This window comes from Camelus bactrianus, chromosome 36 (assembly GCF_048773025.1).
Source record: "Camelus bactrianus isolate YW-2024 breed Bactrian camel chromosome 36, ASM4877302v1, whole genome shotgun sequence".
NCBI classification, from domain to species: Eukaryota; Metazoa; Chordata; class Mammalia; order Artiodactyla; family Camelidae; genus Camelus; species Camelus bactrianus.
This window is the reverse complement of record NC_133574.1, coordinates 9,750,730-9,822,818: the sequence shown is the minus strand read 5'-3', so window position 1 is coordinate 9,822,818 and position 72,089 is coordinate 9,750,730. Positions and strand designations below refer to the sequence as shown.

At 42.0% G+C, this 72,089-nt stretch overlaps 2 long non-coding RNA genes across 2 annotated transcripts; both read left to right on the top strand.

Annotated features, from left to right (window-relative positions):
* The first annotated feature begins 27,716 nt into the window (after positions 1-27,716).
* LOC141576189 (uncharacterized) lies at positions 27,717-38,274 on the top strand. The gene is made up of 3 exons (XR_012504442.1): positions 27,717-28,064; positions 32,762-33,331; positions 38,032-38,274. It is a non-coding gene; the product is annotated as an uncharacterized LOC141576189 (long non-coding RNA).
* Positions 38,275-38,355: 81 nt separating this feature from the next.
* Positions 38,356-54,062, top strand: LOC141576158 (uncharacterized). The gene is made up of 3 exons (XR_012504386.1): positions 38,356-38,601; positions 48,570-49,139; positions 53,838-54,062. It is a non-coding gene; the product is annotated as an uncharacterized LOC141576158 (long non-coding RNA).
* Positions 54,063-72,089: the final 18,027 nt, after the last annotated feature.

Sequence of the window (72,089 nt, the reverse complement as noted above, 5' to 3'; positions counted from 1 at the left end):
TGGAACACTTAGTCCATTGACATTTATAGTAGATATTTTATAGATGTCGTTTTATTGCCATTTTGAAATTTGTTTTCCAGTTGATTTGGTATTTCTTATTTGTTACTTTCTTTTAATTTTTTTTTTCATTTTTGTCATATGATAAATTCCTATTCTATAAGCTTGGTTTCTTTTTGGGTTTTATGACTCTTTATATACTTCTGATTTGTGGTTATCTTGTCTTTCAAGTATGGTAACCCCTTACTTCATCTGTTTGGTTTTAGTTGATAGTCATGTAGGCTCAAGTGCATCCTAAAAAGAAAGAAGACAAAAAGAAAGAAGAAAAAAAAAAAAGAAAGGGAACAAAATCTATATTCTCTTGCTCTCCTCTTTCACCTTTTATGATTTTGCTATTCTCTCTTTCTTTCTTGCTTTCTTTATTGACTTACTGACTTATTTATATCTTCATGTTTTCCCTTGCAATTCACTGTATTTATTGCATTTCCAATTATGGTTTCCTAATTTCTATAGCTTCCTGTTTATGTTTTATTTAGATTAGAACTTTCAATTTTTTTTTTTTAGCATAGATTTAGTACTGCTGACTTCTTTTAGTTTTGCTTGTCTGTGAAATTCTTTCTCTCTCTTTCTGTTCTAAAGGAGAGTCTTTCTAGATAGAATATCCTAGTTTGCAGCCTTTTCTCATTCAGGACTTTGAATATATCTTGCCACTCCCTTCTGGCCAGAAGTTTTTATGTAGAGAAATCTGCTGAATGCTTATGGGGCTCCCTTGTAACTAATATTTTGTTTTTCTTTCACTGCCTTAAGAATATTTTCTTTATCTTTAACTTTAACCATTTCAATTATAATATGTCTTGGTGTAGGTCTGTTTGGTTTCTTCTTGTTTGGGACCCTCTGTGCCTCCTGTACTTGGATAAATCTTTCCTTCTTAAGGTTTGGAAAGTTTTCAGTCATGATTTCTTTAACTATATTTTCAATCCCCTTTTCCCTTTCTTCTCCTTCTGAGACCCACTATTATGCATAGGCTGGCGCACTTTATATTATCTTGCTTTAATTGGTTTTTATTGGCTTTTATGTCTGCTGTATTGGGTTATTTCTTTTATCTTGTATCCTAAGTCATTTATTCATTCCTCTGCATTATCTAGTCTGTTTTTGATTGCCTGTAGTTGAATTTTCTATTTTTAACTAGCTCTTCTTTATAGTTTAAATTTTCTTTTCAAAGTTTTCTGTCTCTATTGATAGTCTCTTTTAGTTCTTTCAGTGTGTTGATCATTCCCTTTTTGAAGTCTAGTAGACTATCAGTCTATTTTACTGTTTGTTCTTTCAGGGGATTTCTCTTGTTCTTTTAATTGAAAGTGGTTCCTTGGCTTCTTTATTTACTTATATTTCTTTGGCTCTATGTATTTCTTCTAGACCCGTTTCTGAGCTGTGGTGTGTAGTAGGCAGGGTGGGAGCACTTCAGTTGTGAAGAAAAATAAGCAGGAGATTTCCACTGGGGATTTCCCTCTGTGGTGTTGTCTTTCACTTGTTATGCAGACTTACAAAGTACTATTTGTTGATGTTGGCTTTATCCCTGCTTTAGCTATGGGAATGTCAGCCACCTACTCTGGTGCCCCTCAGGTTCTGAGCCCCAGGAAACATCAGTGCAGATCCAGCAGTGTCAGTCCCTTGGACCGGCCTTAGCAAGTGTGTAGTCACACACATGAATTTGTGGTCCACTACAGGTTCAGCTCAAACCCCAATCCCGCATTCACATATGGAACCATACACCACCCTGTTGTAAATACCCTCACTGGCCACCCTTCTTGAGTCAGAACTCCACTCACTGCCTGTAAGTCCCAGAGGTGTGGATCCACAAAGTGACCAGAGAGCAAATCCACCCTCTCTGCCTGGGGCTGTAAACAAATCTCAGTCCCGCCTGTGAAGTTGCAATGGCACAGGATATGGATTCAACATTCAGCTCTGCCTTTGTGCAGCAGTGTTGGCTATGACCAAGCCCCATTTCTCTTCTCATGAGAACACACCAACAATGGAGCCAAGTGGAGAAAGTGACTTTGGCACAGCCATGCATCATTCCTCCCACATTATACCAACATTGGTGCTTATTTATGAGAGTTTCAGTCTGTTCTGTTCCACACACACACACACACACACACACACACACACAGCCAGAGCTCACACTGCCCTCTAGTTTCCTGATGCTGCCTCTCTGCAGTGTGACCCAGCCCTCTGCCTGGGCTCTTCACTGACTCCAGTAGCCAGTCCTGGCTCATCCCTGCTAGTTCATGTCTAGGGCTGGTCATCACTGGGACCCTCTGTGTCAGTGTTCCCCAGTTCTGCCTGCCATGCAGTTGCCACTGTCTCCTCCAAACCTTGGAAGCTCTGCTTCTTTCCTAGCTGATCTCCCAGCTAGAGAGGTTGTGTCCCAGTGTGAGGGTGCCTTTCTTCCTATGCTACTTTTTCCCTGCAGGATCAGTCCTGCACTGAATTTGTCTTTTTTCTTTTTATTCCTTACCATATTTTGTGAGAATCTTCCTGTATTTCAAAATGAGAGACACTGTGCCAGAGTTCAGGAGGTTTCTGTGCAATTCAATGTTTTTGTAGATGTAATTCTTTGTGTATTTGTGGGAGAGGTCAAGCTGTGAGTCTGTCTACTCTGTCACTTTGGCTCCTTCAAATTTTAAAATAGGGCTAGGTCTTTCTTAATTACTCTCAACAAGCTGTTGTAGTTTCCAGCGTACATGTCTTGTAATTTTTCCTTGCCTCTATTGGATGCTGATTCAGAACATACACAACCTTCTAGAGAAACCTGTCCCACCCTGCCATTTGCTGCCAACTAGCTGGCCTGTGTCTGAGTCACGAAAAGGTTTTGTTCTTTATCTGATTCTTAGTTCTTTAGAATTTATCATTTTACTCTCATAAATGCTGATTGTACTTGTAACAAATACTTTAAAATAAAAATAATAAACTTTATGCTGTGGATTCAATATGAATGAATCTCAAGTAACATATGTTTTAAATACCTTAGAATTAGTAAAGCAATATAGATACATTATGAACACTTGAAATGTTGCCTAAAGGAAAAGTGCAGAGATTTGCAAATCCCACCCCCAGAAGTGACCGTCATGAATGGCTTGGTGAACATCTCTCAGTCTCTATCTCTCTTATTCTCTCTGCCTCTGTCTCTCACACACCACAAGATTCATTTAAATCTATGATGATTTGACACATATGTGGTCATAGATGGCATCTGGGATGTAGATGATGGATTAACAAGCATCCAAACTGAGGGCTTCCTTGACATCAGGTAAAGACCCAGCACTCATTTTTCCAGCTGCACAACAAACATTCCTCCATGTGAACCAGAAATGATGAATCCCACCCCCTCTCCATGAACATTAGTGTTGCTTCCATTCTCCTACTAGTTAAACCAGAACTGTGATGAACATCCTTGAAAAGACATCTTTGAAAAATTGTGCAAGAATTTTAGTATGATCAACACTAAGCATCAGCACTACTCAGAAAGGGGTGAACTTGTGGAACTGTAATTCACCCTGCATACTGTTCTCCCAGAGATGAGTGTCTGCTCACTGGATCTACTGTGGCCTCTGCCTCCTTATGTTGTCACTAGTGCTGGTTGTCACCAGGCTAAAGTCCTGCCAGTGTGATGGTGACCAATGCTGTCACCAAAGTGTGTACATCTGTGTGCATCCTCACTTGAGAGGTCAAGCACCTCTAATATACACTGGCCACCTGCATTTCCTCTTGTTGGAATTGCATGTGTTTGTTCTGTTTCTGTTTAGAACACAGTGTTTCAAGAAGTTTTTGGACCACAGGGATGTGAAACATTTCTCTGACTTTAGGTTATGAAAAATGATTTTTCCAGGTTGTGGTTTGACTTTCATGGCTTTTGAATATTATTATTTTTTATTTTATAGGTTATGTTTTGCCACAGGAAGAGCTAAGCATCTCCCTTCTGGCTCTGGTTTCACACATAGACTAGCAGTGCCTATCTCGAGATTATGCACATAGTTACTAAAAATTTTCATTTTGTACATCTCATGTTTAATCCACCTGGGTTTCCCTTTCAAATAACCAAAATGCTACTTCAAGTAAAAAAAAAAAAACAAAAAAAACACCAGTCCCTTGTTAAAATATGAGAGCAGACACAAACAGCCACCTTTTGTATGATTTCATTGATAGGGAACATCCAGTGTAGGGAAAGACACACAGAGAGAAAGAGGATTAGGGCTTGTCAGGGGCTAGGGGAGGGAGAAAAGAGAATGTGTGGTTTGGATACAGGGTTTTATTATGAGGAAAGAAACAGTCTGAAACTAGACAGTGATGATGGTTACACAGCATTGTGAATGCACTTAATACTCCTGAATTGCACAATTTAAAATGGAAAAACATCTAAATTTTATTATTGTAAACTTAAAACATAAAAATAGATGATACTCTAAATGACATGAAAGAAAACAAGGAAATTACAAAAAAAAAACAAACAAAAATGATTCCAGGAGAAGGGAAGTAAAGTTCGAGTCTGAGAGTGGGTTGATTCTGAGAATTAGATGACAGTGTTGGTGTTTGCAGAGGCATCTCAGCCCGTAGGGGTGGTGATGCCTGAATTGGCTCTGGGTCTCATAGAAGTGTGTGTGTAGGTGCAGGAGGATCTACAAGATCAGGCTCAGGGTCTCCCTGCAGGACTGGTAATGTAACCTGGCTCTAGGTCTCCTGTAGGGCTAGTCTTACAGTCTCCCTGCAGAGCTGGTGGGATGTGACACGGTTCTGTGTTTTTTGCAGGTGCAGGTTCGGGTTCCCCTGCAGGGTTGGTAGAATGGGACCCAGTCCTGTGTCTCATGCAGGATCCAGCTCAGGATTTCATGCAAGACCAGGCTCAGGGTCTCCTTGTAAGGCTTGTGGAATGAGACCCCATCCTTTTTCTCCTGCAGCAGCAGATTCATGGTGTCCCTGCAAGGTTTTGCAATTTCACCCTACTCTGTATCACCTGCAGGAGCAGGCTCAGACTGTCCCTGCTGGGTTGATGGAATATGACCCATCTCTGATTCTCTTGCAGAAGCAGGCTCAGGGTCCCTCTACAGGGCTAGTCAATTTTGTTCCAGTCCTAGGTCCCTTGCAGGTGCAGGATTGGGTTCTTCTTTCAGGGCTGGTGAAATGTGACTCAGCTGTTGGTCTCCTGCAGAAACAGGCAGAGTTTCTCCCTGCAAGCCTTGTGGAATGAGACCCAGTGCTGGGTCTCCTACAGGAGCATGCTCGGGGTCTCTAGGCAGGGCTAGTGGAATTGGACCTGGCTAATGGTCTCCCTGCAGTGCTGTTGGAATTGGTCCAATTCTTGGGTGTCCTGAAGGTGCAGGCTCTAAGTCTCCATGCATTGCTGGTGAAATGTGACCCAGTTGTGGTTCTCCTGAAGGAACAGTCTCAGGGTTTCCCTGCAGGGCTGGTGGATGGGACATAGTCCTGTGTCTCCTCGAGTAGCAGGCTCTGGGTCATTCTAGAGCTGTTGCAATATGACCAATCTCAGGTTCTCCTGCAGGAGTAGGCTAGGGGCCTTCCTGCAGGGCTAGTGGAATTAGACATGGCTCATGGTCTCCGTGCAGTGCCATTGGAATTGGTCCAAATCTTGGATCTTTTGAAGGTGTAGTTTCTAAGTTTCCCTGCATTGCTCATGGAATGTGACTTGGCTCTGGGTCTTCTGCAGGAGCAGGCTGATTAATTACCTGTAGGGTTGGTGGAATGTGACATGGCTCTTAGTCTCCTGCCAGAGCTGATTCAGGGTCTTTCCACAGGGCTGGTAGAATTGGTCCCAGGCCTGGGTCTCCTGCATGTGAAGGCTCAGGTATCCCTGCAGGGCTTGTGGAATGTGACTGGGTTTCTGTTTCCTGCAGGGGCAGGTTCAGAGTCTCCTTGCAGTGTTGCTGGAATGGCACATGGCTCTGAGTTTCCTGTAACAGCAGTCTTATGTTCTTCCTACAGGGCTAGTGGAATATGACTCAGACCTTGATCACTTGCAGGAGCAGGCTAGTTTTCTCCCTGCTGGGATGGTGGAATCAGACCCTGTCCTGGGTCTTCTGCAGAAGCAGGCTCCAGGTCTTCCTGCAGGGCTGTTGGAACATGACCCCATCACTTGTTCTGCTTCAGGAATAGGCACAGGGTCTCCTTGCAAGGATAGTGTAATTGGACCCAGCTCAGGGGTCACTACAGGGCTGATGGAATGTGACCTGGCTCTGTGGTTCCTGCAAGTGTAGGTTCTGTGTCTCCCTTCAGGGTTGGTTTAATGGGACCCATTCCTGGGTCTCCTGTAGAAGTAGGCTCAGAGTCTCCCTGCAGGGCTGGTGGAATGGGACCCATCTCTGGGTCACCTGCCAGAACAGATTTGGACACTACCTTCAGGCTGGAGGAATTGGGCCTGTTCTTGCATTTCCTGCAGGAACAGGCCTTGGGTCTTCCTGGAAGAATACTGTAATATGACCCATCTCTTGTTCTCTTGCAGGAGAGGCTCATGGTCTCCCTAGAAGGTTAGCAGAATTTGTCCCATTCCTTGGTCCAAGGCTCAGGGTATCCCTGCAAGGTTGGTGGAATGGGACCTAGTCCTGTGTCTCCTGCAGCAGCAGGTTCTGTTCTCTTTGCAGGGCTGGTGGAATGTGACTCCACTCTGTAGTATTTTTTGCAGATGCAGGCTTAGGGACCCCACCAGAACTGATGGCTCTTAGTCTCCTATGGGAGCAGGTGAGGGATTCCCTGCAGAGCTGGTGGAATTCGTCCCAGTCCTCGGTCTCTTGCAATTGCAGACTCAGTGTCTCCCTGCAGGTTTTGTGGAATATGACTTGGCTGTGGGTATCCTGCAGGAGCAAGCTCAGTGTTTCCGTGCAGGGTTGGTGGAATGAGATCTAGTTCTGGCTCTCCTACAAGAGGAAGCTGGGATTCTCCCTGGAAAGGCTGATGGAGTTGGACTGAGATGTCTGTCTCCTGCAGGAGCAAGCCTAGGGATTACCTGCAGAGCTGGTAGAATGTCACACAACTCTTGTTCTTCTGCAGGAGCTGGCTCATGTTCTCTGTGAAGGGCTTGGTCTCCCCCAGGAGCAGGTTTGTAGTCTCACTACAGGGCTGGTGTTATGTGACCCACTGTTTTCTGCAGATGCAGTCTCAGTGTTTTCAGGTTTGTTGGAATGGGACGAAGTCCTGGGTTTCCTGGAGTAGCAGGCTTACAGTCTCCCTTCTGGGATATTGGAATGTGACCCAGTCATGTGTTTCCTGCTGAAGTGGCCTCAGGATATCCCTGCAGGGCTGTTGGAATTGTACCTCGCTCTGTATCACCTGCAGGATCAGGTTTGTGCTCTCCCAGCAAGGCTGGTGGATTTGGACCTATTCCTGGGTCTCCTGCAGGAGCAGGTTTTCAGTCTTCCTGCAGGGCTTCTGGAATATGACATACCTCTAATTTTCCTGCAGGCTTGTGGGTCACCCAGCAAGGCTAGTGGAATTGGACCCACTTCAAGGTCTTAGTGCAGGGTTGATGGAATGGGACCCAGTCCTGGGTCTCCTGCAGGAATTGGCTCAGAGTCTCCCTGCAGGACTGGTGAAATTGGACCCATTCCTGAGTCTCCTGCAGGAGGAGGACCTGCATCTTCCTGGAGGGATGGTGGAATATGACAGAGATCTGGTTCTCCTGCAGGAATAGGCTCAAGGTCTCCCTACAAGGCTTGTGGAATTGGACACATTCCTGAATCCATTGCAAGTGAAGGCTTGGGGGTCTTCCTACACAGCTGGTGGAATGTGATTTGGCTCTGAGTCTCCTGCAGGAGTAGGCTCAGGGCCTCCTTGAAAGATTGGTGAAATGGGACACAGTGCTGTGTCTCCTGCAGTAGCAGGCTCAGGTTCTCCCTACAGTGTTGGTAAAATTGGACCTGGCTCCAATTCAACTGCAGTAGCAGACTGAGGGTATACCAGCATGGCTGGTTTAGTGTGAAGGAACAGCAAGTCTTAATACATTGGCCCACTCCTGGGAAAAGTATAAACAGGGCTTGGTGCATGGTCTCTTGTATTGTCTGAAAAAGCCCCTTGAGATGTGTTGATTCTGATGACCTCTTCCAAGAACTTGAACACTTATAGAATCTCTGCCAACTCATCTTGTTTAGACTGAAGGAATCTGCCTTTCATCAGTTCTTGGAATAGAGATCAACACAAAATGAAAGAGGGAAGAAAAAATTACCAATCTATCTATTAAGAAATCAGCTGAAGACATTAGAAAGTTCTCTTGCAATGCACTTGTTTCTATTTTGGTGCATTTAGAATCATTTCTTTATTATCAACTTTGGCCATTTAAATTAGAATATATATTGTTGTAGGCCTACTGGGGTTCATTATGCTTGGACCCTCTGTGCTTCCTGTGTTAAGATAGCTGGTTCTATCTTTGGTTTAAGAAAATTTCAGTCTGATTTCTTCAAATATCTCTTCAAACCATTTGTCTTTCTTCTTTTCCATGTGGGATCCCTATGAGTCATAGACTGGTATGTTTTCTCTTATCCCAGGTTTCAGTTGCATTGCTTGCATTGGTTTTCACTTGCTTTTCTATGTCGTGTTCTGACTGAGTGATTGCGGTTATCCTGCTTTCGAAGTCACTTATTTGTTCCTCTGCATTATCTAGTCCGATTTGAACTGTCTTTAGCTTAGCTATTCTCACCGTTGAGTTTTCTGATTATATTTGGCTCATCTAAAGTGTTTCTCTTTCCATTTATACTAGCCTGCATTTGTATTCATAGACTCAAGATTTCCTTCAGTGTTTTTATGTCCTCCCTTTTCAAGTCATGTTCTAGTAAATTTTGGTGGTCTAATACATTGGATGTTCTTTCAGGAGACTCCTGTCTTTTGAAAATTTGGAATGGTTCTTTTAATTTTATTATATCTCTCTATCGCTATGGGTTAAGCATTATCAGTTATCTATTATAGACTTGAACAGCTTTTGTAAGTGAAATCATTTCTGTGCACATTTAGTATTAATGCTGTGAGGATTGTTTTTGGTATGTAATGATGCCATGCATTCCTGCTGTGTCTGTTGCCTGTTATATCTATGATTGCTAGTGTGGTTTTTGTTGTGGTGAATACAACCTATTCTAGTAAAGTTAGCAGAGTGTCATTTTGGTTAAATGCTTATCATAGCTCTGACAGTGCTGGGACTAGTAATTTTTGCTGGAATACAGGCTTCCAAATGGTTTCTGGGCTGCCGGCTGGATATGTGGATAGGGAATGGTTCCAATACACTCTCATGAAAGTGCATTCGTCCTTACTATTGCCACGGAAAAGTCAAAATTTTATAATGGGTTCCCTCAGTTTCTCTGCAAACAAAAACAAAAGTGGAAACAAATCTAATGATGTCACACATTAGAACCTGTTGAAGCGTGCAGTGCCACAGTTGGGTCCTTAGTGTAGTACTGGGTCAGCACCACAACTATTGTTGCATTAGCATGTGGTAGTCAAGTCTGATGGAAAGGCTTCAAATTCACATATTGTTCAGCAGATCTCTGCTCCAAGAACTCTTGCAATAAGGCATTGGAACTCAAAGGCAAGCATGGGGCATTTCAAAAACCTCTGCTTTGGACAATAAGAAATTTCAATCCTGCCTATGAAAGTTGCAGATCCTTGGGCTATAGAATCTGATTTCAACAATAAATTGCCCTGGATTCTAGAAACTAGATGAAGATGGCTCTGAATGAGACCCATTTCTCCTTTATGGAGAAAATGAGCAATTATACCATGGATGTGGAAAGACTGAGACTAAGACCCTGGGTTACTAAGCTAATCCACAACACATATGCCAGCAAATTTAATATTAAGAGAGGACCCAGGCAGATCTGTTCTCTAGATAGTACCAACCACAGCCCAAAACAATCTCCAAACCCCTGGGAATAAATTTGTGACATCAGCCACAGCCCTAACACACAGATTCCACAGGCACTCCTAGCTCAAAATTAACAGGTGGAGTATTGGTCTGGGAATGAATTGCAGAGAAATTTTGTGATTATTGCTTTCAGATATGTCAACCAAACGTCCACTATGCACTCTTTTAACCCTCAGCACATTTTCTTCCATCTCAAATGACCTGTCCACTTTAGAGTGTGCATTCCAGTAAAACACAGTTTCCCCTTTACTGCTCCCTCACCAAAGGTCAGGTCCTGCACTGATTTCCATTCTCTAATTTGCCTTCTACTCTTTCCAGGTTATGTGAGAATTCTTTCTGACTTTTGAAGTAAGAGATGTTTGGGCATTATTCAGCAGGGTTCCTGAGCCAAGGGCTGGGAGAGTGTATGTTTATCTTGCTGTATACATGGGAGAGAGTGAGCAAAGTTTGCACTGGTACTCTGCCAGTTTGGCATGGATAAATTAACACAATTTAGTCATAACTCACAGACACTTGATTCGTTTAGCTATTTTTCTGTATATCAATTGTGGGAAGATGTGTCTGAAAACTCCAGGTCTGACAATGTGTTCGTACCTCATTGCAGACTTTCAAATAATAAACAGAATTAAATTACATACATGGGAAATGTATCAAAATAAATACAGTTTTAGAAACATACTATATCTAACTATAAGACAGAGTTGCCAAATTTAGGTACCAGCTTGAAATATCCAAATAAGAAAAATGCACAGAAAATATAAATTAGCAGCCAAAAGTCATGAAGGAGGCAGGTCAACAGTTTTCTCTTGGTGCCTCCAGCACTAACAGAAACAATGAAATAATTCTTAGAACCATTAACAACCACAACCCTAGGTTTCCATTGTGCATGTGGTGCCCTTTCCTAATAATGACACATACTGGTCAATGTTGGCGATTCAAGGGGAAAAATTATTATTTAGGAAACCACAAAGAAACCCAAACAATGTATTTTTACATAGGCTTGGTTTCAATAGCACTTAGAGATATTATAGATATGAGAACACTGCCGCAGCTTTGCTAGGCTATTGACAATCATGTGCTCTTCTATCAAAGATGAGAATGTTTAATCGACTAATTATGTTGAGAAAAGAAATTTAACCCAAATAATACAGCAATCACATTATATCCTGCTCCTGGGACTTGACAAAAGGGAAAAGACGGTCCACAAAAGAAGTGTCACTACATATCTATCCCAACAATTGCACTTCATTTCAATAACTGAATTATAATAGTTACAAATACTGTTTTGAAAAAATGAGGATAAATAAATATCCAAATTCAGGCAAAAAATTCACTCACTTACAAAACTCCCTTCACACCAAAGTAGATATAAGCCCAGCATTTGCTGAATCTAGGGGAAGATCATCATTTCAAGGTGTGAGCGAAGAATTCAATACCAATCTATTTTAGTCGAGAGTAGTTGACAATGGAGGATTTCACTGTTGTGCACAGAATGTGAAGGAGGAGGAACTCTGATACAAGGAGGGGCTTGCTCAGCTCCTACTGGCTTCATTGCAACTCAAGTGCTGATTCTTTGAAATGGATACATGAGGGGAGGGGAGGGAAGAGCAAGTGCTTGGTACCAAGGGCCAACCCTGGGAAAAGGCTTACCTGTGCTTCGTGCTTGGTCGTCTGAGTGGTTTATAAATGCCCCTTGGGACGAGTGGATTCTCACGACCTCTTCCAAGAACATGAGCGCTTTTATCATCTCTGCCATCTCTTCTCTTTTAGACGTCAGTAATCTTGGACCCATTCTTGGAGCAGAGAATTGAGTACCTTCCTAAATTGCACGTTGACACTCCATATGTTTCTGCCAGTATCAGCGAGGTTCAATATGTCTCATGAATGTCTTTTGAGCCTGGTATTCTCTAGAGATGCCTCCATGCCAGTATTCTCCATTGTAGCAGAACAACTCTCATCAATGTGTTCGCATCTCACCTCAATTCGTGCAGCCAGCTTTTCTGCCAACTTCCTTCATGTCTCCTATAAAGTCAAATTCTAAAGGACAGGGCAAGTCTGAAAGTACCTCGGAGCCTCACCTGTAAGCTGATGACAGGCAGGTCTTCCACTATCTGCCCTTTCAGATTCTGGAAACTGACCCGTGAACTCAGGCCATTGCGCAGCACGAGTATCTCGAACTTACACAGATTCCAGAAAAAGAGACTTAAGCCAAGCTCCATAGAGGGCGGTACCGCCTCCATGACACTGATCCACCCACAGAATTCTGCCCAGTTACATTGGATCCACCAGCCACAACAATCCTGGCGGAACACACCAAGATTCCACCTGGAATCCAACCGGTAACTGCCATCCCCAATGGTTGCTGCATCTTGTCAGTGTTGGGGGAGGGGCTGCATCAGACGAGAGGTTCCAAAGGTAAATGTGATTCTCTCCATTAGCGTCCCATGATCAGTTTTTTCTTCCCTCTATTCTTTTGTACAGATCTGTATACACAGTACAAACGGAGGGAATTCTGTCCATGTTAAGTTTATGGTTTCACACGTATTTAAACTTTCTAACAGTTAACATTACACAAAGACCCACTATAAGAATCTTTTGTTTGTGTAATATCCATTCACCCACAATGCATATCCGTCTGTTGCTTTTCTGCTGAAATACACACTCTCTCAGAATATGGATCCATTTGTTTCATGGGGGCTGAAATTCCTAGAAGTGAAACCAATCCCAATGTGCACTTTCCTGTCTGTCTCTTTTGCTCTTAGTACAGTTTTGCAGAGCTACTTGTCTTTGTTATAGGTGTATGCCATTTATTCTCTACGTAGGGTTGAATATGCCATTCATTGATCCTGTTGGAAGACTTGTAATCCTTTATCACGGACTATAACTCCATCTTATTCAAAATCGGCATTTGGGTTAGGTCATGATATGCTCTTTTGAATCAATATTTATGAATATTAATGCACGCGTCTGTGTTCTGAATACATGTGTGTTGATTACATGCAAGCCTCGATACTGGGTCAATGCAGGCTGAATTATCCTTGACATCACTTTGAGTAATTTATTTTGAATTATCATGTTTCCTTTGGATAGATGTCATCCAACCGTACACTTTTTGTGTTTATTTGTTTGATTGTTTGCTTGTTGTTTGTTTTGCAAACACATTACGCCATGAATCTCTCCGTTTGCTTCAGAGAGTTATGTAAGATGATTTACTTAGTATAGTGCTGAAAATCACCTATGATTTCCTGCTCCCCACTTCCATCTTCAGGATTTTGATTTCCTCATTGCCTTCTTGTTTATTCTTTGCAACTCATTGTTCTTCTTGCATTTCCAATAATGGTTTTCTTATTTACATTTCTACTTGCTACTTTTCGATTCAGGGTGGAATTCTCAATCTTCCTTTGAGGATAAGTTCCTAACTGCTGAATTCTTCTAAGTTTTGCCGGTCTGTGAAATGATCTAGATCTGCCTTTAATAGGAATGGCAGTCTTGTAGCATAGGCTACCATAGATTGAAGCTGTTTCTTATTCAGGATTTGGTCTATGTCCTGTCACTCCTTCTATCCTGCAATATTCCTCTCGAAATATAAGCTGAAACCCCTCTGGAGGTAGTGTTGTGACTAAGTTGTTTTCCTCTAGATGCATTTAAAATCAGTCGGTTGATCATGAACTTTGTTGATTTGAATAATACTGCTGAATATAGGTGTATTGGGTTTCCAACTACTTTGGTATGTGTACTTTCTGATTTCGTATACCTCATTCTTTCTTGTCTTTCAGCAAGTTACAGTCTGATTTTTCTACAAATATCTTTTCAGACTTTTTTTGTTAATCTTGCTTTTCCATCTGGGACTCTTACGAATCTTACTCTTTCATGCTTTGTCTTACCCCAGGCTTCAACAGCAATGTTTGCATTGGGTTGCACTTCTTTTTCTATGTCTTCTTCTGATAGAGGGATTTCTGTTCCCCTGTCTTCACAGTCTTTCACGAGTCCGTCTGCATTATCAAGTCTGCTTTGGACTGACTTTAGCACTGATATTATCTCATCCTTGAGTTTCCTGATATTATTTGGCTCGTTTTTAGAGTTTCTCTTCCCCTTTCCTGGATAACTGCCTTTTGTGATTCTGAGACACTGTTGTACTTCATGTTTTCCTCACCTCCATTTTCAATACATGCTCTGGTAGCGTTTTGCAGTCTAGATGTTTGAAAGCTTATTTTTTGGGCCTTCAAACTCTTTGGAACTGAAAATGGTACTTCCTGTTTCTTTTACTATACTTCTTTATCTCTACTGGTCAAGTAATATCAGGTATCTAATATAGATTTATAGGGCTTTGTTAAGTGAAAATTTTCGACCATTCTGTGTACAAAGTTCCATGATATTTCTGTGAGGACAATTTTCCCTAGGCATTGATGCCATGTCCTGTTCCTGTGTGTGTTGTCTGGTATATCTCTAATTGCTGGTGTTGCCTTTGTTGTGATGAGCACACCATATTATTTCAATTAGTAAAACTTCGTTTTATTGCACTTACCTCACAATTCTGAAAGTGCAGAGTACACTTCCTGTTCTGGAAATGAACCTTAAAGGTTTTCAGCTCGGCATTCTGCTTTATGTCATATTGGAGTCTTTCCAAAACAGCAAACTGAGAGTGCGCTTGTGCTTTCTATTGCCATGGGAATGTCCCAACGTTACCAGTTCTTCCCAGAGCTCCTCTGTCTACAGAAACACCAGTGGAAACATATGTATGGATGTCATACATCAGGGCCTGCTGGAATGATCCCACAGACCGATCTTTGTGTCCTCTGGGCAGTACCATGTCAGTGCCATCCAAAATGTAGCATCTGCATTTGGGAGTTAATGCTGAAGGAAATGCTTCAACTTCTCACGTTGTGGACTTTGACCACTCTTCCTTGATCCCTCATCCTTGGGTCATGGGTGCACGAATGCAACCACAGAACTGTACCAAATTCTCTTCCTCAAACCAATCCATAATCCCTGTCCATGTTATGACTGTAGCAGATCCTAAACTTTTAATACTGATTTCAAACCCAAGGGCCACTGAATCCCTCAGACCAGATGCACGACATCTCTGATTGAGCCCCACACGTGCTCTATTGGCAAAATGCCAAATTGATCCTGAGCCTGCAAGATGCAGTGGATGTGGCCATGGCACATATCGAAAAACTCAACCTCACACGCCAGTGTGGTTGCTTTCTTAATGGGGTAACAGGTCGGTTTGCTCTCTTGATAGAACCCACCACAACCCACAATGCACTCCAGATCCCTGAGACTCAGCGTGTGCCATTATCTGTAGCTCTATACCTCATTTTCCGCTGCCTCTGCTGGCTCAAATTTGGCAGATCAGATCTTTGTCTCAGAATCAATTGTGGGGATATTTTGTGCTGATTTCTATGAGTTATGTCAGCCAAGCATCTGCTGTGCACTCTTCTAACACTCAGCGCATTATCTACAATCCCATGTGTGCTGTCCGCTTGAGAGTGTGCATCCAAGTAAAACAGAGTTTCACCTTTGCTGCTCCATCAGCAGAGGTCAGATCCTGCACAGATTTCCATTCTCTACTTTGCCTTCTCCTGCTTCCAGGTTTTCTGAGGCCTCATCCTGTCTTTGGAAGTAACAGACCACACTTCAGAAAGTGTCCTGTGCCAAGGGCTGGGTGAGTGGAAGTTTACATTGCTGTGTACATGGGTGGGAGTGAGCGCAGGTTACACTGGTTCTCTGCCAACTGGGCATCGATAAAACAACACTTTACAGATATAATTCACAGAATTGTGATGTTTGTTTAGCTCTGTTTAATATGCAGCCATGGTTGGAGGGTTTGTCCTTAGCCTCCAATTTTCACATTGTGTTGATAACTCAGTTGCAGTTTTTAAGAAGGTTAATAGAATTGATTTACATGTTTTGGGATTTATAAAAAATGAAGTTAGAATTTTAAACATACTAAATCCACCTAGATGCCAGACCTGTCAATTTTGTAACATTATGTCAACTATAAGAAAAATATAGACAGTTTTAAAGTAAAATCGCTGTCCAATATATTGAAGGTGATATGTCAACTCTTTACTGTTGAAGCCTCCAACACCAACCGGAACCATGAAGTACCTATTGGAACCACAAAATAACCGAGAACCTGGGTTTCCCTTGTGCATGTGGTTCCCTTTACTCACAATGACACATACTGGCCAATGTTGGCATTTCAAGTGATAACATTCCTCTTTAGGAAAATACAAGAAAAACCAAACAAAATTATACATTTAAGCTTGATTCCAAAGCACCTAGAGGCATTTTAGCTTTGACAACCCTGCTGCAGCTATGCTAGGCAATTGAGAACCAGGTGTTCTTCTATCATTGATGAGAACGCTTAATCATCTGATCATATTGGGTAAATAAATTTCACACAACCAAGTGTGCACCCCCATGATATCGTGCACCCGGGGCTTGTCTGAAGGGAAAGACGCCCCACATAACCTGTGTCTTTAATGTCTTTCACGACTTTTACAGTTCAGTTCACTATCTGACTTATAATATTTGACTATAATGTCTTGAAATACTGAGGCCTAATACATATTCGAGTTCAGTCAAAGTTTCCCCTCACCTACCACACTCCCTTCACCCGAAAAAGACTTAACCACAGCATTTGCTGAATCTACGGGAAGGTCATCATTTCTTTGTGTGAGCTGAGTATTAAATTCCTATCTATTTTAGTCGAGAGTATTTGACCTTTAAGGAATTCACCATTCTTCACAGAGTGTGAAGTTGGAGGAACTCTGATTCTAGGAGGGGCTTGCTCTTCTCCTACTGGCTTCATTGCAGCTCAGGATCTGATTCTTTAAAATAGATGACTGATTGGAGGGGTGGGAAGTGCAAGTGCCTGATAGCTATGCCCAAACCTGGGAAAAGTCTTACCTGGGCTTGGTGCATTTTGGTCTGAATGGTTTGTAAATGCCCCTTGGGACCTGTGGATTCTCATGACCTCTTCCAAGAACATGAGCGCTTTTATCATTTCCGCCATCTCTTCTCTTATAGACGTCAGGAATCTTGGACCCGTTCTTGAAGCAGGGAATTGAGTAACTTTCTCAAGTGCACGTTGACACTCCTTATATTTCTACCAGTATCACCGAGGTTCAGTAGGTCTCATGAAAGAATTTCGAGCCTGGAATTCTCTAGAGAAGCAGCCATGCTGGTATTCTCCATTGTAGCAGAACAACTCTCATCAATATGTTCTCATCTCAGCTCAATCCGTCCACCCAGCTTTTCTGCCAGCTTCTCTTCGTGTCTCCCATAAAGTCGACGTCAACAGGACTGGGCAAGTCTGGAAGTAACTCTGAGCCTCACCAGTAAGCTGATGACAGGCAGATCATCCACTGTCTGCCCTTTCAGATTCTGGAAACTGACCCGTGAACTCAGGTCTTTGGGCAGCAGCAATAACTCGAACTTGCACAGCTTCCCGAGCAAAAGACCAAAGCCAAGCTCCACAGAGGGCGGCAGACCCTCCATCACACTGATCCACCCACAGAATTCTGCCCAGGTACCTTGGTTCCACCAGCCACAACAAGCCTCGTGGTACACAGCAACATTCCATCTGGAATTCCATCCGGTAACTGCCATCCCCAATGGTTGCTGCATTTTTTCAGTGTTGGGGGAGGGGTGCATTAGACTAGAGGTTCCTAAGGGAAATGTGATTCAATCCACTGGCGTCCAATCGTCCTTTTTTCTTCCCGCTTTCCTTTGGTCCAGACTGTATACACAGTACAATTGGAGGGAAGTGTGTCCATTTTTAGTTTATGTTTTCACACGTCTTGATACTTTCTAAGAGTTCACAGTACACGGAGACCCACTAAATAAAGTCATGTTTGTGTAATGTCCATTCACCCAGAATACATATCCGTCTTTTGCTTTCTGCTGAAACATCCACACTCTCAGAACATGGATCCATTTGTTTCATGGGGGCTGAAATTCCTCGAAGTGAAGCCAATCCCAATGTGCCCTTTCAAGTCTGTCTCTTTTGCTCTTAGTACAGCTTGGCAGAGCTTCTTTTCTTTGCTATAGGCTTATGCCGTTTATTCTCTACGTAGGGTAGAATATGACATTCGTTCATCCTGTTGGAAGACTTGTAAGTCTATATCACGTTCTATGAAACAATCATATTCAAAACCGTCATTTGGTTTGGGTCACGATATGCACTTAAGAATCAATATTTATGAATATGAATGCACGCATCTGTTTTCTGAATACAAGTGTGTTGAGTACATGATAGCCGCCATACTGGGTCGATGCGTGCTGAATGATCCTTGATATCACTTTGAGTATTTTGTATCGAATACTCATGGTTGTTTGGTATATGTCAGCCAACTGTAACCTTTTGGTGTTTGTTTGTTTGTTTGATTGTTTGTTTGTTTTGCAAACACATTAGGCCATGCATTTCTCCTTTTGCGTCAGACAGACAACCATATAAGCTGATTCACTTAAGATAGTGCTTAAAATCAACTATGATTTCCTGCTACCCTCTCCCATCTTTAGGATTTTGATGTCCTCCTTGCCTTCTTCTTGTTTCTTCTTTGCAACTCATGCTCTTCTTGCATTTCCAATAGTGGTTTTCTTATTTCCATTTCATCTTGCTACTTTTCTACTAAGGGAAGGATTCTCAACTTGTGTTTTAGGATCAGATTCAAACTGCTGAATTATTTTAAGATTTGCCCGTCAGTGAAATTCCCTAGCTCTGCCGTTGTTATAAACGGCGGTCATTTGGCATTGGCTACCCTAGATTGCAGCTTTTTCTCATTGAAGTTACGGCCTATGTCCTGACACTCTTCCCTGTCCTGCAAAATTTCTGCCGAGATATGAGCTGAAACCCGTCTGGAGGTTCTGTTGTGACTAAGTTGCTTTCCTCGAGGTGCATTTTACATCACTGGGATGATCATGAACTTTGTTTATTTGAATTCTACAGCTGCTTGTTGGTCTATTGGTATTCCAACTCTTTTGGACGCTGTGTAGTTCCTGAATTCGTATAGATGATAGTTTCTTGGCTTTCAGCAAGTTTCATTCTGATTTTTCTACAAATTCCTTTTCAGAATTTATTATTTTATCTCTTGCTTTTCCATTTGAGAATCCTATGAATCCTATTCTTACCTGCTTTTTCTTAACCCAGGATTCAACAGTCATGTTAGCGTTGGTTTGCACTTGCTTTTCTGTGTCTACTTCTGATGGAGGGATTTCTGTTCCCTGTCCTCACAGTCATTCACGAGTACCTCTGCATTATGTAGTCTGCTTAGGATTGACTTTAGCCCAGTTTTTATCTCATTCATTGAGTTTTCTGATACTATAGGGTTCTTCTTTAGAGTTTCTCTTCCCCTTTTCTGGTATTCTGCCTTTTGTGATTCTGAGGCACTGTGGTTCATGAGTGTTTTCCTCAACTCCTATTTCAGAGCTTGATCTCTTATAGTTTTGCCATCTAGTTGTTTGAAAGCTTATTTTTTGGGCCTTCAATCCCTTTGGAACTAAAAATGGTACTTCCTGTTTTTTTACTATACTTCTTTTACTCTACAAATCAGGTAATATCATGTATCTAATATAGACTTTTAGGGCTTGGTTAAGTGCAAACTTTAGACTATTTGGTGTATGCAAGTCCATGGTATTTCTGTGAGGACAATTTTCCCTAGACCTTGATGGCATGCCCTGTTCCTGTGTGTGTTGTCTGGTATATCTCTAAATCCTGGTGTTGCCTTTGTTGTGATGAACACACCATACTGTTTCAGTTAGTAGAACCTCATTTTTATTGCACTAGTCTCACAATTCTGAAAGGGCACATGGCACTTCCTCTGGTGGAAATGAAGCTTCTATAGGTTTTTAGCACTGCATTCTTCTGTATGTCAATTTGAAGTGTTTCCAAAACAGCCAACATAGAGTGCGCTTGTACTTTCTACTGCCATGGGAATGTCCCAATGTTACCAGTACTTCCCAGAGCTTCTCTGTATACAGAAACACCAGTGGAAGCATATGTATGGATGTCATACTTCAGGGACTGCTGGGATGATCCCGCAGACCGACCTATGTGTCCTCGGTGCAGTACCCAGTCTGTGCCGTCCAAAATGTTGCATCTGCATTTGGGTGATAATGCTGTAAGAAATGCTTCATCTTCTCATGCTGTGGACTTTGACCACTTTTCCTAGTTCTCTCATTCTTGAGTAATGTTTTCACGAAGGCAACCACAGAGCTGTTCCGCATCGTCTGCCTCAAACCAGACTGTAATCACAATCCAGGTTATGAATGTAGCAGATCCTAAATCTTTTAATACTGATTTCAAACCCAACGCCAGCTGGAACCCTCAGTCCAGATGCATGATACCTCTGATTGAGCCCCACACGTGCTCTATTGGCAAAAAGTCAAATTGGACCCTGGTCCTGCAGATGCAGTGGATGTGGCCATAGGACATATCGATAAACTCAACCTCATGTGCCAGTGCTGTTGCTGTCTCACTGAGGTCACAGTTCTCTTTGCTCTCTTGAAAGTACCCACCAAAACCCACAACGCACTCTAGATCCCTGAGTTCTGCGAGAGCCATCATCCGTAGCCCTACCCCTCTTTTTCCGCTGCCTCTGCTAGCTCAGGTTTGGCAGCTCGGATCTTGGTCTCAGATTCAATTGTGGGGATATTTTGAGCTGATTTCTTTGAGTTCTGTCAGCCAAGCATCTTCTGTGCACTCTGCTAACACTCAGCGCATCACCTTCAATCCCATACTTGCTGCCGGCTTGAGGGTGTGCTTCCAAATTAAACAGAGTTTCACCTTTGATGCTCCATTACCAGAGGTCAGATCCTGCACTGTTTTCCATTCTCTAGTTTGCCTTTTAGTGCTTCCAGTTTTTCTGAGGCCTCATCCTGTCTTTGGAACTAACAGACCACTCTTAGGAAAGTGTCCTTGCCAAGGGCTTGGTGAGTGGTTCTGTACAATTTTTTGTGTATGGTAGCTAGTGAGAGCAGTTTGCACTGTTTCTCTTCCTACTGGGCATCGACAAATCATCACTTTTCACAAATAATTCACAGAAATTGGATATTTGTTTCACTCCGTTTTTTTACAGCCCTCGTCGGTGGGTTTGCCCGAAGACACCAGCTTTGACCTTATGTTGATAAGGAAGTTGCAGTTTTTAAGAATGTTAATAGTATCGATTTACGTGTTTTGGTATTTATATGAAAGTGAAGTTAGTTTTTGAATATTACCAAATCAACCTAGAAGTCAGACTTGACAATTTCTGTAAAATTTTGTCAGCACTAAGGAAAAAACCGAAAGTCTCAATGTAAAAAACAGTCCAAGTGTTAGAAGGGGACATGCCAACTCTTTTCTCCTGAAGCCTCCAACAACAAAAGGAACAATGAAATACCTATTGGAACCAAGATATAACCCCCAACCTGGGTTTCCTTTGTGCACCTGGTGCCCTTTACTCCCAGTGACACATACTAGGCAATGTTGGCATTTCTAGGTGTAACATTCCCCTCTAGGAATATACAAGAAAATCTAAACAGAATTTATAAATTTAGGCTTGATTCCAAAAGCACCTAGAGGCATTTAACTATGAGAAGCCTGCTGCAGCTATGCTAGGATATTGAGAACCAGGTGCTCTTCTATCAGTGCTGAGAAGGCTTAATCATCCGATCATGTTGGGGAAATCAATTTAACACAACCAATTCTGCACCTCCAAGATATAGTGCACCCCGGGCTTGACGGAAGTGAATGTCTGTCCACATTAAATGTGTCTTTAATGTGTTTGGCGACTTTTACAGTTCAGTTCACTATCTGACTTCTAATATTTTCCTGTACTGTTTTGAAAAACTGAGGCCTAATACATATTCAAGTTCATTCAAAGATTCCTCTCACTTCCCACACTACTTTCAGCCCAAAGTATACATAACCTAAGCATTTCCTGAATCTAGGGGAAGGTCATCATTTCTTTGTGTGAGCTAATTATTGAATTCCTATCTATTTTAGTCGAGAGTATTTGACCTTTCAGGAGTTCACAGTTGTTCACCGAGCGTGAAGGAGGAGGAACTCTGATACTAGTAGCGGCTTGCTCTCCTCCTACTGGAATCATTGCACCTCAGGTTCTGATCCTTTGAAATGGATGCCTGAGTGCAGTGGAGGGAAGAGCATGTGATTGATAGCTGGGAACAAACGTGGGAATAGGCTTACCTGTGCTTGGTGCATTTCGGTCTGTATGATTCGTAAATGCCCCTTGGAATGTGTGGATTCTCAAAACCTCTTCCAAGAACATGAGCACTTATATCATCTCTGCCGTCTCTTCTCTTTTAGACGTCAGGAATCTTGGACCCGTTATTGGAGCAGAGAATCGTGTAACTTTCTCAAGGGCACATTGATTCTCCGTATGTTTCTACCAGTATCAGCGAGGTTCAGTAGGTCCCATGAATGCCTTTCGAGCCTGGTATGCTCTAGAGATGTCTCCATGCCGATATTCTCCACTGTAGCAGAACAACTCTCATCAATGTGTTTGCACATCTCCTCAATTCATGCAGCCAGTTTTCTGCCAGCTTCTCTTCGTGTCTCCCATAAAGTCGACATCAAGGACTGGGCAAGTCTGAAAAAACCTCGGAGCTCCAACAGTAAGCTGATGACAGGCAGATCTTACACTCTCTGCCCTTTTAGATTCTGGAAACTGACCCGTGATCTCAGGTCTTTGGGCAGCAGCAGTATCTCGAAATTAATCAGCTTCCCGAACAAAGACATAAGCCAATCTCCACATAGGGCAGCAGACCCACCATCAAACTGATCCACCCACAGAATTCTGCCCAGTTACCTTGGATCCACCAGCCGCAACAAGCCTCGTGGTACACACCAACATTCCACCTGGAATCCAACCGGTAACTGCCATCCCCAGTGGTTGATGCATCTAGTCCGTTTTGGGGGTGATGCTGCATTAGAGGAGAGTTTCCTAAGGGAAATGTGATTCTATCCACAAGGGTCCCATGGTCCTTTTCTCTTCTCACTTTCCTTTGTTCATTTCTGTATACATAGTACAAATGGAGGGAAGAGTGTCCATGTTCAGTTTATGGATTCACAGCTATTTAAACTTTCTAACAGTTCACAGTACACAGAGACCCACTCAAGGAAACTCATGTTTGTGTAATATCCATTCACCCAGATTACATATCCGTCTGTTGCTTTCTGCTGAAACACCCACACTCTCAGAACATGGATCCATTATTTCATGGGGTCAGAAATTCCTAGAAATGAAACCAATCCCAACGTGCACTTTCCTGTCTGTCTTTTTTGCTCTTAGTACAGTTTTGCAGAGCTACTTGTCTTTGTTATAGGCTTATGCCATTCCTTCTCTACGTAGGGTAGAATTAGGCAATCGTTCATCCTGTTCGAAGACTTGTAAGTCTTTTTTCCCATTCTATGACCCACTCTTATTCAAAACCGTCATTTGGTTTGGCTCATGATATGCACTTCTGGATCAGTATCTATGAATAATAATGCAAGCATCTGATTTCTGAATACAAGTGTGTTGAGTACATGCTAACAGCGATAATAGTTCGATGCGTGCTGAATGATACTTGACAACATTTTGAGTATTTTGTCTTGAATATTCTTGGTTGTTTGGTATATTTCAGCCAACTTTAACCTTTTGGTTTTTGTTTGTTTGTCTCACTGTTTGTTTTGCAAACACATTATGACATGCATCACTCCTTTTGCTTCAGAAAGACAGTCATGTAAGATGATTAACTTAATATAGTGCTTAAAATCACCTATGATTACCTGCTACCCTCTCCCATATTTAGGATTTTGATGTCCTCCTTGCCTTCTTCTTCTTACTTCTTTGCAACTCTGGCTCTTATTGCATTTGCAATAATGGTTTTGTTATTTCCATTTCACCTTGCTACTTTTCTTCTCAGGGTAGGATTCTCAATTTTTGATTTAGGATCAGTCTCAAACTGCTGAATTCTTTTCAGGTTTGCTGCTCAGTGAAATTCCCTAGCTCTGCCGTTGTTATAAGCGGCAAATATTTGGCATTGGCTAACCTAGATTGCAACATTTTCTCATTCAGGTTATGGTCTATGTCCTGGCACTCCTCCCCGTGCTTCAAAATTTCTGATGAGATATCAGCTGAAACCCCTCTGGAGGTTCTATTGTGACTAAGTTGCTTTCCTCGACGTGCATTTTACATCACTGGGATGATCATGAAATTTGTTTATTTGAATTCTACATCCGCTTGTTTGTCTATTGGTATTCCAACTCTTTAGGACGCTGTGTACTTCCTGAATTCGTATAGATGATAGTTTCTTGGCTTTCAGCAAGTTTCATTCTGATTTTTCTACAAATACCTTTTCAGAATTTATTATTTTATCTCTTGCTTTTCGATTTGTTAATCCTAAGAATCCTATTCTTACCTGCTTCTTCTTAACCAAGGAGTCAACAGTGATGTTAGCGTTGGTTTGCACTTGCTATTCTGTGTCTTCTTCTGATGGAGGGATTTCTGTTCCCCTGTCCTCACAGTCATTCACGAGTCCCTCTGCATTATGTAGTCTGCTTAGGATTGACTTTAGCCCAGTTTTTATCTCATCTATTGAGTTTTCTAATACTATTGGTTTCTTCTTTCGAGTTTCTCTTCCCCTTTCCTGGTATTCTGCCTTTTGTGATTCTGAGGCACTGTGGTTCATCAGTGTTTTCCTCTCCTCCATTTTCAGAGCTTGCTCTGTTTTGGTTTTGCCGTCAAGTTGTTTGAAAACTTATTATTTGGGCCTTCAATCTCTTTGGAACTGAAAATGGTACTTCCTGTTTCTTTTACTATACTTCTTTTACTCTACAGGTCAGGTAGTATCATGTATCTAATATAGACTTATAGGGCTTGGTTAAGTGGAAACTTTAGACTCTTTGGTGTACACAATTCCATGGTATTTCTGTGAGGAGAATTTTCTCCAGACCTTGATGCCATGCCCTGTTCCTGTGTGTGTTGTCTGGTATATCTCTAAATCCTGGTGTTGCCTTTGTTGTGATGAACACACCATACTGTTTCAGTTAGTAAAACCTCATTTTTATTACACTAATCTCACAATTCTGAAAGGGCACAGGGCACTTCCTCTAGTGGAAATGAAGCTTCTATAGGTTTTCGGCTCTGCATTCTTCTGTATGTCATTTTGTAGTGTCTCCAAAACAGCCAACATAGAGTGCGCTTGTACTTTCTACTTCCATGGGAATGTCCCAATGTTACCAGTTCTTCCCAGAGCTTCTCTGTCTACAGAAACACCAGTTGAAGCATGTGTATGGATGTCATACTTCAGGGCCTGCTGGGATGATCCCGCAGTCTGACCTATGTGTCCTTGGTGCAGTAAACTGTCAGTGCCGTTCAAAATGTAGCATCTGCATTTGGGTGATAATGCTGTAAGAAATGATTCATCTTCTCATTCTGTGGACTTTGACCACTCTTCCTAGTTCTCTCATTCTTGATTAATGGGTTCACGAATGCAACCACAGAGCTGTTCCTCATCCTCTGCCTCATTCCAGACTGTAATCTCAATCCAGGTTTTGAATATATCAGATTCTATACTTTCTAATACAGATTTCAAACCCAATACCCCCTGGAAACTCAGTCCAGATGCATGATACGTTTGATTGAGCCCCACAGGTACTCTATTGGCAAAATGTCAAATTGGACCCTGGTCCTGCAGATGCAGTGGATGTGGCCATAGGACATATCGATTAACTCAACCTAATTCACCAGTGCTCTTGCTGTATCCCTGAGGTCACAATTCTCTTTGCTCTCTTGAAATTACCCACCAAAACCCACAACACACTCTAGATCCCTGAGTTCTGTGAGGGCCATCATCCGTAGCCCTATCCCACTTTTTCCGCTGTCTCTTCTAGATCAGATTTGGCAGCTCGGATCTTCATCTCAGATACAATTGTGGGGATATATTGAGCTGATTTCTTTGAGATCTGTCAGCCAAGCATCTGCTGTTCACTCTTCTAACACTCAGCGCATCACCTTCAATCCCGTGCATGCTGCCCGCTTGAGAGTGTGCTTCCAAGGAAAACAGAGTTTCACCTTTGATGCTCCATTACCAGAGGTCAGATCCTGCACTGGTTTACATTCTCTACATTGCCTTTTCCTGCTTCCAGGATTTCTGTCGCCTCAGCCTGTCTTTGGAAATAACAGACCACTCTTCCGCAAGTGTCCTGTGCCAAGGGATGTGTGATTCATTGTTTACAATGTTTTGTATATGGTAGCTAGTGAGAACAGTTTGCAGTGGTTCTCTGCCTAATGGGCACCGATAAATCAACACTTTCCTCAAATAATTCACAGAAATTGGATATTTGTATTGCTCCGTTTTCTTTACAGCCGTGGTCGGAAAGTTTGTCCGAAGACACCAGCTATGACATCATGTTGATAAGCAGTTGCAGGCTTTAAGAAGATTAATAGTATCGATTTAAGTGTTTTGGGAATTATATGAAATTGAAGTTAGTTTTTGAAAATTACCAAATCAAAGTAGAAGCCAGACTTGACAATATCAGTTACAAATTGTCAGCTCTAAGGAAAAAACAGACAGATTCAATGTAAAATAGCAGTCCAAAAGTTTGAATGGGACATGCCAACCATTTTCTCTTGAAGCCTCCAACAACAAAAGGAAGAATGAAATAACTATTGGAACCATGAAATAACCCCCAACCTGGGTTTCCCTTGTGCATGTGGTGCCCTTTATTCCCAATGACACATACTAGGCAATGTTAGCATTTCCAGGGGTAACATTATTTTCTAGGAATATACAAGAATATCTAAATAGAATATACAAATTTAGGCTTGATTCCAAAAGCACCTAGAGGCATTTAACTATGAGAAACCTGCTGCAGCTATGCTAGGCTATTGAGAAGCACGTGTTTTTCTATCAGTGCTGAGAAGGCTTAATCATATGATCATGTTGGGTAAAGCAATTTAACACAACCATGTCTGCACCGCCAAGTTATATTGAACACGGGGCTTGAAGGAAGGGAAAGACGGTCCACAAAACTTGTGTCTTTAATGTGTTTGGCGACTTTTACAGTTCAGTTCACTATCTGACTTCTAATATCTTCATGTACTGTCTTGAGAAACTGAGGCCTAATACATATTCAAGTTCATTCAAAGATTCCCCTCACTTCCCACACTCCTTTCAGCCCAAAGAATACATAAACCCAGCATTTCCTGAATCTAGGGGAAGGTCATCATTTCTTTGTGTGAGCTAAGTATTCAATTCCTATATATTTCAGTCAAGAGTATTTGACCTTTATGGATTTCACTGTTGTTCACTGAGTGTGAAGTAGGAGGAACTCTGGTTCTAGAAGGGGCTTGCCCTCCTCCTACTGGATTCATTGCAGCTCAGGTTCTGATCCTTTGAAATGGATGCCTGAGTGGAGTGGAGGGAAGAGCATGTGATTGATAGCTAGGCACAAACTTGGGAATAGGCTTACCTGGGCTTGGTGCATTTCGGTCAGTATGATTCGTAAATGCCCCTTGGGATGTGTGGTTTCTCACGACCTCTTCCATGAACATGAGCACTTTTATCATCTCTGCCATCTCTTCTCTTTTAGACGTCAGGAATCTTGGACCCGTTCCTGGAGCAGAGAATCGAGTAACTTTCTCAAGGGAACCTTGATTCTCCGTATGTTTCTGCCAGTATCACCGAGGTTCAGTAGGTCTCATGAATGTCTTTCGAGCCTGGTATGCTCTAGAGATATCTCCATGCCGATATTCTCCACTGTAGAAGAACAACTTTCATCAATGTGTTCGCACATCTCCTCAATCCATGCAGCCAGGTTTTCTGCCAGCTTCTCTCCGTGTCTCCCATAAAGTCGATATCAAAAGTACTGGGCAAGTCTGAAAATACCTCGGAGCCTCTCCAGTAAGCTGATGACAGGCAGATCTTCCACTGTCTGCCCTTTCAGATTCTGGAAACTGACCCGTGAACTAAGGACTCTGGGCAGCAGCAGTTTCTCGAACTTACTCAGCTTCCTGAAAAAAAGACTTAAGCCAATCCGCACATATGGCAGCAGACACACCATCAAACTGATCCACCCACAGAATTCTGCCCAGTTAACTTGGATCCACCAGCCACAACATTCCTCGTGGTACACAACAACATTCCACCTGGAATCCAACCGGTAACTGCCATCCCCAGTGGTTGATGCATCAAGTCAGTGTTGGGGTGGATGCTGCATTAGAGGAGAGTTTCCTAAGGGAAATGTGATTCTATCCACAAGGGTACCATGGTCCTTTTCTCTTCCCTCTTTCCTTTTGTTCAGTTCTGTATAGACAGTACAAACAGAAGGAAGAGTGTCCATGATCAGTTTATGGATTCACACCTATTTAATCTTTCTAACATTTCACAGTACACAGAGACCCACTCAAGGAAACTCATGTTTGTGTAATATCCATTCACCCAGATTACATATCCGTCTGTTGCTTTCTGCTGAAACACCCACACTCTCAGAACATGGATCCATTGGTTTCATGGGGTCAGAAATTCCTAGAAATGAAACCAATCCCAACGTGCACTTTCCTGTCTGTCTCTTTTGCTCTTAGTACAGTTTTACAGAGCTACTTGTCTTTGTTATAGGCTTATGCCATTTCTTCTCTAAGTAGGGTAGAATTTGGCATTCGTTCATCCTGTTGGAGGAATTCTAAGTCTATATCCCGTTCTATGACCCACCCTTATTCAAAACCGTCATTTGAGTTGGCTCAAGATATGCACATCTGGATCAGTATCTATGAATAGTAATGCACGCGTCTGTTTTCTGAATACAAGTGTGTTGAGTACATGCTAACAGCGATAATAGGTCAATGCGTGCTGAATGATCCTTGACATCACTTTGAGAATTTTGTCTTGAATAATCATGGTTGTTTGGTATATGTCAGCCAACTGTAACCTTTTGGTATTTGTTGGTTTGTCTGATTGTTTGCAAACACATTAGGCCTTGCATCTCTCGTTTTGCTTCAGACAGACAGTCATGTAAGCTGATTCACTTAAGATAGTGCTTACAATCACCTATGATTTCCTGCTACCCTCTCCCATCTTTAGGATTTTGATGTCCTCCTTGCCTTCTTTTTCTTACTTCTTTGCAACTCAGGCTCTTCTTGCATTTGCTATAATGGTTTTGTTATTTCCATTTTATCTTGCTACTTTCCTACTCAGGGTAAGATTCTCAATTTTTGTTTTAGGATCAGTCTCAAACTGCTGAATTCTTTTCAGGTTTGCCGGTCAGTGAAATTCCCTAGCTCTGCCGTTGTTATAAACGGCGGTCATTTGGCATAGGCTACCCTAGATTGCAGCTTTTTCTCATTCAGGATATGGTCTATGTCCTGGCACTCCTCCCAGTGCTGCAAAATTTCTGCCGAGATATCAGCTGAAACCCCTCTGGAGGTTCTGTTGTGACTAAGTTGCTTTCCTCGAGGTGCATTTTACATCACTGGGATGATCATGAAATTTGTTTATTTGAATTCTACAGCTGCTTGTTGGTCTATTGGTATTCCACCTCTTTTGGACGCTGTTTACATCCTGAATTCGTATAGATGATACTTTCTTGGCTTTCAGTAAGTTTCATTGTGATTATTCCACAAATTCCTTTTCAGAATTTATTATTTTATCTCTTGCTTTTCCATTTGGGAATCCTATGATTCCTATTCTTACCTGCTTCTTCTTAACCCAGGAGTCAACAGTGATGTTAGCGGTGGTTTGCACTTGCTATTCTGTGTCTTCTTGTGATGGAGGGATTTCTGTTCCCCTGTCCTCACAGTCATTCACGAGTCCCTCTGCATTATGTAGTCTGCTTAGGATTGACTTTAGCCCAGTTTTTATCTCATCTATTGAGTTTTCTAATACTATTGGTTTCTTCTTTCGAGTTTCTCTTCCCCTTTTCTGGTATTCTGCCTTTTGTGATTCTGAGGCACTGTGGTTCATCAGTGTTTTCCTCACCTCCATTTTCAGAGCTTGCTCTGTTATGGTTTTGCCTTCAAGTTGTTTGAAAACTTATTATTTGGGCCTTCAATCTCTTTGGAACTGAAAATGGTACTTCCTGTTTCTTTTACTATACTTCTTTTACTCTGCAGGTCAGGTAATATCATGTATCTAATATAGAATTTTAGGGCTTGGTTAAGTGCAAACTTTAGACTATTTGGTGTAAGCAATTCCATGGTATTTCTGTGAGGAGTATTTTCTCTAGACCTTGATGCCATGCCCTGTTCCTGTGTGTGTTCTCTGGTATATCTCTAAATCCTGGTGTTGCCTTTGTGGTGATGAACACACCATACTGTTTCAGTTAGTAGAATCTCATTTGTATTACACTAATCTCACACTTCTGAAAGGGCACAGGGCACTTCTTCTAGTGGAAATGAGGCTTCTATAGGTTTTCAGCTCTGCATTCTTCTGTATGTCAATTTGAAGTGTCTCCAAAACAGACAACATAGAGTGCGCTTGTACACTCTACTGCCATGGGAATGTCCCAATGTTACCAGTTCTTCCCAGAGCTTCTCTGTCTACAGAAACACCAGTGGAATCATATGTATGGATGTCATAGTTCAGGGCCTGCTGGGATGATCCTGCAGACCGACCAGTGTTTCCTCGGTGCAGTACCATGTCAGTGTCATCCAAAATGTAGCATCTGCATTTGGGTGATAATGCTGTAAGAAATGCTTCATCTTCTCATGCTGTGGACATTGACCACTCTTCCTAGTTCTCTCATTCTTGAGTAATGGGTTCACGAAGCAACCACAGAGCTGTTCTTCATCCTCTGCCTCAAAACAGACTGTAATCCCAATCCAGGTTATGAATGTAACAGATCCTAAATCTTTTAATACTGATTTCAAACCCAACGCCCCCTGGAACCCTCAGTCCAGATGCATGATACCTCTGAATGAGCCCTACACGTGCTCTATTGGCAAAATGTCAAATTGGACCCTGGTCATGTAGTTGCAGTGGATGTGGCCATAGGACATATCGATAAACTCAACCTCATGCGCCAGTGCATTTGCTGTCTCACTGAGGTCACAGTTCTCTTTGCTCTCTTGAAAGTACCCACCAAAACCCACAACGCACTCTAGAACCCTGAGTTCTGTGAGGGCCATCATCCGTAGCCCTATCCCACTTTTTCCGCTGTCTCTTCAAGCTCAGATTTGCAGCTTGATTCTTGGACTCAGATTCAATTGTGGGGATATTTTGAGCTGATTTCTTTGAGTTCTGTCAGCCAAGCATCAGCTGTGCACTCTTCTAACACTCAGCGCATCACCTTCAATCCCGTGCCTGCTGCCCGGTTGAGAGTGTGCTTCCAAGGAAAACAGTGTTTCACCTTTGATGCTCCATTACCAGAGGTTAGATCCTGTACTGGTTTCCATTCTCTACTTTCCCTTTTCTGCTTCCGGTTTTTCTGAGGCCTCATCCTGTCTTTGGATGTAACAGACCACTCTTAGGCAAGTGTCCTGTGCCAATGGCTGGGTGAGTGTGTTTTTACAATATTTTGTGTATGTTAGCTAGTGAGAGCAGTTTGCACTTGTTCTCTTCCTACTGGGCATCGACAAATCAACACTTTCACAAATATATCACTGAAATTGGATATTTGTTTCGCTCCATTTTCTTTACAGCCATGGTCGTAGGATTTGTCCAAAGATCCCAGTTTTGTCATTATGTTGATAAGGCAGTTGCAGTCTTTAAAACATTTATACTATCGATTTACGTGTTTTGGCATTTATTGAAATTGAAGCTAGTTTTTGAGAATTACCAAATCAACATAGAAGATAGACTTGATAATTTCTGAAAGATTTTGTCATCTCTAAGGATAAAACAGACAGTCTCAATGTAAAATAGCAGTCCAAAAGTTTGAAGGGGACATGCCAACACTTTTCTCTTGAAGCCTCCAACAAAAAAAAAGAACAATGAAATACCTATTGGAACCATGAAATAACCCCATTCCTGGGTTTCCCTTGTGCACCTGGTGCCCTATATTCCGAATGACACATACTAGGCAATGTTGACATTTCAAGTGGTAACATTCCTCTCTAGGAATATACAAGAAAATCTAAACAGAATATACACATTTAGGCTTGATTCCAAAAGCACTTAGAGGCATTTAACTATGAGAAACCTGCTGCAGCTATGCTAGTCTATTGAGAACCAGGTGCTCTTCTATCAGTGCTGAGAAGGCTTAATCATACGATCATGTTGGGTAAAGCAATTTAACACAAACATGTCTGCACCTCCAAGATATAGTGCACCCGGGGCTTGACTGAAGTGAATGACTGTCCACATAACCTGTGTCTTTAATGTGTTTGGCGAATTTTACAGTTCAGTTCACTATCTGACTTCTAATATTTTCCTGTACTCTCTTGAAAAACTGAGGCCTAATACATATTCAAATTCATTCAAAGATTCCCCTCACATCCCACACTCTTTTCAGCCCAAAGAATACATAAACCCAGCATTTCCTGAATCTAGGGGAAGGTCATCATTTCATTGTGTGAGCTAAGTATTCAATTCCTATATATTTCATTCAAGAGTATTTGATCTTTATGGATTTCACTGTTGTTCACTGAGTGTGAAGGAGGAGGAACTCTGATTCAAGTAGGGCTTGCCCTCTTCCTATTGGATTCATTGCAGCTCAGGTTCTGATCCTTTGAAATGGATGCCTGAGTGGAGTGGAGGGAAGAGCATGTGATTGATAGCTAGGCACAAACTTGGGAATAGGCTTACCTGGGCTTGGTGCATTTCGGTCAGTATGATTCGTAAATGCCCCTTGGGATGTGTGGTTTCTCACGACCTCTTCCATGAACATGAGCACTTTTATCATCTCTGCCATCTCTTCTCTTTTAGACGTCAGGAATCTTGGACCCGTTCCTGGAGCAGAGAATCGAGTAACATTCTCAAGGGAACCTTGATTCTCCGTATGTTTCTGCCAGTATCACCGAGGTTCAGTAGGTCTCATGAATGTCTTTCGAGCCTGGTATGCTCTAGAGATGTCTCCATGCCGATATTCTCCACTGTAGAAGAACAACTTTCATCAATGTGTTCGCACATCTCCTCAATCCATGCAGCCACGTTTTCTGCTAGCTTCTCTCCGTGTCTCCCATAAAGTCGATATCAAAAGTACTGGGCAAGTCTGAAAATACCTCGGAGCCTCTCCAGTAAGCTGATGACAGGCAGATCTTCCACTGTCTGCCCTTTCAGATTCTGGAAACTGACCCGTGAACTAAGGACACTGGGCAGCAGCAGTTTCTCGAACTTACTCAGCTTCCCGAAAAGAAGACTTAACCCAATCCCCACATATGGCAGCAGACACACCATCAAACTGATCCACCCACAGAATTCTGCCCAGTTACCTTGGATCCACCAGCCGCAACATTCCTCGTGGTACACAACAACATTCCACCTGGAATCCAACCGGTAACTGCCATCCCCAGTGGTTGATGCATCAAGTCAGTGTTGGGGTGGATGCTGCATTAGAGGAGAGTTTCCTAAGGGAAATGTGATTCTATCCACAAGGGTCCCATGGTCCTTTTCTCTTCCCTCTTTCCTTTTGTTCAGTTCTGTATAGACAGTACAAACGGAAGGAAGAGTGTCCATGATCAGTTTATGGATTCACACCTATTTAATCTTTCTAACATTTCACAGTACACAGAGACCCACTCAAGGAATCTCATGTTTGTGTAATATCCATTCACCCAGATTACATATCCGTCTGTTGCTTTCTGCTGAAACACCCACACTCTCAGAACATGGATCCATTGGGTTCATGGGGTCAGAAATTCCTAGAAATAAAACCAATCCCAACGTGCACTTTCCTGTCTGTCTCTTTTGCTCTTAGTACAGTTTTGCAGAGCTACTTGTCTTTGTTATAGGCTTATGCCATTTCTTCTCTACGTACGGTAGAATTTGGCATTCGTTCATCCTGTTGGAGGAATTCTAAGTCTATATCCCGTTCTATGACCCACCCTTATTCAAAACTGTCATTTGAGTTGTCTCAAGATATGCACTTCTGGATCTGTATCTATGAATAATAATGCACGCGTCTGTTTTCGGGATACAAGTGTGTTGAGTACATGCTAACAGCGATAATAGGTCGATGCGTGCTGAATGATCCTTGACATCACTTTGAGAATTTTGTTTTGAATAATCATGGTTGTTTGGTATATGTCAGCCAACTGTAACCTTTTGGTATTTGTTGGTTTTTCTTATTGTTTGCAAACACATTAGGCCATGCATCTCTCCTTTTGCTTCAGACAGACAGTCATGTAAGCTGATTCACTTAAGATAGTGCTTAAAATCACCTATGATTTCCTGCTACCCTCTCCCATCTTTAGGATTTTGATGTCCTCCTTGCCTTTTTCTTCTTACTTCTTTGCAACTCAGGCTCTTCTTGCATTTGCTATAATGGTTTTGTTATTTCCATTTCATCTTGCTACTTTTCTACTCAGGGTAAGAGTCTCATTTTTGTTTTAGAATCAGTCTCAAACTGCTGAATTCTTTTCAGGTTTGCCGGTCAGTGAAATTCCCTAGCTCTGCCGTTGTTATAAACGGCGGTCATTTGGCATAGGCTACCCTAGATTGCAGCTTTTTCTCATTCAGGATATGGTCTATGTCCTGGCACTCCTCCCAGTGCTGCAAAATTTCTGCCGAGATATCAGCTGAAACCCCTCTGGAGGTTCTGTTGTGACTAATTTGCTTTCCTCGAGGTGCATTTTACATCACTGGGATGATCATGAAATTTGTTTATTTGAATTCTACAGCTGCTTGTTGGTCTATTGGTATTCCACCTCTTTTGGACGCTGTTTACTACCTAAATTCGTATAGATGATACTTTCTTGGCTTTCAGTAAGTTTCATTGTGATTATTCCACAAATTCCTTTTCAGAATTTATTATTTTATCTCTTGCTTTTCCATTTGGGAATCCTATGAATCCTATTCTTACCTGCTTCTTCTTAACCCAGGAGTCAACATTGATGTTAGCATTGGTTTGCACTTGCTTTCCTGTGTCTTCTTCTGATGGAGGGATTTCTGTTCCCCTGTCCTCACAGTCATTCACGAGTCCCTCTGCATTATGTAGTCTGCTTAGGATTGACTTTAGCCCAGTTTTTATCTCATCTATTGAGTTTTCTAATACTATTGGTTTCTTCTTTCGAGTTTCTCTTCCCCTTTCCTGGTATTCTGCCTTTTGTGATTCTGAGGCACTGTGGTTCATCAGTGTTTTCCTCTCCTCCATTTTCAGAGCTTGCTCTGTTTTGGTTTTGCCGTCAAGTTGTTTGAAAACTTATTATTTGGGCCTTCAATCTCTTTGGAACTGAAAATGGTACTTCCTGTTTCTTTTACTATACTTCTTTTAAACTGCAGGTCAGGTAATATCATGTATCTAATATAGAATTTTAGGGCTTGGTTAAGTGGAAACTTTAGACTCTTTGGTGTACGCAATTCCATGGTATTTCTGTGAGGACAATTTTCTCCAGACCTTGATGCCATGCCCTGTTCCTGTGTGTGTTGTCTGGTATATCTCTAAATCCTGGTGTTGCCTTTGTTGTGATGAACACACCATACTGTTTCAGTTAGTAATACCTCATTTTTATTACACTAATCTCACAATTCTGAAAGGGCACAGGGCACTTCCTCTAGTGGAAATGAAGCTTCTATAGGTTTTCGGCTCTGCATTCTTCTGTATGTCATTTTGTAGTGTCTCCAAAACAGCCAACATAGAGTGCGCTTGTACTTTCTACTTCCATGGGAATGTCCCAATGTTACCAGTTCTTCCCAGAGCTTCTCTGTCTACAGAAACACCAGTTGAAGCATGTGTATGGATGTCATACTTCAGGGCCTGCTGGGATGATCCCGCAGTCTGACCTATGTGTCCTCCGTGCAGTAAACTGTCAGTGCCGTTCAAAATGTAGCATCTGCATTTGGGTGATAATGCTGTAAGAAATGATTCATCTTCTCATTCTGTGGACTTTGACCACTCTTCCTAGTTCTCTCATTCTTGATTAATGGGTTCACGAATGCAACCACAGAGCTGTTCCTCATCCTCTGCCTCATTCCAGACTGTAATCTCAATCCAGGTTTTGAATATATCAGATTCTATACTTTCTAATACAGATTTCAAACCCAATACCCCCTGGAAACTCAGTCCAGATGCATGATACGTTTGATTGAGCCCCACAGGTACTCTATTGGCAAAATGTCAAATTGGACCCTGGTCCTGCAGATGCAGTGGATGTGGCCATAGGACATATCGATTAACTCAACCTAATTCACCAGTGCTCTTGCTGTATCCCTGAGGTCACAATTCTCTTTGCTCTCTTGAAATTACCCACCAAAACCCACAACACACTCTAGATCCCTGAGTTCTGTGAGGGCCATCATCCGTAGCCCTATCCCACTTTTTCCGCTGTCTCTTCTAGATCAGATTTGGCAGCTCGGATCTTCATCTCAGATACAATTGTGGGGATATATTGAGCTGATTTCTTTGAGATCTGTCAGCCAAGCATCTGCTGTTCACTCTTCTAACACTCAGCGCATCACCTTCAATCCCGTGCATGCTGCCCGCTTGAGAGTGTGCTTCCAAGGAAAACAGAGTTTCACCTTTGATGCTCCATTACCAGAGGTCAGATCCTGCACTGGTTTACATTCTCTACATTGCCTTTTCCTGCTTCCAGGATTTCTGTCGCCTCAGCCTGTCTTTGGAAATAACAGACCACTCTTCCGCAAGTGTCCTGTGCCAAGGGATGTGTGATTCATTGTTTACAATGTTTTGTATATGGTAGCTAGTGAGAACAGTTTGCAGTGGTTCTCTGCCTAATGGGCACCGATAAATCAACACTTTCCTCAAATAATTCACAGAAATTGGATATTTGTATTGCTCCGTTTTCTTTACAGCCGTGGTCGGAAAGTTTGTCCGAAGACACCAGCTATGACATCATGTTGATAAGCAGTTGCAGGCTTTAAGAAGATTAATAGTATCGATTTAAGTGTTTTGGGAATTATATGAAATTGAAGTTAGTTTTTGAAAATTACCAAATCAAAGTAGAAGCCAGACTTGACAATATCAGTTACAAATTGTCAGCTCTAAGGAAAAAACAGACAGATTCAATGTAAAATAGCAGTCCAAAAGTTTGAATGGGACATGCCAACCATTTTCTCTTGAAGCCTCCAACAACAAAAGGAAGAATGAAATAACTATTGGAACCATGAAATAACCCCCAACCTGGGTTTCCCTTGTGCATGTGGTGCCCTTTATTCCCAATGACACATACTAGGCAATGTTAGCATTTCCAGGGGTAACATTATTTTCTAGGAATATACAAGAATATCTAAATAGAATATACAAATTTAGGCTTGATTCCAAAAGCACCTAGAGGCATTTAACTATGAGAAACCTGCTGCAGCTATGCTAGGCTATTGAGAAGCACGTGTTTTTCTATCAGTGCTGAGAAGGCTTAATCATATGATCATGTTGGGTAAAGCAATTTAACACAACCATGTCTGCACCGCCAAGTTATATTGAACACGGGGCTTGAAGGAAGGGAAAGACGGTCCACAAAACTTGTGTCTTTAATGTGTTTGGCGACTTTTACAGTTCAGTTCACTATCTGACTTCTAATATCTTCATGTACTGTCTTGAGAAACTGAGGCCTAATACATATTCAAGTTCATTCAAAGATTCCCCTCACTTCCCACACTCCTTTCAGCCCAAAGAATACATAAACCCAGCATTTCCTGAATCTAGGGGAAGGTCATCATTTCTTTGTGTGAGCTAAGTATTCAATTCTTATATATTTCATTCAAGAGTATTTGAACTTTATGGATTTCACTGTTGTTCACTGAGTGTGAAGTAGGAGGAACTCTGGTTCTAGTAGGGGCTTGCCCTCCTCCTACTGGATTCATTGCAGCTCAGGTTCTGATCCTTTGAAATGGATGCCTGAGTGGAGTGGAGGGAAGAGCATGTGATTGATAGCTAGGCACAAACTTGGGAATAGGCTTACCTGGGCTTGGTGCATTTCGGTCAGTATGATTCGTAAATGCCCCTTGGGATGTGTGGTTTCTCACGACCTCTTCCATGAACATGAGCACTTTTATCATCTCTGCCATCTCTTCTCTTTTAGACGTCAGGAATCTTGGACCCGTTCCTGGAGCAGAGAATCGAGTAACTTTCTCAAGGGAACCTTGATTCTCCGTATGTTTCTGCCAGTATCACCGAGGTTCAGTAGGTCTCATGAATGTCTTTCGAGCCTGGTATGCTCTAGAGATGTCTCCATGCCGATATTCTCCACTGTAGAAGAACAACTTTCATCAATGTGTTCGCACATCTCCTCAATCCATGCAGCCAGGTTTTCTGCCAGCTTCTCTCCGTGTCTCCCATAAAGTCGATATCAAAAGTACTGGGCAAGTCTGAAAATACCTCGGAGCCTCTCCAGTAAGCCGATGACAGGCAGATCTTCCACTGTCTGCCCTTTCAGATTCTGGAAACTGACCCGTGAACTAAGGACTCTGGGCAGCAGCAGTTTCTCGAACTTACTCATCTTCCCGAAAAAAAGACTTAAGCCAATCCGCACATATGGCAGCAGACCCAACATCAAACTGATCCACCCACAGAATTCTGCCCAGTTACCTTGGATCCACCAGCCGCAACATTCCTCGTGGTACACAACAACATTCCACCTGGAATCCAACCGGTAACTGCCATCCCCAGTGGTTGATGCATCAAGTCAGTGTTGGGGTGGATGCTGCATTAGAGGAGAGTTTCCTAAGGGAAATGTGATTCTATCCACAAGGGTCCCATGGTCCTTTTCTCTTCCCTCTTTCCTTTTGTTCAGTTCTGTATACACAGTACAAACAGAAGGAAGAGTGTCCATGATCAGTTTATGGATTCACACCTATTTAATCTTTCTAACATTTCACAGTACACAGAGACCCACTCAAGGAAACTCATGTTTGTGTAATATCCATTCACCCAGATTACATATCCGTCTGTTGCTTTCTGCTGAAACACCCACACTCTCAGAACATGGATCCATTGGTTTCATGGGGTCAGAAATTCCTAGAAATAAAACCAATCCCAACGTGCACTTTCCTGTCTGTCTCTTTTGCTCTTAGTACAGTTTTGCAGAGCTACTTGTCTTTGTTATAGGCTTATGCCATTTCTTCTCTAAGTAGGGTAGAATTTGGCATTCGTTCATCCTGTTGGAGGAATTCTAAGTCTATATCCCGTTCTATGACCCACCCTTATTCAAAACCGTCATTTGAGTTGGCTCAAGATATGCACATCTGGATCAGTATCTATGAATAATAATGCACGCGTCTGTTTTCTGAATACAAGTGTGTTGAGTACTTGCTAACAGCGATAATAGGTCAATGCGTGCTGAATGATCCTTGACATCACTTTGAGAATTTTGTCTTGAATATTCATGGTTGTTTGGTATATGTCAGCCAACTGTAACCTTTTGGTATTTGTTGGTTTGTCTGATTGTTTGCAAACACATTAGGCCTTGCATCTCTCGTTTTGCTTCAGACAGACAGTCATGTAAGCTGATTCACTTAAGATAGTGCTTAAAATCACCTATGATTTCCTGCTACCCTCTCCCATCTTTAGGATTTTGATGTCCTCCTTGCATTCTTCTTCTTACTTCTTTGCAACTCAGGCTCTTCTTGCATTTGCTATAATGGTTTTGTTATTTCCATTTTATCTTGCTACTTTCCTACTCAGGGTAAGATTCTCAATTTTTGTTTTAGGATCAGTCTCAAACTGCTGAATTCTTTTCAGGTTTGCCGGTCAGTGAAATTCCCTAGCTCTGCCGTTGTTATAAACGGCGGTCATTTGGCATTGGCTACCGTAGATTGCAGCTTTTTCTCATTGAAGTTACGGCCTATGTCCTGACACTCTTCCCTGTCCTGCAAAATTTCTGCCGAGATATGAGCTGAAACCCGTCTGGAGGTTCTGTTGTGACTAAGTTGCTTTCCTCGAGGTGCATTTTACATCACTGGGATGATCATGAACTTTGTTTATTTGAATTCTACAGCTGCTTGTTGGTCTATTGGTATTCCAACTCTTTTGGACGCTGTGTAGTTCCTGAATTCGTATAGATGATAGTTTCTTGGCTTTCAGCAAGTTTCATTCTGATTTTTCTACAAATTCCTTTTCAGAATTTATTATTTTATCTCTTGCTTTTCCATTTGAGAATCCTATGAATCCTATTCTTACCTGCTTTTTCTTAACCCAGGATTCAACAGTCATGTTAGCGTTGGTTTGCACTTGCTTTTCTGTGTCTACTTCTGATGGAGGGATTTCTGTTCCCTGTCCTCACAGTCATTCACGAGTACCTCTGCATTATGTAGTCTGCTTAGGATTGACTTTAGCCCAGTTTTTATCTCATTCATTGAGTTTTCTGATACTATTGGGTTCTTCTTTAGAGTTTCTCTTCCCCTTTTCTGGTATTCTGCCTTTTGTGATTCTGAGGCACTGTGGTTCATGAGTGTTTTCCTCAACTCCTATTTCAGAGCTTGATCTCTTATAGTTTTGCCATCTAGTTGTTTGAAAGCTTATTTTTTGGGCCTTCAATCCCTTTGGAACTAAAAATGGTACTTCCTGTTATTTTACTATACTTCTTTTACTCTACAAATCAGGTAATATCATGTATCTAATATAGACTTTTAGGGCTTGGTTAAGTGCAAACTTTAGACTATTTGGTGTATGCAAGTCCATGGTATTTCTGTGAGGACAATTTTCCCTAGACCTTGATGGCATGCCCTGTTCCTGTGTGTGTTGTCTGGTATATCTCTAAATCCTGGTGTTGCCTTTGTTGTGATGAACACACCATACTGTTTCAGTTAGTAGAACCTCATTTTTATTGCACTAGTCTCACAATTCTGAAAGGGCACATGGCACTTCCTCTGGTGGAAATGAAGCTTCTATAGGTTTTTAGCACTGCATTCTTCTGTATGTCAATTTGAAGTGTTTCCAAAACAGCCAACATAGAGTGCGCTTGTACTTTCTACTGCCATGGGAATGTCCCAATGTTACCAGTACTTCCCAGAGCTTCTCTGTATACAGAAACACCAGTGGAAGCATATGTATGGATGTCATACTTCAGGGACTGCTGGGATGATCCCGCAGACCGACCTATGTGTCCTCGGTGCAGTACCCTGTCTGTGCCGTCCAAAATGTTGCATCTGCATTTGGGTGATAATGCTGTAAGAAATGCTTCATCTTCTCATGCTGTGGACTTTGACCACTTTTCCTAGTTCTCTCATTCTTGAGTAATGTTTTCACGAAGGCAACCACAGAGCTGTTCCGCATCGTCTGCCTCAAACCAGACTGTAATCACAATCCAGGTTATGAATGTAGCAGATCCTAAATCTTTTAATACTGATTTCAAACCCAACGCCAGCTGGAACCCTCAGTCCAGATGCATGATACCTCTGATTGAGCCCCACACGTGCTCTATTGGCAAAAAGTCAAATTGGACCCTGGTCCTGCAGATGCAGTGGATGTGGCCATAGGACATATCGATAAACTCAACCTCATGTGCCAGTGCTGTTGCTGTCTCACTGAGGTCACAGTTCTCTTTGCTCTCTTGAAAGTACCCACCAAAACCCACAACGCACTCTAGATCCCTGAGTTCTGCGAGAGCCATCATCCGTAGCCCTACCCCTCTTTTTCCGCTGCCTCTGCTAGCTCAGGTTTGGCAGCTCGGATCTTGGTCTCAGATTCAATTGTGGGGATATTTTGAGCTGATTTCTTTGAGTTCTGTCAGCCAAGCATCTTCTGTGCACTCTGCTAACACTCAGCGCATCACCTTCAATCCCATACTTGCTGCCGGCTTGAGGGTGTGCTTCCAAATTAAACAGAGTTTCACCTTTGATGCTCCATTACCAGAGGTCAGATCCTGCACTGTTTTCCATTCTCTAGTTTGCCTTTTAGTGCTTCCAGTTTTTCTGAGGCCTCATCCTGTCTTTGGAACTAACAGACCACTCTTAGGAAAGTGTCCTTGCCAAGGGCTTGGTGAGTGGTTCTGTACAATTTTTTGTGTATGGTAGCTAGTGAGAGCAGTTTGCACTGTTTCTCTTCCTACTGGGCATCGACAAATCATCACTTTTCACAAATAATTCACAGAAATTGGATATTTGTTTCACTCCGTTTTTTTACAGCCCTCGTCGGTGGGTTTGCCCGAAGACACCAGCTTTGACCTTATGTTGATAAGGAAGTTGCAGTTTTTAAGAATGTTAATAGTATCGATTTACGTGTTTTGGTATTTATATGAAAGTGAAGTTAGTTTTTCAATATTACCAAATCAACCTAGAAGTCAGACTTGACAATTTCTGTAAAATTTTGTCAGCACTAAGGAAAAAACCGAAAGTCTCAATGTAAAAAACAGTCCAAGTGTTAGAAGGGGACATGCCAACTCTTTTCTCCTGAAGCCTCCAACAACAAAAGGAACAATGAAATACCTATTGGAACCAAGATATAACCCCCAACCTGGGTTTCCTTTGTGCACCTGGTGCCTTTACTCCCAGTGACACATACTAGGCAATGTTGGCATTTCTAGGTGTAACATTCCCCTCTAGGAATATACAAGAAAATCTAAACAGAATTTATAAATTTAGGCTTGATTCCAAAAGCACCTAGAGGCATTTAACTATGAGAAGCCTGCTGCAGCTATGCTAGGATATTGAGAACCAGGTGCTCTTCTATCAGTGCTGAGAAGGCTTAATCATCCGATCATGTTGGGGAAATCAATTTAACACAACCAATTCTGCACCTCCAAGATATAGTGCACCCCGGGCTTGACGGAAGTGAATGTCTGTCCACATTAAATGTGTCTTTAATGTGTTTGGCGACTTTTACAGTTCAGTTCACTATCTGACTTCTAATATTTTCCGGTACTATTTTGAAAAACTGAGGCCTAATACATATTCAAGTTCATTCAAAGATTCCTCTCACTTCCCACACTACTTTCAGCCCAAAGTATACATAACCTAAGCATTTCCTGAATCTAGGGGAAGGTCATCATTTCTTTGTGTGAGCTAATTATTGAATTCCTATCTATTTTAGTCGAGAGTATTTGACCTTTCAGGAGTTCACAGTTGTTCACCGAGCGTGAAGGAGGAGGAACTCTGATACTAGTAGCGGCTTGCTCTCCTCCTACTGGAATCATTGCACCTCAGGTTCTGATCCTTTGAAATGGATGCCTGAGTGCAGTGGAGGGAAGAGCATGTGATTGATAGCTGGGAACAAACGTGGGAATAGGCTTACCTGTGCTTGGTGCATTTCGGTCTGTATGATTCGTAAATGCCCCTTGGAATGTGTGGATTCTCACAACCTCTTCCAAGAACATGAGCACTTATATCATCTCTGCCGTCTCTTCTCTTTTAGACGTCAGGAATCTTGGACCCGTTATTGGAGCAGAGAATCGTGTAACTTTCTCAAGGGCACATTGATTCTCCGTATGTTTCTACCAGTATCAGCGAGGTTCAGTAGGTCCCATGAATGCCTTTCGAGCCTGGTATGCTCTAGAGATGTCTCCATGCCGATATTCTCCACTGTAGCAGAACAACTCTCATCAATGTGTTTGCACATCTCCTCAATTCATGCAGCCAGTTTTCTGCCAGCTTCTCTTCGTGTCTCCCATAAAGTCGACATCAAGGACTGGGCAAGTCTGAAAAAACCTCGGAGCTCCAACAGTAAGCTGATGACAGGCAGATCTTACACTCTCTGCCCTTTTAGATTCTGGAAACTGACCCGTGATCTCAGGTCTTTGGGCAGCAGCAGTATCTCGAAATTAATCAGCTTCCCGAACAAAGACATAAGCCAATCTCCACATAGGGCAGCAGACCCACCATCAAACTGATCCACCCACAGAATTCTGCCCAGTTACCTTGGATCCACCAGCCGCAACAAGCCTCGTGGTACACACCAACATTCCACCTGGAATCCAACCGGTAACTGCCATCCCCAGTGGTTGATGCATCTAGTCCGTTTTGGGGGTGATGCTGCATTAGAGGAGAGTTTCCTAAGGGAAATGTGATTCTATCCACAAGGGTCCCATGGTCCTTTTCTCTTCTCACTTTCCTTTGTTCATTTCTGTATACATAGTACAAATGGAGGGAAGAGTGTCCATGTTCAGTTTATGGATTCACAGCTATTTAAACTTTCTAACAGTTCACAGTACACAGAGACCCACTCAAGGAAACTCATGTTTGTGTAATATCCATTCACCCAGATTACATATCCGTCTGTTGCTTTCTGCTGAAACACCCACACTCTCAGAACATGGATCCATTATTTCATGGGGTCAGAAATTCCTAGAAATGAAACCAATCCCAACGTGCACTTTCCTGTCTGTCTTTTTTGCTCTTAGTACAGTTTTGCAGAGCTACTTGTCTTTGTTATAGGCTTATGCCATTCCTTCTCTACGTAGGGTAGAATTAGGCAATCGTTCATCCTGTTCGAAGACTTGTAAGACTTTTTTCCCATTCTATGACCCACTCTTATTCAAAACCGTCATTTGGTTTGGCTCATGATATGCACTTCTGGATCAGTATCTATGAATAATAATGCAAGCATCTGATTTCTGAATACAAGTGTGTTGAGTACATGCTAACAGCGATAATAGTTCGATGCGTGCTGAATGATACTTGACAACATTTTGAGTATTTTGTCTTGAATATTCTTGGTTGTTTGGTATATTTCAGCCAACTTTAACCTTTTGGTTTTTGTTTGTTTGTCTCACTGTTTGTTTTGCAAACACATTATGACATGCATCACTCCTTTTGCTTCAGAAAGACAGTCATGTAAGATGATTAACTTAATATAGTGCTTAAAATCACCTATGATTACCTGCTACCCTCTCCCATATTTAGGATTTTGATGTCCTCCTTGCCTTCTTCTTCTTACTTCTTTGCAACTCTGGCTCTTATTGCATTTGCAATAATGGTTTTGTTATTTCCATTTCACCTTGCTACTTTTCTTCTCAGGGTAGGATTCTAAATTTTTTATTTAGGATCAGTCTCAAACTGCTGAATTCTTTTCAGGTTTGCTGCTCAGTGAAATTCCCTAGCTCTGCCGTTGTTATAAGCGGCAAATATTTGGCATTGGCTAACCTAGATTGCAACATTTTCTCATTCAGGTTATGGTCTATGTCCTGGCACTCCTCCCCGTGCTTCAAAATTTCTGATGAGATATCAGCTGAAACCCCTCTGGAGGTTCTATTGTGACTAAGTTGCTTTCCTCGAGGTGCATTTTACATCACTGGGATGATCATGAAATTTGTTTATTTGAATTCTACATCCGCTTGTTTGTCTATTGGTATTCCAAATCTTTAGGACGCTGTGTACTTCCTGAATTCGTATAGATGATAGTTTCTTGGCTTTCAGCAAGTTTCATTCTGATTTTTCTACAAATACCTTTTCAGAATTTATTATTTTATCTCTTGCTTTTCAATTTGGGAATCCTAAGAATCCTATTCTTACCTGCTTCTTCTTAACCAAGGAGTCAACAGTGATGTTAGCGTTGGTTGGCACTTGCTATTCTGTGTCTTCTTCTGATGGAGGGATTTCTGTTCCCCTGTCCTCACAGTCATTCACGAGTCCCTCTGCATTATGTAGTCTGCTTAGGATTGACTTTAGCCCAGTTTTTATCTCATCTATTGAGTTTTCTAATACTATTGGTTTCTTCTTTCGAGTTTCTCTTCCCCTTTCCTGGTATTCTGCCTTTTGTGATTCTGAGGCACTGTGGTTCATCAGTGTTTTCCTCTCCTCCATTTTCAGAGCTTGCTCTGTTTTGGTTTTGCCGTCAAGTTGTTTGAAAACTTATTATTTGGGCCTTCAATCTCTTTGGAACTGAAAATGGTACTTCCTGTTTCTTTTACTATACTTCTTTTACTCTACAGGTCAGGTAATATCATGTATCTAATATAGACTTATAGGGCTTGGTTAAGTGGAAACTTTAGACTCTTTGGTGTACACAATTCCATGGTATTTCTGTGAGGAGAATTTTCTCCAGACCTTGATGCCATGCCCTGTTCCTGTGTGTGTTGTCTGGTATATCTCTAAATCCTGGTGTTGCCTTTGTTGTGATGAACACACCATACTGTTTCAGTTAGTAAAACCTCATTTTTATTACACTAATCTCACAATTCTGAAAGGGCACAGGGCACTTCCTCTAGTGGAAATGAAGCTTCTATAGGTTTTCGGCTCTGCATTCTTCTGTATGTCATTTTGTAGTGTCTCCAAAACAGCCAACATAGAGTGCGCTTGTACTTTCTACTTCCATGGGAATGTCCCAATGTTACCAGTTCTTCCCAGAGCTTCTCTGTCTACAGAAACACCAGTTGAAGCATGTGTATGGATGTCATACTTCAGGGCCTGCTGGGATGATCCCGCAGTCTGACCTATGTGTCCTCGGTGCAGTAAACTGTCAGTGCCGTTCAAAATGTAGCATCTGCATTTGGGTGATAATGCTGTAAGAAATGATTCATCTTCTCATTCTGTGGACTTTGACCACTCTTCCTAGTTCTCTCATTCTTGATTAATGGGTTCACGAATGCAACCACAGAGCTGTTCCTCATCCTCTGCCTCATTCCAGACTGTAATCTCAATCCAGGTTTTGAATATATCAGATTCTATACTTTCTAATACAGATTTCAAACCCAATACCCCCTGGAAACTCAGTCCAGATGCATGATACGTTTGATTGAGCCCCACAGGTACTCTATTGGCAAAATGTCAAATTGGACCCTGGTCCTGCAGATGCAGTGGATGTGGCCATAGGACATATCGATTAACTCAACCTAATTCACCAGTGCTCTTGCTGTATCCCTGAGGTCACAATTCTCTTTGCTCTCTTGAAATTACCCACCAAAACCCACAACACACTCTAGATCCCTGAGTTCTGTGAGGGCCATCATCCGTAGCCCTATCCCACTTTTTCCGCTGTCTCTTCTAGATCAGATTTGGCAGCTCGGATCTTCATCTCAGATACAATTGTGGGGATATATTGAGCTGATTTCTTTGAGATCTGTCAGCCAAGCATCTGCTGTTCACTCTTCTAACACTCAGCGCATCACCTTCAATCCCGTGCATGCTGCCCGCTTGAGAGTGTGCTTCCAAGGAAAACAGAGTTTCACCTTTGATGCTCCATTACCAGAGGTCAGATCCTGCACTGGTTTACATTCTCTACATTGCCTTTTCCTGCTTCCAGGATTTCTGTCGCCTCAGCCTGTCTTTGGAAATAACAGACCACTCTTCCGCAAGTGTCCTGTGCCAAGGGATGTGTGATTCATTGTTTACAATGTTTTGTATATGGTAGCTAGTGAGAACAGTTTGCAGTGGTTCTCTGCCTAATGGGCACCGATAAATCAACACTTTCCTCAAATAATTCACAGAAATTGGATATTTGTATTGCTCCGTTTTCTTTACAGCCGTGGTCGGAAAGTTTGTCCGAAGACACCAGCTATGACATCATGTTGATAAGCAGTTGCAGGCTTTAAGAAGATTAATAGTATCGATTTAAGTGTTTTGGGAATTATATGAAATTGAAGTTAGTTTTTGAAAATTACCAAATCAAAGTAGAAGCCAGACTTGACAATATCAGTTACAAATTGTCAGCTCTAAGGAAAAAACAGACAGATTCAATGTAAAATAGCAGTCCAAAAGTTTGAATGGGACATGCCAACCATTTTCTCTTGAAGCCTCCAACAACAAAAGGAAGAATGAAATAACTATTGGAACCATGAAATAACCCCCAACCTGGGTTTCCCTTGTGCATGTGGTGCCCTTTATTCCCAATGACACATACTAGGCAATGTTAGCATTTCCAGGGGTAACATTATTTTCTAGGAATATACAAGAATATCTAAATAGAATATACAAATTTAGGCTTGATTCCAAAAGCACCTAGAGGCATTTAACTATGAGAAACCTGCTGCAGCTATGCTAGGCTATTGAGAAGCACGTGTTTTTCTATCAGTGCTGAGAAGGCTTAATCATATGATCATGTTGGGTAAAGCAATTTAACACAACCATGTCTGCACCGCCAAGTTATATTGAACACGGGGCTTGAAGGAAGGGAAAGACGGTCCACAAAACTTGTGTCTTTAATGTGTTTGGCGACTTTTACAGTTCAGTTCACTATCTGACTTCTAATATCTTCATGTACTGTCTTGAGAAACTGAGGCCTAATACATATTCAAGTTCATTCAAAGATTCCCCTCACTTCCCACACTCCTTTCAGCCCAAAGAATACATAAACCCAGCATTTCCTGAATCTAGGGGAAGGTCATCATTTCTTTGTGTGAGCTAAGTATTCAATTCCTATATATTTCAGTCAAGAGTATTTGACCTTTATGGATTTCACTGTTGTTCACTGAGTGTGAAGTAGGAGGAACTCTGGTTCTAGAAGGGGCTTGCCCTCCTCCTACTGGATTCATTGCAGCTCAGGTTCTGATCCTTTGAAATGGATGCCTGAGTGGAGTGGAGGGAAGAGCATGTGATTGATAGCTAGGCACAAACTTGGGAATAGGCTTACCTGGGCTTGGTGCATTTCGGTCAGTATGATTCGTAAATGCCCCTTGGGATGTGTGGTTTCTCACGACCTCTTCCATGAACATGAGCACTTTTATCATCTCTGCCATCTCTTCTCTTTTAGACGTCAGGAATCTTGGACCCGTTCCTGGAGCAGAGAATCGAGTAACTTTCTCAAGGGAACCTTGATTCTCCGTATGTTTCTGCCAGTATCACCGAGGTTCAGTAGGTCTCATGAATGTCTTTCGAGCCTGGTATGCTCTAGAGATGTCTCCATGCCGATATTCTCCACTGTAGAAGAACAACTTTCATCAATGTGTTCGCACATCTCCTCAATCCATGCAGCCAGGTTTTCTGCCAGCTTCTCTCCGTGTCTCCCATAAAGTCGATATCAAAAGTACTGGGCAAGTCTGAAAATACCTCGGAGCCTCTCCAGTAAGCTGATGACAGGCAGATCTTCCACTGTCTGCCCTTTCAGATTCTGGAAACTGACCCGTGAACTAAGGACTCTGGGCAGCAGCAGTTTCTCGAACTTACTCAGCTTCCTGAAAAAAAGACTTAAGCCAATCCGCACATATGGCAGCAGACACACCATCAAACTGATCCACCCACAGAATTCTGCCCAGTTAACTTGGATCCACCAGCCACAACATTCCTCGTGGTACACAACAACATTCCACCTGGAATCCAACCGGTAACTGCCATCCCCAGTGGTTGATGCATCAAGTCAGTGTTGGGGTGGATGCTGCATTAGAGGAGAGTTTCCTAAGGGAAATGTGATTCTATCCACAAGGGTACCATGGTCCGTTTCTCTTCCCTCTTTCCTTTTGTTCAGTTCTGTATAGACAGTACAAACGGAAGGAAGAGTGTCCATGATCAGTTTATGGATTCACACCTATTTAATCTTTCTAACATTTCACAGTACACAGAGACCCACTCAAGGAAACTCATGTTTGTGTAATATCCATTCACCCAGATTACATATCCGTCTGTTGCTTTCTGCTGAAACACCCACACTCTCAGAACATGGATCCATTGGTTTCATGGGGTCAGAAATTCCTAGAAATGAAACCAATCCCAACGTGCACTTTCCTGTCTGTCTCTTTTGTTCTTAGTACAGTTTTGCAGAGCTACTTGTCTTTGTTATAGGCTTATGCCATTTCTTCTCTAAGTAGGGTAGAATTTGGCATTCGTTCATCCTGTTGGAGGAATTCTAAGTCTATATCCCGTTCTATGACCCACCCTTATTCAAAACCGTCATTTGAGTTGGCTCAAGATATGCACATCTGGATCAGTATCTATGAATAGTAATGCACGCGTCTGTTTTCTGAATACAAGTGTGTTGAGTACATGCTAACAGCGATAATAGGTCAATGCGTGCTGAATGATCCTTGACATCACTTTGAGAATTTTGTCTTGAATAATCATGGTTGTTTGGTATATGTCAGCCAACTGTAACCTTTTGGTATTTGTTGGTTTGTCTGATTGTTTGCAAACACATTAGGCCTTGCATCTCTCGTTTTGCTTCAGACAGACAGTCATGTAAGCTGATTCACTTAAGATAGTGCTTAAAATCACCTATGATTTCCTGCTACCCTCTCCCATCTTTAGGATTTTGATGTCCTCCTTGCCTTCTTTTTCTTACTTCTTTGCAACTCAGGCTCTTCTTGCATTTGCTATAATGGTTTTGTTATTTCCATTTTATCTTGCTACTTTCCTACTCAGGGTAAGATTCTCAATTTTTGTTTTAGGATCAGTCTCAAACTGCTGAATTCTTTTCAGGTTTGCCGGTCAGTGAAATTCCCTAGCTCTGCCGTTGTTATAAACGGCGGTCATTTGGCATAGGCTACCCTAGATTGCAGCTTTTTCTCATTCAGGATATGGTCTATGTCCTGGCACTCCTCCCAGTGCTGCAAAAATTTCTGCCGAGATATCAGCTGAAACCCGTCTGGAGGTTCTGTTGTGACTAAGTTGCTTTCCTCGAGGTGCATTTTACATCACTGGGATGATCATGAAATTTGTTTATTTGAATTCTACAGCTGCTTGTTGGTCTATTGGTATTCCACCTCTTTTGGACACTGTTTACATCCTGAATTCGTATAGATGATACTTTCTTGGCTTTCAGTAAGTTTCATTGTGATTATTCCACAAATTCCTTTTCAGAATTTATTATTTTATCTCTTGCTTTTCCATTTGGGAATCCTATGATTCCTATTCTTACCTGCTTCTTCTTAACCCAGGAGTCAACAGTGATGTTAGCGGTGGTTTGCACTTGCTATTCTGTGTCTTCTTGTGATGGAGGGATTTCTGTTCCCCTGTCCTCACAGTCATTCACGAGTCCCTCTGCATTATGTAGTCTGCTTAGGATTGACTTTAGCCCAGTTTTTATCTCATCTATTGAGTTTTCTAATACTATTGGTTTCTTCTTTCGAGTTTCTCTTCCCCTTTCCTGGTATTCTGCCTTTTGTGATTCTGAGGCACTCTGGTTCATCAGTGTTTTCCTCACCTCCATTTTCAGAGCTTGCTCTGTTATGGTTTTGCCTTCAAGTTGTTTGAAAACTTATTATTTGGGCCTTCAATCTCTTTGGAACTGAAAATGGTACTTCCTGTTTCTTTTACTATACTTCTTTTACTCTGCAGTTCAGGTAATATCATGTATCTAATATAGAATTTTAGGGCTTGGTTAATTGCAAACTTTAGACTATTTGGTGTAAGCAATTCCATGGTATTTCTGTGAGGAGTATTTTCTCTAGACCTTGATGCCATGCCCTGTTCCTGTGTGTGTTCTCTGGTATATCTCTAAATCCTGGTGTTGCCTTTGTGGTGATGAACACACCATACTGTTTCAGTTAGTAGAATCTCATTTGTATTACACTAATCTCACACTTCTGAAAGGGCACAGGGCACTTCTTCTAGTGGAAATGAGGCTTCTATAGGTTTTCAGCTCTGCATTCTTCTCTATGTCAATTTGAAGTGTCTCCAAAACAGACAACATAGAGTGCGCTTGTACACTCTACTGCCATGGGAATGTCCCAATGTTACCAGTTCTTCCCAGAGCTTCTCTGTCTACAGAAACACCAGTGGAATCATATGTATGGATGTCATATTTCAGGGCCTGCTGGGATGATCCTGCAGACCGACCAGTGTTTCCTCGGTGCAGTACCATGTCAGTGTCATCCAAAATGTAGCATCTGCATTTGGGTGATAATGCTGTAAGAAATGCTTCATCTTCTCATGCTGTGGACATTGACCACTCTTCCTAGTTCTCTCATTCTTGAGTAATGTGTTCACGAATCAACCACAGAGCTGTTCTTCATCCTCTGCCTCAAAACAGACTGTAATCCCAATCCAGGTTATGAATGTAACAGATCCTAAATCTTTTAATACTGATTTCAAACCCAACGCCCCCTGGAACCCTCAGTCCAGATGCATGATACCTCTGAATGAGCCCTACACGTGCTCTATTGGCAAAATGTCAAATTGGACCCTGGTCATGTAGTTGCAGTGGATGTGGCCATAGGACATATCGATAAACTCAACCTCATGCGCCAGTGCATTTGCTGTCTCACTGAGGTCACAGTTCTCTTTGCTCTCTTGAAAGTACCCACCAAAACCCACAACGCACTCTAGAACCCTGAGTTCTGTGAGGGCCATCATCCGTAGCCCTATCCCACTTTTTCCGCTGTCTCTTCAAGCTCAGATTTGCAGCTTGATTCTTGGACTCAGATTCAATTGTGGGGATATTTTGAGCTGATTTCTTTGAGTTCTGTCAGCCAAGCATCAGCTGTGCACTCTTCTAACACTCAGCGCATCACCTTCAATCCCGTGCCTGCTGCCCGGTTGAGAGTGTGCTTCCAAGGAAAACAGTGTTTCACCTTTGATGCTCCATTACCAGAGGTTAGATCCTGTACTGGTTTCCATTCTCTACTTTCCCTTTTCTGCTTCCGGTTTTTCTGAGGCCTCATCCTGTCTTTGGATGTAACAGACCACTCTTAGGCAAGTGTCCTGTGCCAATGGCTGGGTGAGTGTGTTTTTACAATATTTTGTGTATGTTAGCTAGTGAGAGCAGTTTGCACTTGTTCTCTTCCTACTGGGCATCGACAAATCAACACTTTCACAAATATATCACTGAAATTGGATATTTGTTTCGCTCCATTTTCTTTACAGCCATGGTCGTAGGATTTGTCCAAAGATCCCAGCTTTGTCATTATGTTGATAAGGCAGTTGCAGTCTTTAAAACATTTATACTATCGATTTACGTGTTTTGGCATTTATTGAAATTGAAGCTAGTTTTTGAGAATTACCAAATCAACATAGAAGATAGACTTGATAATTTCTGAAAGATTTTGTCATCTCTAAGGATAAAACAGACAGTCTCAATGTAAAATAGCAGTCCAAAAGTTTGAAGGGGACATGCCAACACTTTTCTCTTGAAGCCTCCAACAAAAAAAAAGAACAATGAAATACCTATTGGAACCATGAAATAACCCCATTCCTGGGTTTCCCTTGTGCACCTGGTGCCCTATATTCCGAATGACACATACTAGGCAATGTTGACATTTCAAGGGGTAACATTCCTCTCTAGGAATATACAAGAAAATCTAAACAGAATATACACATTTAGGCTTGATTCCAAAAGCACTTAGAGGCATTTAACTATGAGAAACCTGCTGCAGCTATGCTAGTCTATTGAGAACCAGGTGCTCTTCTATCAGTGCTGAGAAGGCTTAATCATACGATCATGTTGGGTAAAGCAATTTAACACAAACATGTCTGCACCTCCAAGATATAGTGCACCCGGGGCTTGACGGAAGTGAATGACTGTCCACATAACCTGTGTCTTTAATGTGTTTGGCGAATTTTACAGTTCAGTTCACTATCTGACTTCTAATATTTTCCTGTACTCTCTTGAAAAACTGAGGCCTAATACATATTCAAATTCATTCAAAGATTCCCCTCACATCCCACACTCTTTTCAGCCCAAAGAATACATAAACCCAGCATTTCCTGAATCTAGGGGAAGGTCATCATTTCATTGTGTGAGCTAAGTATTCAATTCCTATATATTTCATTCAAGAGTATTTGATCTTTATGGATTTCACTGTTGTTCACTGAGTGTGAAGGAGGAGGAACTCTGATTCAAGTAGGGCTTGCCCTCTTCCTATTGGATTCATTGCAGCTCAGGTTCTGATCCTTTGAAATGGATGCCTGAGTGGAGTGGAGGGAAGAGCATGTGATTGATAGCTAGGCACAAACTTGGGAATAGGCTTACCTGGGCTTGGTGCATTTCGGTCAGTATGATTCGTAAATGCCCCTTGGGATGTGTGGTTTCTCACGACCTCTTCCATGAACATGAGCACTTTTATCATCTCTGCCATCTCTTCTCTTTTAGACGTCAGGAATCTTGGACCCGTTCCTGGAGCAGAGAATCGAGTAACATTCTCAAGGGAACCTTGATTCTCCGTATGTTTCTGCCAGTATCACCGAGGTTCAGTAGGTCTCATGAATGTCTTTCGAGCCTGGTATGCTCTAGAGATGTCTCCATGCCGATATTCTCCACTGTAGAAGAACAACTTTCATCAATGTGTTCGCACATCTCCTCAATCCATGCAGCCACGTTTTCTGCCAGCTTCTCTCCGTGTCTCCCATAAAGTCGATATCAAAAGTACTGGGCAAGTCTGAAAATACCTCGGAGCCTCTCCAGTAAGCTGATGACAGGCAGATCTTCCACTGTCTGCCCTTTCAGATTCTGGAAACTGACCCGTGAACTAAGGACTCTGGGCAGCAGCAGTTTCTCGAACTTACTCAGCTTCCCGAAAAGAAGACTTAACCCAATCCCCACATATGGCAGCAGACACACCATCAAACTGATCCACCCACAGAATTCTGCCCAGTTACCTTGGATCCACCAGCCGCAACATTCCTCGTGGTACACAACAACATTCCACCTGGAATCCAACCGGTAACTGCCATCCCCAGTGGTTGATGCATCAAGTCAGTGTTGGGGTGGATGCTGCATTAGAGGAGAGTTTCCTAAGGGAAATGTGATTCTATCCACAAGGGTCCCATGGTCCTTTTCTCTTCCCTCTTTCCTTTTGTTCAGTTCTGTATAGACAGTACAAACGGAAGGAAGAGTGTCCATGAACAGTTTATGGATTCACACCTATTTAATCTTTCTAACATTTCACAGTACACAGAGACCCACTCAAGGAATCTCATGTTTGTGTAATATCCATTCACCCAGATTACATATCCGTCTGTTGCTTTCTGCTGAAACACCCACACTCTCAGAACATGGATCCATTGGGTTCATGGGGTCAGAAATTCCTAGAAATAAAACCAATCCCAACGTGCACTTTCCTGTCTGTCTCTTTTGCTCTTAGTACAGTTTTGCAGAGCTACTTGTCTTTGTTATAGGCTTATGCCATTTCTTCTCTACGTACGGTAGAATTTGGCATTCGTTCATCCTGTTGGAGGAATTCTAAGTCTATATCCCGTTCTATGACCCACCCTTATTCAAAACCGTCATTTGAGTTGGCTCAAGTATGCACTTCTGAATCAGTATCTATGAATAGTAATGCACGCGTCTGTTTTCGGAATACAAGTGTGTTGAGTACATGCTAACAGCGATAATAGGTCGATGCGTGCTGAATGATCCTTGACATCACTTTGAGAATTTTGTTTTGAATAATCATGGTTGTTTGGTATATGTCAGCCAACTGTAACCTTTTGGTATTTGTTGGTTTGTCTGATTGTTTGCAAACACATTAGGCCATGCATCTCTCCTTTTGCTTCAGACAGACAGTCATGTAAGCTGATTCACTTAAGATAGTGCTTAAAATCACCTATGATTTCCTGCTACCCTCTCCCATCTTTAGGATTTTGATGTCCTCCTTGCCTTTTTCTTCTTACTTCTTTGCAACTCAGGCTCTTCTTGCATTTGCTATAATGGATTTGTTATTTCCATTTCATCTTGCTACTTTTCTACTCAGGGTAAGAGTCTCAATTTTTGTTTTAGAATCAGTCTCAAACTGCTGAATTCTTTTCAGGTTTGCCGGTCAGTGAAATTCCCTAGCTCTGCCGTTGTTATAAACGGCGGTCATTTGGCATAGGCTACCCTAGATTGCAGCTTTTTCTCATTCAGGATATGGTCTATGTCCTGGCACTCCTCCCAGTGCTGCAAAATTTCTGCCGAGATATCAGCTGAAACCCGTCTGGAGGTTCTGTTGTGACTAAGTTGCTTTCCTCGAGGTGCATTTTACATCACTGGGATGATCATGAAATTTGTTTATTTGAATTCTACAGCTGCTTGTTGGTCTATTGGTATTCCACCTCTTTTGGACGCTGTTTACATCCTGAATTCGTATTGACGATACTTTCTTGGCTTTCAGTAAGTTTCATTGTGATTATTCCACAAATTCCTTTTCAGAATTTATTATTTTATCTCTTGCTTTTCCATTTGGGAATCCTATGAATCCTATTCTTACCTGCTTCTTCTTAACCCAGGAGTCAACATTGATGTTAGCATTGGTTTGCACTTGCTTTCCTGTGTCTTCTTCTGATGGAGGGATTTCTGTTCCCCTGTCCTCACAGTCATTCACGAGTCCCTCTGCATTATGTAGTCTGCTTAGGATTGACTTTAGCCCAGTTTTTATCTCATCTATTGAGTTTTCTAATACTATTGGTTTCTTCTTTCGAGTTTCTCTTCCCCTTTCCTGGTATTCTGCCTTTTGTGATTCTGAGGCACTGTGGTTCATCAGTGTTTTCCTCTCCTCCATTTTCAGAGCTTGCTCTGTTTTGGTTTTGCCGTCAAGTTGTTTGAAATCTTATTATTTGGGCCTTCAATCTCTTTGGAACTGAAAATGGTACTTCCTGTTTCTTTTACTATACTTCTTTTACTCTGCAGGTCAGGTAATATCATGTATCTAATATAGAATTTTAGGGCTTGGTTAAGTGGAAACTTTAGACTCTTTGGTGTACGCAATTCCATGGTATTTCTGTGAGGACAATTTTCTCCAGACCTTGATGCCATGCCCTGTTCCTGTGTGTGTTGTCTGGTATATCTCTAAATCCTGGTGTTGCCTTTGTTGTGATGAACACACCATACTGTTTCAGTTAGTAATACCTCATTTTTATTACACTAATCTCAGAATTCTGAAAGGGCACAGGGCACTTCCTCTAGTGGAAATGAAGCTTCTATAGGTTTTCGGCTCTGCATTCTTCTGTATGTCATTTTGTAGTGTCTCCAAAACAGCCAACATTGAGTGCGCTTGTACTTTCTACTTCCATGGGAATGTCCCAATGTTACCAGTTCTTCCCAGAGCTTCTCTGTCTACAGAAACACCAGTTGAAGCATGTGTATGGATGTCATACTTCAGGGCCTGCTGGGATGATCCCGCAGTCTGACCTATGTGTCCTCCGTGCAGTAAACTGTCAGTGCCGTTCAAAATGTAGCATCTGCATTTGGGTGATAATGCTGTAAGAAATGATTCATCTTCTCATTCTGTGGACTTTGACCACTCTTCCTAGTTCTCTCATTCTTGATTAATGGGTTCACGAATGCAACCACAGAGCTGTTCCTCATCCTCTGCCTCATTCCAGACTGTAATCTCAATCCAGGTTTTGAATATATCAGATTCTATACTTTCTAATACAGATTTCAAACCCAATACCCCCTGGAAACTCAGTCCAGATGCATGATACGTTTGATTGAGCCCCACAGGTACTCTATTGGCAAAATGTCAAATTGGACCCTGGTCCTACAGATGCAGTGGATGTGGCCATAGGACATATCGATTAACTCAACCTAATGCGCCAGTGCTCTTGCTGTATCCCTGAGGTCACAATTCTCTTTGCTCTCTTGAAATTACCCACCAAAACCCACAACACACTCTAGATCCCTGAGTTCTGTGAGGGCCATCATCCGTAGCCCTATCCCACTTTTTCCGCTGTCTCTTCTAGATCAGATTTGGCAGCTCGGATCTTCATCTCAGATACAATTGTGGGGATATATTGAGCTGATTTCTTTGAGATCTGTCAGCCAAGCATCTGCTGTTCACTCTTCTAACACTCAGCGCATCACCTTCAATCCCGTGCATGCTGCCCGCTTGAGAGTGTGCTTCCAAGGAAAACAGAGTTTCACCTTTGATGCTCCATTACCAGAGGTCAGATCCTGCACTGGTTTACATTCTCTACATTGCCTTTTCCTGCTTCCAGGATTTCTGTCGCCTCAGCCTGTCTTTGGAAATAACAGACCACTCTTCCGCAAGTGTCCTGTGCCAAGGGATGTGTGATTCATTGTTTACAATGTTTTGTATATGGTAGCTAGTGAGAACAGTTTGCAGTGGTTCTCTGCCTAATGGGCACCGATAAATCAACACTTTCCTCAAATAATTCACAGAAATTGGATATTTGTATTGCTCCGTTTTCTTTACAGCCGTGGTCGGAAAGTTTGTCCGAAGACACCAGCTATGACATCATGTTGATAAGCAGTTGCAGGCTTTAAGAAGATTAATAGTATCGATTTAAGTGTTTTGGGAATTATATGAAATTGAAGTTAGTTTTTGAAAATTACCAAATCAAAGTAGAAGCCAGACTTGACAATATCAGTTACAAATTGTCAGCTCTAAGGAAAAAACAGACAGATTCAATGTAAAATAGCAGTCCAAAAGTTTGAATGGGACATGCCAACCATTTTCTCTTGAAGCCTCCAACAACAAAAGGAAGAATGAAATAACTATTGGAACCATGAAATAACCCCCAACCTGGGTTTCCCTTGTGCATGTGGTGCCCTTTATTCCCAATGACACATACTAGGCAATGTTAGCATTTCCAGGGGTAACATTATTTTCTAGGAATATACAAGAATATCTAAATAGAATATACAAATTTAGGCTTGATTCCAAAAGCACCTAGAGGCATTTAACTATGAGAAACCTGCTGCAGCTATGCTAGGCTATTGAGAAGCACGTGTTTTTCTATCAGTGCTGAGAAGGCTTAATCATATGATCATGTTGGGTAAAGCAATTTAACACAACCATGTCTGCACCGCCAAGTTATATTGAACACGGGGCTTGAAGGAAGGGAAAGACGGTCCACAAAACTTGTGTCTTTAATGTGTTTGGCGACTTTTACAGTTCAGTTCACTATCTGACTTCTAATATCTTCATGTACTGTCTTGAGAAACTGAGGCCTAATACATATTCAAGTTCATTCAAAGATTCCCCTCACTTCCCACACTCCTTTCAGCCCAAAGAATACATAAACCCAGCATTTCCTGAATCTAGGGGAAGGTCATCATTTCTTTGTGTGAGCTAAGTATTCAATTCCTATATATTTCAGTCAAGAGTATTTGACCTTTATGGATTTCACTCTTGTTCACTGAGTGTGAAGGAGTAGGAACTCTGGTTCTAGTAGGGGCTTGCCCTCCTCCTACTGGATTCATTGCAGCTCAGGTTCTGATCCTTTGAAATGGATGCCTGAGTGGAGTGGAGGGAAGAGCATGTGATTGATAGCTAGGCACAAACTTGGGAATAGGCTTACCTGGGCTTGGTGCATTTCGGTCTGTATGATTCGTAAATGCCCCTTGGGATGTGTGGTTTCTCACGACCTCTTCCATGAACATGAGCACTTTTATCATCTCTGCCATCTCTTCTCTTTTAGACGTCAGGAATCTTGGACCCGTTCCTGGAGCAGAGAATCGAGTAACTTTCTCAAGGGAACCTTGATTCTCCGTATGTTTCTGCCAGTATCACCGAGGTTCAGTAGGTCTCATGAATGTCTTTCGAGCCTGGTATGCTCTAGAGATGTCTCCATGCCGATATTCTCCATTGTAGAAGAACAACTTTCATCAATGTGTTCGCACATCTCCTCAATCCATGCAGCCACGTTTTCTGCCAGCTTCTCTCCGTGTCTCCCATAAAGTCGATATCAAAAGTACTGGGCAAGTCTGAAAATACCTCGGAGCCTCTCCAGTAAGCCGATGACAGGCAGATCTTCCACTGTCTGCCCTTTCAGATTCTGGAAACTGACCCGTGAACTAAGGACTCTGGGCAGCAGCAGTTTCTCGAACTTACTCATCTTCCCGAAAAAAAGACTTAAGCCAATCCGCACATATGGCAGCAGACCCACCATCAAACTGATCCACCCACAGAATTCTGCCCAGTTACCTTGGATCCACCAGCCGCAACATTCCTCGTGGTACACAACAACATTCCACCTGGAATCCAACCGGTAACTGCCATCCCCAGTGGTTGATGCATCAAGTCAGTGTTGGGGTGGATGCTGCATTAGAGGAGAGTTTCCTAAGGGAAATGTGATTCTATCCACAAGGGTCCCATGGTCCTTTTCTCTTCCCTCTTTCCTTTTGTTCAGTTCTGTATACACAGTACAAACAGAAGGAAGAGTGTCCATGATCAGTTTATGGATTCACACCTATTTAATCTTTCTAACATTTCACAGTACACAGAGACCCACTCAAGGAAACTCATGTTTGTGTAATATCCATTCACCCAGATTACATATCCGTCTGTTGCTTTCTGCTGAAACACCCACACTCTCAGAACATGGATCCATTTGTTTCATGGGGTCAGAAATTCCTAGAAATAAAACCAATCCCAACGTGCACTTTCCTGTCTGTCTCTTTTGCTCTTAGTACAGTTTTGCAGAGCTACTTGTCTTTGTTATAGGCTTATGCCATTTCTTCTCTACGTACGGTAGAATTTGGCATTCGTTCATCCTGTTGGAGGAATTCTAAGTCTATATCCCGTTCTATGACCCACCCTTATTCAAAACCGTCATTTGAGTTGGCTCAAGATATGCACATCTGGATCAGTATCTATGAATAATAATGCACGCGTCTGTTTTCTGAATACAAGTGTGTTGAGTACTTGCTAACAGCGATAATAGGTCAATGCGTGCTGAATGATCCTTGACATCACTTTGAGAATTTTGTCTTGAATAATCATGGTTGTTTGGTATATGTCAGCCAACTGTAACCTTTTGGTATTTGTTGGTTTGTCTGATTGTTTGCAAACACATTAGGCCTTGCATCTCTCGTTTTGCTTCAGACAGACAGTCATGTAAGCTGATTCACTTAAGATAGTGCTTAAAATCACCTATGATTTCCTGCTACCCTCTCCCATCTTTAGGATTTTGATGTCCTCCTTGCCTTCTTCTTCTTACTTCTTTGCAACTCAGGCTCTTCTTGCATTTGCTATAATGGTTTTGTTATTTCCATTTTATCTTGCTACTTTCCTACTCAGGGTAAGATTCTCAATTTTTGTTTTAGGATCAGTCTCAAACTGCTGAATTCTTTTCAGGTTTGCCGGTCAGTGAAATTCCCTAGCTCTGCCGTTGTTATAAACGGCGGTCATTTGGCATAGGCTACCCTAGATTTCAGCTTTTTCTCATTCAGGATATGGTCTATGTCCTGACACTCCTCCCAGTGCTGCAAAATTTCTGCCGAGATATCAGCTGAAACCCCTCTGGAGGTTCTGTTGTGACTAAGTTGCTTTCCTCAAGGTGCATTTTACATCACTGGGATGATCATGAAATATGTTTATTTGAATTCTACAGCTGCTTGTTGGTCTATTGGTATTCCACCTCTTTTGGACGCTGTTTACATCCTGAATTCGTATTGACGATACTTTCTTGGCTTCCAGTAAGTTTCATTGTGATTATTCCACAAATTCCTTTTCAGAATTTATTATTTTATCTCTTGCTTTTCCATTTGGGAATCCTATGATTCCTATTCTTACCTGCTTCTTCTTAACCCAGGAGTCAACAGTGATGTTAGCGGTGGTTTGCACTTGCTATTCTGTGTCTTCTTGTGATTGAGGGATTTCTGTTCCCCTGTCCTCACAGTCATTCACGAGTCCCTCTGCATTATGTAGTCTGCTTAGGATTGACTTTAGCCCAGTTTTTATCTCATCTATTGAGTTTTCTAATACTATTGGTTTCTTCTTTCGAGTTTCTCTTCCCCTTTCCTGGTATTCTGCCTTTTGTGATTCTGAGGCACTGTGGTTCATCAGTGTTTTCCTCACCTCCATTTTCAGAGCTTGGTCTGTTATGGTTTTGCCTTCAAGTTGTTTGAAAACTTATTATTTGGGCCTTCAATCTCTTTGGAACTGAAAATGGTACTTCCTGTTTCTTTTACTATACTTCTTTTACTCTGCAGTTCAGGTAATATCATGTATCTAATATAGAATTTTAGGGCTTGGTTAAGTGCAAACTTTAGACTCTTTGGTGTAAGCAATTCCATGGTATTTCTGTGAGGAGAATTTTCTCTAGACCTTGATGCCATGCCCTGTTCCTGTGTGTGTTGTCTGGTATATCTCTAAATCCTGGTGTTGCCTTTGTTGTGATGAACACACCATACTGTTTCAGTTAGTAGAACCTCATTTTTATTTCACTAATCTCAAAATTCTGAAAGGGCACAGGGCACTTCCTCTAGTGGAAATGAGGCTTCTATAGGTTTTCGGCTCTGCATTTTTTTGTATGACATTTTGAAGTGTCTCCAAACAGCCAACAAAGAGTGCACTTATACTTTCTACTTCCATGGGAATGTCCCAATTTTACCAGTTCTTCCCAGAGCTTCTCTGTCTACAGAAACACCAGTGGAAGCATATGTATGGATGTCATACTTCAGGGCCTGCTGGGATGATCCCGTAGACCGACCAATGTTTTCTCGGTGCAGTACCATGTCAGTGCCGTCCAAAATGTAGCATCTGCATTTCGGTAATAATGCTATAAAAAATGCTTCATCTTCTCATGCTGTGGACTTTGACCATTCTTCCTTGTTCTCTCATTCTTGAATTATGGGTTCACGAATTCAACCACAGGGCTTTTCCTCATCCTCTGCCTCAAACCAGACTGTAATCCAAATCCAGGTTAAGAACGTAGCAGATCCTAAATCTTTTAATACTGATTTCAAACCCAACGCCAGCTGGAACCCTCAGTCCAGATGCATGATACCTCTGATTGAGCCCCACACGTGCTCTATTGTCAAAATGTCAAATTGGACCCTGGACCTGCATATGCAGTGGATGTGGCCATAGGACATATCGATAAATTCAACCTCATGCACCAGTGCATTTGCTCTCTCACTTCGATCACAGTTCTCTTTGCTCCCTTGAAAGTACCCACGAAAACCCTCAACGCACTCTAGATCCCTGAGTTCTGCGAGAGCCATCATCCGTAGCCCTATCCCTCTCTTTCCGCTGCCTCGGCTTGCTCAGATTTGGCAGCTTGGATCTTGGTCTCAGATTCAATTGTGGGGATATTTTGAGCTGATTTCTTTGAGTTCTGTCAGCCAAGCATCTGCTGTGCACTCTTCTAACACTCAGCGCATCACCTTCAATCCCATGCCTGCTGCCGGCTTGATAGTATGCTTCCAAGTAAAACAGAATTTCACCTTTGATGCTCCATTACCAGAGGTCAGATCCTGCACTGGTTTCCATTCTCTACTTTGCCTTTTCCTGCTTCCGGTTTTTCTGAGGCCTCATCCTATATTTGGAAATAACACACCACTCTTAGTCAAGTGTCCTTTGCCAAGGGCTGGGTGAGTGTGTTTTTACAATATTTTGTGTATGGTAGCTAGTGAGAGCAGTTTGCACTCGTTCTCTTCCTACTGGGCATCGATAAATCAACACAATTCACAGATAATTCACAGAAATTGGACATTTGTTTCGCTCCTTATTCTTTACAGCCTTGGTCTTAGGGTTTGTCCGAAGACTCCAGGTTTGACATTATGTTGATAAGGCAGTTGTAGACTTTAAGAAGTTTAATAGTATCGATTTACGTGTTTTGGGATTTATATGAAAGTGAAATTAGATTTTGAAAATTACCAAATCAACCTAGAAGCCAGACTTGAAAATTTGTGTAAGATTTTGACAGCTCTAAGGAAAAAACAGATAGTCTCAATGTAAAATAGCATTCCAAAATTTTGAAGGGGACATGCCAAAACTTTTCTCTTAATGCCTCCATCAAAAAAGGAACAATGAAACACCTATTGGAACCATGATATAACCCCCAACCTGGGTTTACTTTGTGCACCTGATGCTCTTTATTCCCAATGACACATACTTGGCAATGTTGGCATTTCAAGGGTTATCATTCCTCTCTATGAATATACAAGAGAATCTAAACAGAATATATATATTTAGGCTTGATTCCCAAAGCACCTAGAGTCATTTAACTATGAGAAACCTGCTGGAGCTATGCTAGGCTATTGAGAACCAGGTGCTCTTCTATCAGTGCTGAGAAGGCTTAATCATCCGATCATGTTGGGTAAAGCAATTTAACACAACCAAGTCTTCACCTCCAAGATATAGTGCACCCGGAGCTTGACGGAAGTGAATGACTGTCCAGATAACCTATGTCTTTAAAGTGTTTGGCGACTTTTACAGTTCAGTTCACTATCTGACTTCTAATATTTTCCTGTACTGTCTTGAAAAACTGAGGCGTATTACATATTCAAGTTCATTCAAAGATTCCCCTCACTTCCCACACTCCTTTCAGCCCAAAGAATATATAACCCCAGCATTTCCTGAATCTAGGGGAAGGTTATCATTTCTTTGTGTGAGCTAATTATTCAAATCCTATCTATTTCAGTCAAGAGTATTTGACCTTTAAGGACTTCACTGTTGTTCACCGAGTGTGAAGGAGGTGGAACTCTGATTCTAGTAGGGGCTTGCTCTCCTCCTACTGGATTCATTGCAGCTCAGGTTCTGATTCTTTGAAATGGATGCCAGAGTGGAGTGGAGGGAAGAGCATGTGATTGATAGCTAGGCAAAAACGTGGGAATAGTCTTACCTGGGCTTGGTTCATTTTGGTCTGAATGATTCGTAAATGCCCCTTGGGATGTGTGGAATCCCACGACCACTTCCAAGTACATGAGCGCATTTTCATCTCTGCCATCTCTTCTCTTTTAAACGTCAGGAATCTTGGACCCGTTCTTGGAGCAGAGAATCGAGTAATTTTCTCAAGGGCACGTTGACTCTCCTTAATTTTCTGCAGAATCACCGAGGTTCAGTAAGTCTCATGAATGTCTTTCAAGCCTGGTATGCTCTAGAGATTTCTCCATGCAGATATTCTCCACTGTAGCAGAACAACTCTCATCAATGTGTTCGCACATCTCCTCAATCCATGCAGCCAGTTTTTCTGCCAGCTTCTCTTCGTGTCTCCGATAAAGTCGATATCAATAGTACTGGGCAAGTCTGAAAATACCTCGAAGCCTCACCAGTAAGCAGATGACAAGCAGATCTTCCACTGTCTGCCCTCTCAGATTCTGGAAACTGACCCATGAACTCAGGTCTTTGGGCAGCAGCCTTATCTCGAACTTACTCAGCTACCCGAACAAAAGACCTAAGCCAATCTCCTCATAGGGCAGCAGACCCACCATCAAACTGATCCACCCACAGAATTCTGCCCAGTTATCTTGGATCCACCAGCCGCAACAAGCCTCATGGTACACACCAACATTCCACCTGGAATCCAACCGGTACCTGACATCCCCAGTGGTTGATGCATCAATTCCGTATTGGGGGTGATGCTGCATTTGATGAGAGTTTCCTAAGGGAAATGTGATTCTATCCAGAAGGGTCCCATGGTCCTTTTCTCTTCCCTCTTTCTTTTTGTTCAGATCTGTATACACAGTACAAACGGAGGGAAGAGTGTCCATGATCAGTTTATGGATTCACACCTATATAAACTTTCTAATATTTCACAGTACACAGAGACCCACTCAAGGAAACTCATGTTTGTGTAATATCCATTCACCCAGATTACATATCCGCCTGTTGCTTTCTGCTGAAACACCCACACTCTCAGAACATAGATCCATTTGTTTCATGGGGGCTGAAATTCCTAGAAATGAAACCAATCACAACGTGCACTTTCCTGTCTGTCTCTTTTGCACTTAGTTCATTTTTGCAGAGCTACTTATCTTTGTTATAGGCTTATGCCATTTCTACTCTACGTAGGGTAGAATTAGGCATTCGTTTATCCTGTTGGAAGACTTGTAAGACTATATCCCTTTCTATGACCCACTCTTAATCCAAACCGTCATTTGTGTTTGCTCACGATATGCACTTCTGGATCAGTATCTATGAATAATTATGCACGCGTCTGTTTTCTGAATACAAGTGTGTAGAGTACATGCTAACAGTGATAATAGTTCGATGCGTGCTGAATGATCCTTGATATCACTTTGAGAATTTTGTCTTGAATAATCATGGTTGTTTTCTATATGTCAGCCAACTGTAACCTTTTGGTGTTTGTTTGTCTGATTGTATGTTTTGCAAACACATTAGGCCATGCATCTCTCCTTTTGCTTCAGACAGACAGTCATGTAAGCTGATTCACTTAAGACAGTGCTTAAAATCACCTATGATTTCCTGCTACCCTCTCCCTTCTTTTTGATTTTGATGTCCTCCTTGCCTTCTTCTTCTTACTTCTTTGCAACTCAGGCTCTTCTTGCATTTGCAATAATGGTTTTGATATTTCCATTTCATCTTGCTACTTTTCTACTCAGGGTAGGATTCTCAATTTTTGTTTTAGGATCAGTCTCAAACTGCTGAATTCTTTTCAGGTTTGCCGGTCAGTGAAATTCCCTAGCTCTGCCGTTGTTATAAACGGCGGTCATTTGGCATAGGCTACCCTATATTGCAGCTTTTTCTCATTCAGGATATGGTCTATGTCCTGGCACTCCTCCCAGTGCTGCAAATTTTCTGCCGAGATATCAGCTGAAACCCCTCTGGAGGTTCTGTTGTGACTAAGTTGCTTTCCTCGAGGTGCATTTTACATCACTGGAATGATCATGATCTTTTTTTTACTTGAATTCTACAGCTGCTTTTTGGTCTATTGGTATTCCACCTCTTTTGGATGATGTGTACTTCCTGAATTCGTATAGATGATACTTTCTTGGCTTTCACAAGTTTCTTTCTGATTTTTCTATAAATTCCTTTTCAGTATTTGTTATTTTATCTCTTGCTTTTCCATTTGGGAATCCTATGAGTCCTTCTCTTACCTGCTTTTTCTTAATCCGGATTCAACAGTGATGTTAGCGTTGGTTTGCACTTGCTTTTCTGTGTCTTCTTCTGGTCGAGGGATTTCTGTTCCTCTGTCCTCACAGTCATTCTCGAGTCCCTCTGCATTATATAGTCTGCTTAGGATTGACTTTAGCCCAGTTTTCATCTCATCCATTGAGTTTTCTGATATTATTGTGTTCATCTTTAGAGTTTCACTTCCCCTTTTCTGGTATTCTGTCTTTTGTGATTCTGAGGCACTGTTGTTCATCAGTGTTTTCTTCACATCTATTTTCAGAGCTTGCTCTGGTAACGTTTTGCCGTCTAGTTGTTTGAAAGCTTCCTTTTTGGGTCTTCAATTTCTTTGGAACTGAAAATGGTACTTCCTGTTTCTTTTATTCTACTTCTTTTACACGACAGTTCAAGTACTATAAAGTATCTAACATAGACTTATAGGGCTTGGTTAAGTTCAAACTTTAGACTCTTTGGTGTACGCAATTACACGGTACTTTCTGTGGATAATTTTCCCTAGACCTTGATGCCATGCCCTGTTCCTGGTTGTGTTGTCTGGTATATCTCTATATCCTGGTGTTGCCTTTGATGTGATGAACACACCATAATGTTTCAGTTAGTAAAACCTCGTTTTTATTACACTAATCTCACAATTCTGAAAGGGCACATTGCACTTCCTCTAGTGGAAATGAAGCTTCTATAGGTTTTCAGCTCTGCATTCTTCTGTATGTCATTTTGAAATGTCTCCAAAACAGCCAACAGAGAGTACGCTTGTACTTTCTACTGCCATGGGAATGTCCCAATGTTACCAGTTCTTCCCAGATATTCTCTGTCTACAGAAACACCAGTGGAAGCATATGAATGGATGTCATACTTCAGGGCCTGCTGCGATGATCCGGCAGACCGACCTATGTGTCCTCGTTGCAGTATCCTTTCAGTGCCGTCCAAAATGTAGCATCTGCATTTGGGTGATTATGCTGTAAGAAATGCTTCATCTTCTCATGCTGTGGACTTTGACCACTCTTCCTAGTTCTCTCATGCTTGAGTCATGCGTTCACGAAGGCAACCACAGAGCTGTTCCGCATCCTCTGCCTCAAACCAGACTGTAATCCAAATCCAGGTTAATAACGTAGCGGATCCTAAATCTTTTAATACTGATTTCAAACCCAACGCCACCTGGAACACTCAGACCAGATGCATGATTCCTCTGATTGAGCCCCACAGGTGCTCTATTGTCAAAATGTCAAATTGGACCCTGGACCTGCAGATGCAGTGGATGTGGCCATAGGACATATTGATAAATTCAACCTCACGAGCCAGTGCGGTTGCTGTCTCACTGAGGTCACATTTACCTTTGCTTTCTTGATAGTACCCACCAAAACCCACAACACACTCTAGATCCCTGAGTTCTGTGAGAGCCATCATCCGTAGCCCTATCCATCTTTTTCCGCTGCCTCTGCTAGCTCAGATTTGGCAGCTCGGATCTTGGTCTCAGATTCAATTGTGGGGATATTTTGAGCTGATTTCTTTGAGTTTTGTCAGCCAAGCATCTGCTGTGCACTCTGCTAATACTCAGCGCATCACCTTCAATCCCATGCCTGCTGCCCGCTTGAGAGATTGCTTCCAAGGATAACAGAGTTACACCTTTGATTCTCCATTACCACAGGTCCGACCCTGCACTCTTTTCCATTCTCTCCTTTACCTTTTCCTGCTTCCAGGTTTTCTGAGGCCTCATCCTGTCTTTGAAAGTAACAGACCACTCTTCCGCAAGTGTCCTGTGCCAAGGGCAGGGTGATTGTATTTTTACAAAGTTTTGTGTATGGGAGCAAGTGAGAGCAGTTTGCACTGGTTCTCTTCCTACTGGGCATTGATAAATCAACACTTTCAACAAATAATTCTCAGAAATTGGATATTAGTTTAGCTCCGTTTTCTTTACAGCCATGTTCGGAGGGTTTGTCGGAAGACACCAGCTTTGACATTATGTTGATAAGGCAGTTGCAGTCTTTTAGAAGGTTAATATTATCGATTTACTTGTTGTGGGATTTATATGAAAGTGAAGATAGTTTTTGAAAATTACCAAATCAACCAAAAGCCAGACTTGACAATTTCTGTAACATTTTGTCAGCTCTAAGGAAAAAAACAGACAGTCTCAATGTAAAATAGCAGTCCAAAAGCTTGAAGGGGACATGCCAACTCTTTTCTCTTGAAGCCTCCAACAACAAAAGGAACAATGAAATACCTATTGGAACCATGAAATAACCCCCAACCTGGGTTTCCCTTGTGCATGTGGTGCCCTTTACCCCCAAAGACACATACTAGGCAATGTTGGCATTTCAAGGGGTAACATTATTCTCTAGGAATATACAAGAAAAACTAAACAGAATATACACATTTAGGCTTGATTCCAAAAGCACCTAGAGGCATTTAACTATGAGAAACCTGCTGCAGCTATGCTAGGCTATTGAGAACCAGGTGTTCTTCTATCAGTGCTGAGAAGGCTTAATCATACGATCATGTTGGGTAAAGGAATTTAACACAGCCAAGACTGCACCTCCAAGATATACTGAACCCGGGGAATGACGGAAGGGAAGACGGTCCACAAAACATGTGTCTTTAATGTGTTTGGCGACATTTACATTTAAGCTCACAATCTGACTTCTAATGTTTTCCTGTACTGTATTGAAAAACTGAGGCCTAATACATATTCAAGTTCATTCAAAGATTCCCCTCACTTCCCACACTCCTTTCAGCCCAAAGAATACATAAACCCAGCATTTCCTGAATCTAGGGGAAGGTCATCATTTCTTTGTGTGAGCTAAGTATTCAATTCCTATATATTTCAGTCAAGAGTATTTGACCTTTATGGATTTCACTGTTGTTCACTGAGTGTGAAGGAGTAGGAACTCTGGTTCTAGTAGGGGCTTGCCCTCCTCCTACTGGATTCATTGCAGCTCAGGTTCTGATCCTTTGAAATGGATGCCTGAGTGGAGTGGAGGGAAGAGCATGTGATTGATAGCTAGGCACAAACTTGGGAATAGGCTTACCTGGGCTTGGTGCATTTCGGTCTGTATGATTCGTAAATGCCCCTTGGGATGTGTGGTTTCTCACGACCTCTTCCATGAACATGAGCACTTTTATCATCTCTGCCATCTCTTCTCTTTTAGACGTCAGGAATCTTGGACCCGTTCCTGGAGCAGAGAATCGAGTAACTTTCTCAAGGGAACCTTGATTCTCCGTATGTTTCTGCCAGTATCACCGAGGTTCAGTAGGTCTCATGAATGTCTTTCGAGCCTGGTATGCTCTAGAGATGTCTCCATGCCGATATTCTCCACTGTAGAAGAACAACTTTCATCAATGTGTTCGCACATCTCTACAATCCATGCAGCCAGGTTTTCTGCCAGCTTCTCTCCGTGTCTCCCATAAAGTCGATATCAAAAGTACTGGGCAAGTCTGAAAATACCTCGGAGCCTCTCCAGTAAGCTGATGACAGGCAGATCTTCCACTGTCTGCCCTTTCAGATTCTGGAAACTGACCCGTGAACTAAGGACACTGGGCAGCAGCAGTTTCTCGAACTTACTCAGCTTCCCGAAAAGAAGACTTAAGCCAATCCGCACATATGGCAGCAGACCCAACATCAAACTGATCCACCCACAGAATTCTGCCCAGTTACCTTGGATCCACCAGCCGCAACATTCCTCGTGGTACACAACAACATTCCACCTGGAATCCAACCGGTAACTGCCATCCCCAGTGGTTGATGCATCAAGTCAGTGTTGGGGGTGATGCTGCATTAGAGGAGAGTTTCCTAAGGGAAATGTGATTCTATCCACAATGGTCCCATAGTCTTTTTCTCTTCCCTCTTTCCTTTTGTTCAGTTCTGTATACACAGTACAAACTGAAGGAAGAGTGTCCATGATCAGTTTATGGATTCACACCTATTTAATCTTTCTAACATTTCACAGTACACAGAGACCCACTCAAGGAAACTCATGTTTGTGTAATATCCATTCACCCAGATTACATATCCGTCTGTTGCTTTCTGCTGAAACACCCACACTCTCAGAACATGGATCCATTTGTTTCATGGGGTCAGAAATTCCTAGAAATGAAACCAATCCCAACGTGCACATTCCTGTATGTCACTTTTGGTCTTAGTACAGTTTTGCAGAGCTACTTGTCTTTGTTATAGGCTTATGCCATGTCTTCTCTACGTAGGGAAGAATATGGCATTTGTTCATCCTGTTGGAGGAATTCTAAGCCTATATCCCGTTCTATGACCCACCCTTATTCAAAACCGTCATTTGAGTTGGCTCAAGTATGCACTTCTGAATCAGTATCTATGAATAGTAATGCACGCGTCTGTTTTCTGAATACAAGTGTGTTGAGTACATGCTAACAGCGATAATAGTTCGATGCGTGCTGAATGATCCTTGACATCACTTTGAGAATTTTGTCTTGAATAATCATGGTTGTTTTCTGTATGTCAGCCAACTGTAACCTTTTGGTGTTTGTTTGTCTGATTGTATGTTTTGCAAACACATTAGGCCATGCATCTCTCCTTTTGCTTCAGACAGACAGTCATGTAAGCTGATTCACTTAAGACAGTGCTTAAAATCACCTATGATTTCCTGCTACCCTCTCCCTTCTTTTTGATTTTGATATCCTCCTTGCCTTCTTCTTCTTACTTCTTTGCAACTCAGGCTCTTCTTGCATTTGCAATAATGGTTTTGATATTTCCATTTCATCTTGCTACTTTTCTACTCAGGGTAGGATTCTCAATTTTTGTTTTAGGATCAGTCTCAAACTGCTGAATTCTTTTCAGGTTTGCCGGTCAATGAAATTCCCTAGCTCTGCCGTTGTTATAAACGGCGGTCATTTGGCATAGGCTACCCTATATTGCAGCTTTTTCTCATTCAGGATATGGTCTATGTCCTGGCACTCCTCCCAGTGCTGCAAATTTTCTGCCGAGATATCAGCTGAAACCCCTCTGGAGTTTCTGTTGTGACTAAGTTGCTTTCCTCGAGGTGCATTTTACATCACTGGGATGATCATGATCTTTTTTTTACTTGAATTCTACAGCTGCTTGTTGGTCTACTGGTATTCCACCTCTTTTGGATGATGTGTACTTCCTGAATTCGTAGAGATGATACTTTCTTGGCTTTCACAAGTTTCTTTCTGATTTTTCTATAAATTCCTTTTCAGTATTTGTTATTTTATCTCTTGCTTTTCCATTTGGGAAACCTATGATTCCTTCTCTTACCTGCTTTTTCTTAATCCAGGATTCAACAGTGATGTTAGCGTTGGTTTGCACTTGCTTTTCTGTGTCTTCTTCTTGTCGAGGGATTTCTGTTCCTCTGTCCTCACAGTCATTCTCGAGTCCCTCTGCATTATATAGTCTGCTTAGGATTGACTTTAGCCCAGTTTTCATCTCATCCATTGAGTTTTCTGATATTATTGTGTTCATCTTTAGAGTTTCTCTTCCCCTTTTCTGGTATTCTGTCTTTTGTGATTCTGAGGCACTGTTGTTCATCAGTGTTTTCTTCACATCTATTTTCAGAGCTTGCTCTGGTAACGTTTTGCCGTCGAGTTGTTTGAAAGCTTTCTTT